At 31.5% G+C, this 62,106-nt stretch overlaps 3 protein-coding genes and 1 long non-coding RNA gene across 4 annotated transcripts in view; 1 reads left to right on the plus strand and 3 right to left on the minus strand.

The window, feature by feature from the left end:
- Positions 1–777, minus strand: part of LOC123657437 (glucose dehydrogenase [FAD, quinone]-like) — a 4,067-nt gene extending 3,290 nt beyond the window's left edge. The window contains exons 1-2 of the mRNA XM_045592981.1: positions 669–777; positions 427–560 (exon numbers count right to left, since the gene is read on the minus strand). Of these exons, the coding sequence (XP_045448937.1) occupies positions 427–560; positions 669–777 (243 nt within the window). The remainder of the gene's footprint in view (positions 1–426; positions 561–668) is intronic.
- Positions 778–7,405: 6,628 nt separating this feature from the next.
- Positions 7,406–12,058, minus strand: LOC123657439 (glucose dehydrogenase [FAD, quinone]-like). The gene is made up of 4 exons (XM_045592982.1): positions 11,950–12,058; positions 10,566–10,699; positions 7,982–8,980; positions 7,406–7,795 (listed from the first exon to the last, which is right to left on the minus strand). The coding sequence occupies exons 1-4, from the start codon at positions 12,056–12,058 to the stop codon at positions 7,406–7,408; spliced, it is 1,632 nt and encodes a 543-aa protein (XP_045448938.1).
- A 7,663-nt stretch (positions 12,059–19,721) lies between these two features.
- On the minus strand, positions 19,722–40,742 carry LOC123657165. The gene is made up of 4 exons (XR_006743667.1): positions 40,660–40,742; positions 24,804–24,810; positions 24,499–24,505; positions 19,722–19,731 (listed from the first exon to the last, which is right to left on the minus strand). It is a non-coding gene; the product is annotated as an uncharacterized LOC123657165 (long non-coding RNA).
- Positions 40,743–41,948: 1,206 nt separating this feature from the next.
- On the plus strand, positions 41,949–44,401 carry LOC123657440 (glucose dehydrogenase [FAD, quinone]-like). Its single transcript, XM_045592983.1, has 4 exons — positions 41,949–41,953; positions 42,072–42,193; positions 42,587–42,720; positions 42,839–44,401. The coding sequence occupies exons 1-4, from the start codon at positions 41,949–41,951 to the stop codon at positions 44,399–44,401; spliced, it is 1,824 nt and encodes a 607-aa protein (XP_045448939.1).
- The last annotated feature ends 17,705 nt before the right edge of the window (positions 44,402–62,106 follow it).

A 62,106-nucleotide genomic window follows, 5' to 3' on the forward strand; every position in this document is an offset into this window, starting at 1 on the left:
AGGTACTACCCCAGTCGGGCTGCTCCATATTTTGAGCAGGAAATTCCTGCTGTGCCCTACCTCAATTAAATACATACATACATACATAGTTACATATATACATAAATACATAGTTACATATATACATACATATATACATATATACATACATATATACATAAATACATACAAACATTTACATGCATACATACATGCATAAATACATACATTGAGAGTACAACAATTATGAGAGGTTCATCATTTTCGGAGAAAAGATGATTCCTTAGCTTGTCCTTGAAAGCATAAATCGAACTGCTTTCTTAGATCACTCTCGGTAAATGATTCCAAAGTGTTGCAGGACGTTTTGTGAAGGAATTAAGAAAGATGATTTAATGACTAACGTAAACTAAATTATGGTATCAGTTTGTCAAATATATTTATACACACATGAGATTCAATTGGAGGTTCCGGGCCTGCTTCGAGAAGTAATATTTTCCACTCTTCTATTTCACTTAGTCGATTTGCTAAGACACTTCCGGCCGATCCGCCTCCGACGATGATGAAGTCATATTTTTCGTTATCTGTTACAAAAAATGGTGTTAAAACATTTTCCTAGATATTTTGGTAAATACTAAAATAGGTACTACAATTAATAAAAAGATATGTCCGTCATATCTGTTTTATCTTACTGTCATTATACGGTTGGACATTTTCTGGTATGAAACACTGTGTTGCAGCTAGTAAATTTAGTGCTGATGCAAAAAGTTGAGAGGTAGCTCCCGTTGTAGTGGAACACATATTTCCGCAATTCCTAAAATAAAATATAAAACATTTGACTATATCGAAGTTAGATTTTTATTCAACAATCGACTGAACTCAGTAACTCTGACATTTGTGTTATTATTTTTGTTAAAATAATCAAATTTGTAGGGATTAGACTTATATCTATTGTTATTATAAATTTTCTGTAATGTAGTTGTTTAGCAGCCGTACAAACTACTTCAAAAGTTTTAGAGTATTATTTTACGTAATCTATAAAATTTGCATACATGGATTGCTTGAAATTGAAAGTATGACAGACATTCAAAGTATGTGACTTTCATATTTTCCTTATTATCCACGTCAATCTTAATATTATTTTTCGTAATTTAATATCACCTGACTGAACGCGCATTTAATGTTTTTAATTTTGTTTTCCAATTTTTTCTCCAGAACTATCTGAACTTTTGTAATGGAGCGCTGAAATACCACGTTTAGTAATTCGGAACGTCTGATAGAAAATACTACAATATAATTATTTAATGAAATCTTAAATACAATTATTTAATTAATAGAAGTAAGGCTATAAAAATGTATATGTATTTTTCCAAATTATTTTATCTTTATTATATAGAGCAATTTATTACTAACATAATGATTAAACTTTAGTGTGAATATTTTATTTTAATAGATTTTGATTTACAGATACGAGAATAATATTATTATGTTCTATCAGATATTGCACAATTATTATTTATTTTCCGTAGATAAATAATTTTTATAATTTGCTATTGCAGCGTCTAAGTCAGAGATAATTACGCTGTATTTTTATTTAGCGTACACATATTTTCTGAATATCCCCTTATCCCATCTTTCCTGTGGTAGTTGTATTTATAGATTACTTACAGTACGTAAAAATTCAACAATGATAATTTACTAAGAGCAACAAAATTTACATATTCATATCAGATTTGTGTATGTAATCTTTAACGTCATATTTTTTTATTACGAGGTAAAAACAATTTACTATTAGAAAAACGACATTATAAAGTGTATTAATTGTCTATGACTTAAAATATAGAATTACGAATCACTTTTTCCATATCTTTAAAATACGTCGTTTTGTACTTACGTCGATGTTTACGTCCGGATTTTTTATATTTTTCTTTTGTAAAATTAAATTAAGAACGAAAATCTTTTATTAAAACTTCAATTTCTCTTAGTTGGATAAAATAATTATGCGAAATCCATCAAGTATTTTTTTTAAATTGGTCGATTAAATTTTTTTCTTGTATTTCAAAACAGACAACAGGTCTCAGTGGTACAAAGATAGAAACTCAGCCAAAATAAAGGTGGTGCTTGTTATGTAGTTTCATATTAAATCTAGATATGACTAGTACTTTTTGAGTTGTCTCTAATAATGCATTAGCTTGACAATTTTTTCGTTCTACGTCGTATTACTGGTCGACGTATATAATTATGTAAGTTTTTTTTTCGTTTACCAGCAAACAGAATTATATTTGTAAAGCTATATTTTTTATAACAAAATTATTAAGTCGAGCCTCGAACAAGTTGGTATGTAATCAATTTTTTTAAGAAAATAATGTTTGATAATCTTGGTATTTGTATTCATATGAATTTAAACATAAAATACAACAAGTCGACACAAGTCAATCAGCATTATAATTTCACAAATATACACGACATCATCTTACTTTGTATTTTACTTATTTTATTACTTTATTGTACTGTGTGGCTACGGTACTAAAGAATATAGCCACCCCCTCTCTTCCCGCGGGTGTCGTTAGAGGCGACTAAGGGATAACACAGTTCCGCTACCACCTTGGAACTTAAAAGCCGACCGATGGCGGGATAACCATCCAACTGCTGGCTTTGAAATGCACAGGCCGAAGACGGGCTGCGGCGTCTTCGGTGCGACAAAGCCAGTACTGCGGTCACTAACCCGCCTGCCCAGCGTGGTGACTATGGGCAAAACACATGAGTTCAGTTTGTCCGGCAGTGGACTGTATAGGCTGTAATGATGATGATGATGATGATGATGATGATTTTATCTTACAATTTTTTAAATTCATATCAATCCTAACACGATTGTAATGACAATATGTATTATAAGAATGGTTACCAAAATATTAACTCAGTATCTTAATTATTTGATTATATAGAAAAGTTTCGCTACGCCAAATTTCCTTTACTGAGTACAAACACGTTATATTGAAGTTAAAATAAATAACAACGGAAGAAAAATAAAATAACTAAATATTTACAGATATGTATGCGCGGATATGATATGTATGTACCATACATGTCCGCGCAGAATTGTATCAAGATTAAACAAAAAAAAAAAAAAAACTTACAATAGTAACATTTGCTAGGTTTTATTAATACTAGAAAGATTGCTTGTGTTGTGCGCAAACTCGTTGTATTTTTTTAACCTACGCATATCAAAGCTTACCTTTCCGTGCCAGCTCTGTCGTTGGTCAACGCACCTGAAAGATGACCACTGCCGTTCAGTAAATATCATAGTTTACTTGCTATGACTACGAGTTGCGCATGAGAAGAGTATGTTTATCTTATGTGTAACATTTGTGTGTTTTTTTCTTAAATATAACTATGTCGGCAAACAAGCGTACGTCTCAAGCGATTATCGTAGCCTATAGAAATATACAACACCAGAAATATCGCAAGCGTGTTACCAATTCTATCCCCAATTCTCTCTAGGAGCTCTGGTTATGTTACTCACTAACAATAACGTCATAAGTTAAACCCAAGATAATTATGTTTTACATCTAGACTAAAAGCGGTGTCTTTACATTTGATCTGATGGGTTCTTCACTCTCTTGTTTTAGACATTCTGATAGATACCAATAATAATGCTGTATGGTATTTTAAATATGTCATAGTCAATTCTTATATAAACACTAACAGTGTTTTGTCAAAACAAAAAAAAAAAAAAATATCTAGATATTACATAAAAAGTTACCCACTGAAATGTCTACATTGTTATGAGATCTAAATTGCAAATTGTTGCAAATTGTTTCCTTCTTTCTCATGAGGCTGATGAAGAATCTGCGGCTAAAGTTTAGCATCACTATGTCTTATGTATAACAAAAAATAAACCAATGTCTAAAAAAATTAAATCAAAATCTAACCGACTTCACCAGGAAAATCATTTCTCTTGATACGCCTGGTTCAGCAAATATAGTTGGAGTGGTGTTAAGAATGCTCACAGAATTTTCCTGATTCCGCTGTTTCATTTTTGACTCTTTGGATCATAAAAGTGTTTTATGCCTTACTGAGCGTAGTCTGGAGAGTGTGTTTCTGGCTTCATTTCGTAGTGTTAGACATCTAAATATTTTTAACATTGCGATTTTCAAGGAAATATGAAATTGCTATTACTTTCGAAAAGCTGAAGATTAGCAAAGTTGTACGTTTTTAGTACTTATATATTCTTTTCAGTTAAAGTTTTAACTGAACTAAACTAAGTCGCCATGTTCACGTCACCAGGAGTACTTGGGCAAAGTTCTCCTCTCTATATAGGACAATGGTTACAGTTTAATCCACCATTAAACTCTGTTGTCGGTTGACGATAATTTCAATACTAGTAGTACAAATTGCCTTACCTTTACCTTTACCTTTTTATTACCTTTTTGCTTCAGCGGTAAATAAACATGCATTCTCCGAATGTAAGAAACTTCTTGCACTACTTTACCAGAACGTTTGTCAATCTTTCAATTTTCTTATGTTTAAATATTTTTTTACAATACTATTTTTAAATTTAAAAAAAATATATTGAATTATAGATAAAATTCAGCAACGCAAGCTTATATGTGGTCAGTTTTATTATTGTTACAAATTGTTTTTTTTTTAACTCTTTGATTTATTTTTGTTTTAATCTTTTAGTATAGATTATTGTAATGTAAAACACTATTTAAGTTCTAACCATGTGTATGTTATATATATGTATGTTATTAGTGTATGTTAGTCAAGTTTAATGTAGTAATCACTCATTGTTACAATAACACTCAGACTTTACAGTTATTGTATATTATGTACTTGAAATATGATGTATACTTTGGTGGTGTTCTATTAATAAATAGATAAATATTTTATTCATAATTTAAACAATCCCAATAAATTTTAATGTATTTAATCATATTATTATACCTCAGATAAGAAATCATAAAGATATCTAAGACACAATCACAAATACAGTAATTGTATAAAATAAACTAAGCAACGCGCAAATATTGAAATACACAGACCGAAGACGGGCAGAAGCGTCTTCGGTGCGACAAAGCCAGCCCTGCGGTCGCAAGCCCGCCTGCCCAACCTGGTGACTATGGGCAAAATATTTGAGTTCACGCCGTTTTTTGCGCGAACTTGGGTAGGCCTATGTCCAGCAATGGACTGCGATAGGCTGAAGTGATGAAGCAACGCGCAGATAGACCGTATTGGGATCACTGGCATACTTTGAATACAAAACATTTACGATAGATAAATATAAGTAAACTATTACTGAAACAATCGTACAGACAATTTCCTTTTTTATATAAAGAGAGATGTAAAGGGCACGGTTCGAATTAATTTATAACTCGTTTAGAAACGTTGATAAATGAGTCGCAAAGTTATTTGAAAATAATTCGTAGTATTTCATGATTAACGTCATTATAATTTTTAGAGACAGACTTATAAGATTTATTATTACTTACGTCCCTTTTTCGTGAGAAACAACGAAATATAGTCAGACATTTTTTTTTTTAACTTAACAACCGTTGTACTGTGAATTGAAATTAACGACTCGAAGTCTTAGTTCTCTGCCAATACAAACAGACCACACGCAAACACTGCTTTAATTACGATACGCATGAGTACGGTCGTGCTGTTATCATGAACAAGCTGTCAAGTACCGCGTGTTTATGGAGGCCTGATTTAAATTCATATACCTTGTCTTGAAAAAAAAACAATCATGATTCAGCCTGTGAAATTCCACTACTGGGCATAGGACTCTTTATCCATGTAGCAGAAATATCGCAGCTTAATCCACCACGCCACTCCACTGTGGGTTGGCGGATACAGCAGTGTGGATAATATTTAAATAAAACATTTTTATTTCCCTAATCATAATATTATAAGCTATAAGCTATAAGCTATCTGCCAGTGAGATACCCGCACACCTTTTTGATACACATATAATTATGTCGAAAAATAAAATATACAAACATTAAATTTGTAATAATAATAGTAAATAGTAATATAAATATTTACAATTCACACCTTATAAAAATAATAAGAAGAAATGTAGTATAATAATAAAAGATTCTATGCAACAAGTCGTCTTACGTTCAGCCGAATTAAATTATTAAAGAATTTGTATGATACTTAAAACATAAAACATTACTGATGATTTACAAATAAATATTAAAAAAAAACGTGTGGTGTTGTGGTCGTGGGACACTAGATAGGAACAATGTTCTTAATTATAGAATATTATTTTCAAGTTCTATTAGAGGTATAAAGAAAATAATTATTCGGATATACATTTTTATTATGATTTTTGAATCGATAAAAAAATTGTTTACAAAATTAACTTAACACCTGTTTTTTCCACGATTTATAAAAAAATATATAATAATTATCAACTGATATAATAATGATAGCAAACTGCAATAATAATAACAGTCATCACTAGACTATACATAAGACACTGCATAGCATCATACTTAACTATATATAAGAATACTACGCTTTAATTTAATGTTAAGGACGTTTTTTTCCGGCTAGTGTACCTCTCCGCAACGCCTCATAACGGACTTCGTTCCAATAAATAAAAGCGCCTCACACTACACGAAGTCCACTAGGATTATCTCCTGTGTCGGGCTTCCAGAAACATAATGCACACACAAGTAGAAAGGTGCAGACCACGACAAAAATCTGTACATCTGTTCATCTGTATGGTGCGGGGATCGAATTCGAAACCGACAGTGCAACAGTTAACGCGCTAACGCGTCGTCAAGCACACAAATATTGTGCCTAATATTTCAAATAAATCGAAAACAACATAATTTATCAGTCGAATGAATTTTAAACAGCCTGTTTTATTGTATAAACAATTAAGGTACGTATTTTCAACATAACTTGACACCTGTTTCGACCTCTATTGTTATGTTGAATGTATATTCCTTGCCCAACATTCACATTTTTCGTCTCCTGTACCATTAACAGTATTAATAATCTTTTTCAGTTCTATTTTTTCATTAAGTATTATTAAAAGACATTTGTATATTATTACTAGCCGACCCGTGCTCACTTGGTTGGACGTTAATTATTTTTGTGATGCAAATATATATTAAAGTTTTCATCTCGCTCGCACATCTCCGATTGATTTACATATACTATTCACTGAATTTTTTGTTCAATAATAATAAAATATAGCCTATATCACCCCTGAATAGTGTAACTTTCTGTTAGTGAAATAATATTCATGATCGGATCAGTATTTGCAAACTTTACCCCCTACAAACAAACAAAGTTAAAAACTTTACCCCTTTTTAATACGAGTATTAGTATAGATTATTATTTATTTTAAAATAAGTATTAATTAACTTGTTAATTAAAAAATCTGAGTCAAAATTAGAAAAAGATGAGTTTAATGTTTTTGTAGATGTTCATTTTTGATCATATCAGAACCCATTTCACCAATCATTATGGTTGGAGCGTTTGTGTTTCCACCAGTAATTGAAGGCATTATACTTGCATCTATAACTCGTAATCCTTTGACTCCGCGGACTTTCAAGAAGTTATCAACAACAGAATCCTCTGACTTCGGTCCCATTTTTGACGTTCCGACCGGATGATATAATGTTGAACTTGTGTTAATAACGTAGCATTTCCAGTATAAATCACTTTCGTAATCATGTTTATTACACTGAGGTATATTTATTCTGGGTATAAATGCATTTATAGATCTAAAGTAGGGGGTTTCCACTATCTTTTTAAGTATTTTTATACCTTCTACTGTATCTTGTATATCTTTACTCTCGCCATAATAATTAGCATTTATTATTGGATAATCATACGGGTTGGACGTGTTAAGATATATTGAGCCTCTAGAAGATGGATGTAATAGACTAAGGGCAAAAAAATGTAATGTTTTATTTTTATTGAGCTCAACAAAAGATTTATATATATCATCGCGAAAAGTTGAAAAAAACATCTTAACTACCTGCGATTTTTTTAACGCAAATCCCATATGAATCTGAAATTCCGGATATTCCATGCTTTGATTACGAGAAAAAAATGCTGTAATATCGCTATAGCTGTTTTGGGCTAGAAGTCCACTTCGATTGTACAAATATTTTGCAACTTCAAAAGACTTATCCAATTCATTTTCTTCTCCTTCTTCATCTCCGTATACAGCAATATAGATGCCATTATGGTCATGCAAATTTTTACCGACACCTGGCAAATCTACAACACATGAAATGTTTTTAGATTCTAAATGACCTTTCGGGCCAATACCAGAAAGCATCAATAATTGTGGAGTATTTATTGCGCCTGCGCTAATTATTACTTCAATGTTTGCGTAAAATGTTTTCTTCACCCCAAAAATATCCACTTCAACTCCATATGCCTTTTTATCTTCATTTAACAATATTTTTGTTACATATGCGTTTGTCACAATATTTAAGTTTTTTCTGTCTTTAATTGGCTTTAAATAAGATGTGTACGTGCTGTATCTACGGCCATTTGCAGCTGTCACACTAAAAGTACTGGATACTCCCGATCCTTCAAAATTTGCTGTATTAATATCCTCAACATGCTTAAATCCCATAAAATTAAAAGATTCTAAAACTTTATCCATGACATCTTTATATGTACTATTAAATCTATTAACAACCAGTGGGCCATCTCTTCCATATATATTTCGCACATCAGAATCTTCTAGTAACTTAATATTTTGTAAACTTTCAGCTTTCTTAAAGTAATAATTAACGTTCTCTGGAGTCCAACTTGGATTTCCAGCATTCGCCCATGACTGGAAGTCATGATCACTTCCTCTTACATAGAACATTTCATTGATCGAGCTACATCCACCAAGCATTTTACCGCGAGGCCAGTATACAGAACCAGTCTTATATGATTGGTGGTTAATACCATCATTTTGAGTATAATATTGCCAATCATACTTGGATTGGTAGAGAAAAATCCCCATATTTGGTATCTGTAAAAATAAGATAGTATACACATTAGTTAAACAATGTGTAAATCGAATAGCTTTCTAAATTTTAGTTTTTACATTGTACATATTAAGGTTTTTAGAACTTACTTTCATGTAGTATTAGAAATTATATTTCTGTGCCAATAATATATGAAAGCAAAGTTCATGAGGTTGTTTATAATTTTGTAGAAGCTAATATTTAGAAATATAATATAAATTTTTAAAACATTTAACCTAAAGATAGTTCCGTTACTACTACTACTTACATTTCTGATTGTCTTAAATTATTTTGATCTGTGATGATAAGTTTTTATTAATGAAAATTTAAATATTTAAAACTCGTCGAAAGAAAAAAGCCTTTTATGTTTTTCCCGCTTACGTTGACGTAAGTAACTAGTAAGTAACACAGTAAAATAACATCCTACAAGAATTTACCTAAAATAATTTGATCCTGATAACTACTTTTTGAGTAATCCTTGATAGCGCGTAGTTACTTGACTATTTTTTCGTCGATCTATGTTGTATTACTCGTCGATGTAATTGAAGTCGGTTTTTTTTCGTTTGCGAGCAAACGCAATTATAATATAATAATCAAACCGAGATAAGGTCCTATTAATAAGAAAATAATTCCTTTCTGGAGCATACCTCTCTCCATTACTCGCTTAGCGTCTTTGAGCCTAGTGGTATAGTAATATAAGATTAGCGGTAAAGGGCCACGTCTAAGCGCTTTAGGTCATCACTGGCAACACACAATGCTCAAACACTTTTGATTTCAGGCCACAGCCTAGGTATACTGAACGAAAAAAATGTCCGAGTTAGATCCAAGACTACAGACACTTGCATTTCGGCTTCTTCTTGTAGAAGGAGTACATAGAAGTAATAAGAATACCTCTCTCTCCAAGAAGTTAACGAGCAAGTTGCTTCGGTGGTTCCGTTGTCCATATTCAAAGGACCCTATTTTTTACTCGTCGCCGTCTCGCGTATCTAGTCTTGCATTAAAATCCCCCGTCACCACCATGAAACGAGTCTTTGAGGCATGTTTGGCTCTACTGATGTTCTCATATATAGCCTCAAACCTCATTGTCTGAGTGTGTTAAGGTCGGCGCATTTACCTGTATGATCTTCAACGAATACTGTTTAGATATTCTGAGTATAAGGTACGTTACCCTTGCTGACATACTCTCGACTTGCGTCACGCTGTTGACAATGGACTATTGGACGAAAAACTCGACACCACTTTATTACAGTTGTTCGTCTTCTCGGTAATAGAGCAAGATATCGGATTTAAAGATGACCGTGTCCTCCATACCATGTATGTTGCAGATTGCCAATAAATAAGGTGCAGAGGTCGTTTTATTATTTCACAGCCGAATCTCTGCCGGAGATTCTTAGCACCCCCTGCCCCACCAAGACCGTAGACCACTGACGTAGCCAAGAATAGCGGGAGCAGGGACTGGGGGCCGGGATATACTTGTGCCCAACATACAGGCTGGGGGAAGGGGAACTGGGCAAGTTTCAGAGAATTTTAATGTCATGAGTGACGTAAACTAAATTATGCTATCAGCTTATCAAATATATTTATACACACATCGGATTCGATTGGAGGCTCCGGTCCTGCTTCGAGAAGTAATATTTTCCAGGCTTCTATTTCACTTAGTCGATTTGCTAAAACACTCCCGGCTGATCCACCTCCGACGATGATGAAGTCATATGTTTCGTTATCTGTTACAAGAAATTGTGTTAAAAACTTTTCCTAGATATTTTGGTACTTAATATTTTTTTATCAACACTAGAAGTATTGCAAGCGCGTTGCTGATCTTATCCCCAATTCCCCCCAGGAACTCTGGTCACCTTACTTACCAACAGGAACATAACACTGTTTGAAAACAGTATCATTTAGCTTTGATCTTCTGTAAGGTTGAGGAACTACCCCAGTCGGGCTGCTCCATATTTTGAGCAGGAAATTTCCTGTTACGCTCTGCCTCAGTTATAATTTTTTTTGCATTGAATTGCGTAACATGTAAGTAAATACTACGCTACAATTCTGCCTGTAATATCCCACTGCTTAAAAAAATAATAGAATCTTTTCCTATTACAGTTTGAAAGACATAGCGGAGTTACAAACGATTTTTTTAAACTAATACTTATAGTTAAGGGGCTACACTATCTCAGCTCGAATTCATATTTCACCCGTACTAACCACACATGAGAATTGAGAGCGCTTGGTTGTTCATCGCGCGAATTATATGTATTTTCTCCCCACAATCATTATCAATAGTTATTTTTTTTAAAACGCAACATATAAAATGTTCTTCATACTTATTTCAATTACCACGCTTAATCTCAAGTCCATAACTTCTATATTTACTGAGATATTAAGGTTTTAATACAAAAATAGAGGTAAATTTGCGATTTTTTTTATCGAGAAAATTTTATGGAATCGTGTTTTCGAAACGTATGAAAGATAGTTTATGTCCTGAACTTTACTATATATAAATTTCAAACTTAAATATTCAGTAGTTTGGAAGATATGGACATCCTGCCGAGTGGAAAATAAGCAATTTGAGGTAGCATACACTCTTAAGACAATTTTCACCTAGCCCATCACTTAGTGCTCAGGCTACAATCAAATATCATGTCGCTTCAGCCTGTATTATCCCACTACTGAGCATATGCCTCTTTCCCCATGTAGGAGAAGGATCATAGCTTAATTCACTACGCTGCTCCAATGCGGTTTGGCGAATATATTCCCTACTATGACTAACGATCCTTATCGGGTGATAACAATTGGGACCGACGGCTTAACGAAGAGCACGTTGGCAAAACGAGGCACGGTGGGGAGACCCACAAGGACTGCAGAAACACCCAGACCACGGGAAACATCTGTATGGCCAATACAATTTTTTGTCATGTACTAAACTAAACACTACAATTAATGAAAAAATACGTCCGTCATATTGGTTTTGTCTTACTAGCGTTATGCGGTTGGACATTTTCTGGTATGAAACACTGTGTTGCAGCTAGCAAATTTAGTGCTGATGCAAAAAGTTGAGAGGCAGCTCCCGATGTAGTAGAACACATATTTCTGCAATCCCTAAAATAAAATATAAAAAATTTGACTATTTCGAAGTAATATTTTTATTCAGTAAGCGACTGAACTCAATAACTCTGACATTTGTGTTATTATTTTTGTTAAAATAATCAAATTTGTAGGGATTAGACTTATGTATATGTTATATTGTTATTATAAATTTTCTGTAATGTAGTTGTTTAGCAGCCGTACGAACTACTTCAAAAGTTTTAGAGTATTATTTTACAATTAAAATTTTGTTTGCATTGTTTGAAATTGAAAGTATGACAGACATTCAAAGTAAGTGACTTTCATATTTTCCTTATTATTCACGTCAATCTAAATATTATCTTTCGTTATATATCGTAGATTTAATGTACATATATTTTCTGAACATTTCTTTATCTCATCTTTCATGAAGTAGTTGTAATTATAAATTACTTAGAAACTCAACAATGATAATTTACTAAGAGCAACAAAATCTACATCTTCATATCAGATTTGTATATTAACGTTATTTTTAAAGTCATATTTCTTTAATGCAAGGTAAAAACAATTTACTATTACAAAAATGACATTATAAAGCGTGAATTTTCTATCACTTGAAATATAGAGAACTACGAAACACTTTTTTCATTGCCAGATACTCACCTTTAAAATAAGTCGTTTTGTACTTACGTCGATGTTTACTGTCCGGATTTCTTATATTTTTCTTTTGTAAAATAAAATTAAGTACGAAAATCTCTTATCAAAACTTCAATTTCTCTTAGTTTGATAAAATCATTTTGTAAAAGCCATCAAGTAAGCAACTAAGCAGCAAGTACTTTTAAAAATTCGTCAATAAAATTTTTAGTTGTATTTAAAAGCAGACAACAGGTTTCAGTGGTACAAAGTTGGAAACTCAACTAAAATAATAAAATTTAATTTTAATTAAATCAAAGAACCTTGGGGGAGAATTGGCTGAGACTGGCCTTATCAAAATATAAAATAAGAAAAAAATGACTGATTATATGTTATTTGTACGTATTTCAAACATTATATAGTCCTCCTGTGACCATGGTTGCTGTAAAGTATCCGAAACGTTGGCATCTAAAAAAAGGAATAAACCGCGATAAAATCCAAAAAAAGTTGTTTCATTATAATTTATATTTTTCTTTCTCTTAAAGATGTTAAAAAAATACATATCGGTAATTTATAAAATATATTAAATCGTATATCTAATATAGCAAGGTTTCCGTGTAATAGTTTTTCACTTACCAAAAATTTATAGATTCCTTTTCATGTGTTCTTCGGCTTTAAGTTAATATTTAAACCGACTTCAAAAAAAGGTGGAAGTTCTCAATTCGACTGTATTTTTTATATATGTTGCCTCAAGACTTTTAGCTGGGTGGACCGATTTCGATGTTTTTTTTTTTATCAAAAAGTGCACCAAGGTTTTTATGTGGTTCCATTTAAATTTGATTGAGATTTATTTTTGCGCTATCGCTAAAAATTCGTATTTACTTGACTAATTTTCCGTCGATCTACGTTGTATTATACGTCATGACTTTTTACTGAGTGGACCGATTTCAATGATTCTTTTTTTAATCGATAGGTGGTGCTTGCTAAGTAGTTTTATTTTAATTTGATCGAGATACGACTAGTGATTCTTTAGTTATCCCTAATAATACGCATCAAATTGACTACTTTTTCGTCGATTTACGTCGTATTACTGGTCGATATACTTGAAATCGGTTTTTTTTTTCGTTTTGCATGCAAACAGAATTATTTTTGTACAGTTATATTTTTATAACAAAATTAGTAGGTTAAGCCTCGAAAAAGTAAGTATGTGATCAATTTATTTATAAGAATATTAATGTTTGATAATCTTAGTATTTATTCATATGAATTTCAACATAAAATACAACAAGTTAATCAGCATTACAATTTCACAAATATACACGACATTTTATATTATTTTTTTTTTAAATAATTTATGTGTATCTGTTTGTAATATTAAAATAACCGCTTTTAATTAAGTGCATATGCATGTATACACGGCACATATCAAAATTACATTTTTTACGTTTTTATGTCTATTTGTTCCGTCTAATCTCTAAAAGGGCTAGACCGATTTTGAGGGGACTTTCACTGACAGATAGCTGATGTAGTGAGGAGTAACCTAGGCTACTTTTATTTTAGAAATTTATTTATTTTATAAACTCTGCGAATTGAACAATATACTTTTATGTTCAATTCGACGCGGACGAAGTCGAGGGCACAGCTAGTGTATTATAAAAATTTATACTAAAATATCGATTCGGTATCTTAATTATTTAATAATATTAAAAATAAGTCTCACTATGCCAAATTTCCTCTACTATATACATTTATTTAACACGTTACATTGAAGTAAAAATAAATAACAATGGAAGAAAAGTATAATGAACGATAATTTGTTGCTTATAATTAAAACCAACAAGCTATTTAACACGACAAGCGTAAGGTCGGGTTCGAACCAAGACCAAAATAAATCGATAAATATTTTAATGAGTAAATGCTCGAAGGAAATTAAAGAAGCATCGATTGACATTGCATTAGTCAACTACCACCTCGTGAACTGTGTGGTTGAAGCTGTCAGCGGGTGCGTTAAGAGCCATTTCACAATTTTACGCTCTGCAAGTTTAGGTAAATTTGGTCGCATCGCGCGAGTCGTACGAGCCGCGCGATCTTTGTGCTAGTACGTATAGTGTGACAACCAAAAGACCATCGTGATCATTTTCTGATGTATAATAAAAATTATAACTATGGTATAAAATGTTTTTTACATAGTTAATTTGTTAAAAATTTCAAGTATGTTATATAACAACAGTCAATAAATTTAAAATAAAATTAAAAAAATCAATTTTATGAAACAATTTTTTTAAATTGATTTAGTTTTTTCAGTTTACGAATGAATCTAATATTTACGATATGAATAAAAAAGCATTTAATGACATCGACACCGACAAACATATTAATTAACAAATAACAAGACAAACAGATTGAAATGCCTATTTGTATTGATAGTGTGAGAAAAGAAAATTAAATTATACATTTGTTTACAGAAATTATCATTATATTATTTTACAGTCATTTTCGTAATATGTTTATTTTATTTATATTTTATTATGAAAGTATCAAATGCGTTTTATCCGCTATAACAACAGGCGCTTGGCGCGTGTGAGCGAAAGAGACGGCTGCGCAGAATTTGGCGTGGACCTTACCTCTAAGAGCGCTAGCGCTCGACTGATTTACCGGGCTTGATGCGTGGCAATATATACTATCTTTTTATTATTTAATATAAAATGTATTAAAAATAATTACATCTTTTAATTATTTTTTTTTGTATTCCTTAATGATGTAAGTTTACTTTGATGAAGATAGTTCGTTAAAATTTCTTAGTTTTCTAAGAGAAATATCGCATTTAAAATTGTACTTATTTGGAAAATATTCGTAACTTTAAATTTTTTTTATCGTTTAATAGAGATACAAATGGAATAAAAATCTATGATAGTGGACAACAAAATTATATTCCACATATTATGATATTTTTTTAAAATGGTTTCAACGTAGAGGTTATTGAAAAGTAGGACTTCAAAGTATACATTGCGACCGTTTACCCAGGGAGGAGGCTGATGAAAAGGTTAATAATTTTATACACATAATATAAATCAAAATTCTGATCTGACTATGGACTACAACAAAGGTTGCTCTATTATATTCCAAGAATATAAATTACATTATTGCATCCAACACCGAGATTAACGACGTCAAAATATTACAATTTCGCGGATTGTTACCGATTTTTGTGAAATGGCTCTTAAACCCACCTTACGGTTACATTTAGGCCTTGTAGCTTGATTTTGTAGGATAAATCGTTGACGAGCACGTACACTCTTAGTTTCTCCTCGAAATCTTCGTTTACCAATAGAACTTTGTAAATGGATTCAAAATCTTGTCAACTGATCCGCAGCCGTGTAGATTTGTAGAGTAGGCAGACCTGTCGATATACGTGAATTACACGCAACAAAAATAACCGCTGAACTAAACGTTTTTTTACCAATGCAGCCGCTATATATGTATGGAATGAGGCGTTTTCGTCTGTGATAACCGTATAAGATCTCAAAACCAAATTAGAAGTAAATAATAATATAATATTTAATTAATTAAGTTATGAAAATAATACTGTATTTAAACCACACAATCACTATCATTATGTGCTACACCCTCCTGGCGCTTGTTATACCTTACGCTCGAAGAACAATGTGAAATCGTTCTCAAATGAATAAATACTCACGATCCGAATCAAGATATTTTAAATATTTTTTATATTTTCTTATGGCAAGGAGAGGCAATAACAATGTGAGTTGACATTAATGCTATTATCACTTAATCTAAAAAATTCGTTCCTCAAGATGGGTCATATGAGAAAAACAGAATGAAATTAGTTTAGAACACAAAAACTTATCAGAACTCGAGTTACTATCGTGCCGAATAAAATTGACAAACAAATAAAAACCTTTTGTAACCGTGATAAAATCGAGTTTCGCCTTTTTAAGTAAGTTATTTCGAGAAGAACGGCCGGTGTTTCGATAGCAGTAAAACAAATTTGTGTGGCATCAAATGTGGTAGGCATCTATTAAAGTGAATTTTGATTGCCCCAGTTAAATTTGAACTCGTATCGACTATTAAACGTTATTTGGTTGGTTTTATTGCGTTTACGTATTAATGATATCGTTAGCTTTCGAAATAGCTGTGATGAAAATAAAGTATTGGAGTTTTATTTTTAAGTTACGAATTCTCTCGTGACATATTGGTACTATGTGATTTTTTATACTTGTTTAATTTTATGAAATAGTTTGAGAGTAGTTCATATTTGTATAATTTAAAGGTATATTTGACTTTACTATTTAAATGTATAAATAGCTAAAAGCACAGTAGTGCTCCCGCCAAAACGAGTCAAACCAAGTGCATGGAAAACTTTAGAAAATTTTAGAATATTGAAAGATTCATACACAACAAAAAAAAACACGTAATTTACGTACGGTAACAGAGTCAAGGACATTCGTTAATAGTTTCCGGTCAGAGGTTCTATTATTTAATTTTGGCAAAGCGCCGAAACTACGTCTATATAGACCTCTTGCGATCATTTATCTTCTGTCGATAGTTCATGCCTCATAAAACCTTAACTTTAGGGTGCCGCAGTCGAAAGATGAAAAGGAGTTTTCACGATGTTAGATTTTTTACGGTAGTTTTATACGAATAATAACAGAAAATTACGTTATCTGTTGCAGCACATATACAATTTGAATCAATATATTTGATATAAAATACAGCAACAGTACAAATATTGTGAAATGAAAATTATTGAAGTCGTGAGTAAGTGGAATTAGCATCTGCATCATATTATAGCCAGTCAGTAATAATTATTTATCGATAGGATATAATTTGTGCAGTACGGATAGATACGATTTGCACTTTTAAGTGTTAATAAAATACAATATTATTATTTTATTTAAGAAGTAGATAACTGTTGATGTTATTTACATTCATTTGTAGATCAGATTAATTTTTTAACCGACTTCAAAAAAGGAGAAGGTTACTCAATTCGACCATATTATATATCATCTTTTTTTATTGGAAAGGAGACATCCTAGTATTCCTATTATTGTACCATGATAAGGAAACCAGGATCTGATAGGATCCCAGAGAAATCGAGGGAAACCCTCGCAAATCCGCATAACTTTTTACTAGGTGTACCGATTGTAATGATTTTTAATTTAATCGAAAGCCGATGTTTATCATGTGGTCAAATTTAAATTTTATCGAGATCTGATTACAGATTTTGGAGTAATCTTTGAGAATGCGTATTTACTTGACTAGTTTTTCGTCTACCTACGTTGTATTACTTGTCGATGTAATTGAAGTAGGTTTTTTTCGTTTGCTAGAAAACACAATTATATAAATATATTCAAAGTCTTAAGTAATCATGTCTGACTTCCTGCAGAATAATAGACATTTTAACGCTTGGATAAAATGGGCGATAAAAGAAGTAATAGTAGTGTACTTTTTTAAATGGTAGGTATTTGTTTTTAATTTCTGCTGTGACCTGGTAAAACACGTTACTCGGGCAGAGCTTTAAATGCTTCGTTAATTCGAACCGCGCCGCCAGGGATCCAATGTCGACCGCCGGATGTAATTAAAATCGAAACTGTGTTAATAAAAAATTAGCACAACATCTGCTTGTTTGTTTCCGTATATTGTTCGCGTTTAAAACAGTCGATATTTTATGTGATTGCACAAGCTCGTTTGAAATTTTATCGTACAAAATACTGCGTTAAATTATATTATTTCCAGTCCAAGAGTCTAACATTACAACTGTTTCATGCATCAACAATCATTTTAGTTATATATTGTTTTATTAGCTTGTGCTAGTATGTAGTTGGACAAAAATAAAAATATCGTGGTTAATAATAAATAATCACATTACAAGAACTAATCCGATCGTGGTTTAATTTTGTTAACGTGGTTAGAGTGTATAATATCGAATACATAATATAAATATTTACTGTTGTGTGGCTACGGCAGTAAAGAATATAGCCACCCCCTCTCTTCCCGTGGGTGTCGTAAGAGACGATTAAGGGATAACGCAGTTCCACTACCACCTTGGAACTTAAAAAGCTGACCGATGGCGGGATAACCATACAACTAACTGCTGGCTTTGAAATACACAGGCCGAAGACGGGCAGCAGCGTCTTCGGTGCGACAAAGTCAGCCCTGCGGTCACCAACCCGCTTGCACAGCGTGGTGACTATGGGCAAAACACATGGGTTCGCGCTATTTTTGGCGAGAACTTGTGGAGGCCTGTGTTCACTAGTGGACTGCGATAGGCTAAAGCGATGATGATGATGAATATGAATATTATATCATTTCGGATGGACAGACTTTTTAAATTCAATATCTTAATTTAGAACTTTATTCGTATTTGACCTTTTTTCACTTAATATTCGTTATTATGACTACATTATTTTTCATGATAGTGACCGTTTAAAATTTTTAAAAACGTTAACCTTAATATTAAACTCTATAACTCGAATTATTTCTGTATTATTTAGCCTTTGGCCAGTGTATTTGAAAGCCAGCTAGATGGTTATCCTGTCATCGGTCAGCTATAACAGTTCCAAGGTGGTAGTGGAACTGTGTTATATCTTAGGCGCTTATTACAACACCTACGCGAAGAGAATGGGTGACATATTCTATACTACTGTAACCATACAGCACATAACAATGCGACGAAGACAATATGCTGTTTGTTGATAATTTTTAGATAAATACTAAAGCCAGAAAAGCCAGAATTCAAAAGAAACCAGGCATCTGCGACACACAAACATTGATTATCAAATCCTACCTTTTGTTTAAGGTTCGTCTTTTGCAATAATATAAGATGTTCTGTTTAGCTGTTTTTATTTCTATATTGATAAAACGTATATTCGGTGTATATGACACAATAGTTATATTTATATACTGTCGTGCTATATAAACCAAGAGAGATAAAACTGGATTATAAAATAATTTAATGTTAGTAAAACTGAGCGGTTCATTTAGTCTCTTTTATATATATATATATATATATATATATATATATAGTACCTGGGTGACCGAGCTAAGCTCGGTATTTTTAGTAAATCGTGAAGGATTAGTAGTAGAAGAGAGAGTTAAAATGATTCGCTGCCGGTTTGGATGAAGTCTTTTTTAACCGACTTCAAAAAAGGAGGAGGTTACTCAATTCGGCTAAAGGAAACTCAATATATATATATCGCACCTTCGGTGCAACAAAGTCACAATTCAGGACACTTTTTTGTTATGTCTAATAATAAGACTTTTTGATAATCTATACATAAAATGGTAGGTAAGTCAAAACTGTACATTGAATATTTTTTTAAAAGAATACTTGGGGTGTGATCTACAATCGATACCGAAGCCAAAAATATAGTTTTTATAATTTTTGTCTGTTTGTCTGTTTGTCTGTCTGTATGTCCGGATTAACTCAAAAAGTACTGCATGGATTTACTTCAAATTTGGCACGAATATTATTAAGAAGTCGGGTCAACATATAGACTACAAATTATCACGCTATCACCTACGGGAACGAGCAGTGAACCTTTATTTCTTCAACACATTCTGTAACAACGTGTAATCTAACGACGCATATTTGAATGTTATTATTATGTTAATAACCATGTCATAAGCTAGCTTCATACTATAAATAAAGATATTCTGTAGTATATTAAGTATCAGCATTGCACCCGTGCGAAGCCGGGGCGGGTCGCTAGTTTAATATAAGATTTTTAAACTATAGCAAAAAAAGTAAACTATTAATTTTATAAAGATTTCAAACCTACCATAAATAGTAATCCAGAAATGAGGAAGTAAAAGCGAAAAAAAAATTAAAAGTCCTCTCCTGTAAAATTAAGAAATGAGCTGTTTTGACTTTGTTGCACCGAAGGTGCGATATATATCACTACATAGTTTTAAAAAAAGTCGCTTTCTCTGTCCCTATGTCCCTATGTCCCTATGTATGCTTAAATCTTTAAAACTATGCAACGGATTTTGATGCGGTTTTTTTAAATAGATAGAGTGATTAAAGAGGAAGCTTTATATGTATAATAACATCCATTAAATAGTGGAGAAATACTGTTATTTTTGAGGTTTCTAATGTGATGTCGTAAATAATTACATTTTTTCTGCTTACATTGGAAACGCAGCCTGAACCCTACGAGATTTATCAAAATAATGTACTAAGTACACATTGAGAAGTACAGAAAACTCCGCTATGGTATATGTCTATCTCTTATGGATATCCCACAATAACATTTTTTGTCATTTACTTTTTACGACAAATAATGGCTAATTTTTAATGCGATTTTAACCATACAGCATTAATCTTAATCTAATTAAATACTTTAAATACATTGTTGATTTAATATAGATCTATATGGCCCTTTATAGCATATGATTTAAATGAATATTTTTGAAGATATTATAGATTTAAAAATTAATAATAATACTAATAATACGTAGCGTTTGCGGCAGTTCCGGCCGGCTTTTACTCTAAAGTTAACGCGTGCGGGCCACGGGCAGTAATAAATAAATTAAAACTACTGGATCGATTTTAATCATTTTTCATTGAATAACATAGGCTATAATTATATTTTATACCCGTGGAAAGCCGGAGCGGGTCGCTATATATATATTTTAATGTATGTTCGGGGATAACTTCGTCGTTTATGAAAAGATTTTGATAATTTTTTTTTTGTTGGAAAGGAGATATCCCTGGTGTGGTAGCATGATAAGGAAACCAGGATCTGATGATGGGATCCTAGAGAAATCGAGAGAAACTCTCAAAAATCCGCATAACTTTACATTAACTACATAATACTTAACATACTACTGGGTGTACTGATTTTGATGATTTTTAACTTAATCGAAAGCCGATGTTTATCATGTGGTCATATTTCATCGAGATCTGATTACAACTTTTGGAGTAATCTTTGATAATGTGTATTTCTTGACTATTTTTTCGTATACCTACGTTGTATTATTTGTCGATATAATTGAAGTTGGTTTTTTTTTCGTTTGCCTGCAAACACAATTATTAATAGCTAATTTACGCAAAATAAAAATAAAAAATAACGATAAATTAAAAATTGATACAAAATACACAATTACAACGCTTCAGCCTGTAATATCCCACTACTGGGCATAGGCCTCTTTCCCCATGTAGGAGAAGGATCAGAGCTTAATCCACCACGCTGCTCCAATGCGGGTTGGCGGATATATTCCCTACTAAGCGAGTAACGATCGCTATCAGGTACATGATAACAACCGGGGCCGACGGTTTAACGTGCTCTCCGAGGCACGGTGGGGAGACCCACAAGGACTACACAAACACCCAGACCACGGCAAACACCTATATGGCCAATACAAATGTTTGTCACGTGCGGGGATCGAACCCGCAACCGCCAACGCAACAGGTACAATCCATGGCGTAACCGTTGCCCCAACGCGTGTCAACCACAATTACAAGATTGAGAGTAATTGCGTCTCAAAAACTGACAGGCGCTCCAATAATTCGTGTTTTTTTTTCTGAAAATCACATTTAAATACGAATTATTACTTATTTATAAAATATGAATAATATTTTTTTACCGACAATAATAAAAAATATACATAAATATAAAAAATCAAAAATAAAAAATAATTAAAAAATAATAATGATAAAATATGAATAATATTTTTCGATTTTACAGAAATAATATTAAAAAATAAGAACAGCCTATTTAAATAAAAAATAACGAATGCAATTAGAAAAAGAAAAAGAAAAAATAATTGATCAGAGACATGGGGATTTGAACCATGATCTTCTCGGTTGATCCCGCCCGACCGATTTCCCACCGAGCTATTGCAACTAAATTGACAAACGCAAAATTTCCCTTCGCATTCTAACGATATTTTTTTCACTCCCTAAAAACAGGGATAAAACGACATTTTCTGAAAATGAATCCTAGCTAGATAGATTTATCTCCCCCGAAACTCCCTATATACTAAATTTTATGAAAATCGTTGGAGCCGTTTCCGAGATCCAGATTCTATATATATATATATATATATATATATATATATATATATATATACAAGAATTGCTCGTTTAATAGTATAAGATACTTATTTATAAAATATGAATAATATTTTTTTTACCGACAATAATAAAAAATATACATAAATATAAAAAATCAAAAATAAAAAATAATTAAAAAATAATAATGATAAAATATGAATAATATTTTTCGATTTTACCGACATAATAATAAAAAATAAGAACAGCCTATTTAAATAAAAAATAACGAATGCAATTAGAAAAAGAAAAAGAAAAAATAATTGATCAGAGACATGGGGATTTGAACCATGATCTTCTCGGTTGATCCCGCCCGACCGATTTCCCACCGAGCTATTGCAACTAAATTGACAAAGGCAAAATTTCCCTTCGCATTCTAACGATATTTTTTTCACTCCCTAAAAACAAGGATAAAACGACATTTTCTGAAAATGAATCCTAGCTAGATAGATTTATCTCCCCCGAAACTCCCTATATACTAAATTTTATGAAAATCATTGGAGCCGTTTCCGAGATCCAGATTATATATATATATATATATATATATATATATATATATATATATACAAGAATTGCTCGTTTAATAGTATAAGATATAAAAGCGAAAGGTCACTCACTCATCAACAAATCTCCGAAACTATAACACCTACAAACTTGTGGCAGGTAGGTTCCTTATAGAGATTGATTGAAGACAGTTTTTACGAAACTCGATCCCTAAGGGGTAAAACGGGGGTTGGAAGTTTGTATGAAAGTCCTATGTTTTTTAAGTAAGAGAATTGAAATTTAAAATGTAAGCTCTATAGATAATGAAAAGGTATCCAAACAATGTATCTTTAGAAATCAACTCCCTTTTGGGATTAAAACAGGGGATGGTAGGTTGACTAACTCATCACGAAATCTCCGAAACTATAACAGCTGCAATCTTGAAATTTGGCAGGTAGGTTCCTTATAGAGCGTAGACATCCGCTAAGAATGAATTTTACGAAACATAACCCCTAAGGGGATAAAACGGGGGTTGGAAGTTTGTATGAAAGTCCAATGTTTTGAAAAAATGTATACTCTATAGACAATGAGGAGGTGTCCAAATAATGCATCGTAATCTATATATATAAAAGATAAACCACTGACACACTCATCACGAGAACTCAAAAACCGCTGGATGGTCCATCCATTCAGGATGGACAAAGATGAAATTTGACGAAAGACTAAATTCACAACAAAGTACAAAATCTATACAAATAAAATTGGAGTGTCTGATGATAATATTGCAATAACCGCTTTTTACTAAACGTATATGGATGTATCATCATTATCATCATCATTATCACCGCTTCAGCCTGTAATATCCCAATACTGGGCATAGGCCTCTTTCCCCATGTAGGAGAAGGATCAGAGCTTAATCCACCACGCTGCTCCAATGCGGGTTGGCGGATATATTCCCTACTATGAGTAACGATCGCTATCAAGTGTACATGATAACAACCGGGACCGACGGCTTAACGTGCTCTCTGAGGCACGGTGGGGAGACCCGACCACAAGGACTGCACAAACACCCACACCACGACAAACACCTGTATGGCCAATACAAATGTTTGTCATGTGCGGGGATCGAACCCGCAACCGCCAGCGCATCAGGTACAATCCATGGCTCTAACCGTTGCACCAACGCGGCGTCATCATCATCATCAAATAATATTTTTTACAATTTTTGTCTGTCTGCCTGTCTGTCTGCTTGTTCCGGCTAATCTGTTACACGGCTGGACTAATTTTTACGGGACTTTCACTGGCAGATAGCTGATGTAGTAAGGAGTATTTTATGCTACTTTTATTTTAGAAATTTATTTATTTTATAACTGAACAATAACTTTTTTGTTAAATTCCACGCGAGCAAAGTCGCGGGTACAGCTAGTTTCAAAATAATTTGAGGTAAATTTTATAAAATTAGTTTTTAATTTTAATTAAATTTTTCACAGATCTATCTTTTTCAAAAATTAATTTAGAAATGGATTTTTTTTTTTTGGTAAAATTACACCTAACTTAAAAATACTTTCAAGAGATACTTTTTGTCTCCTAGATGCATCATTTTTTAACGAAGGCATACAGCCAATTTTAAATTAGATAAATTTAATATTCGTGGAGGAAAACATTGACAAATCGGGTACTAGAAATTCTCCCAATACCATTTTAAAATATTCTCTTTTTATTAGTATTTTTGTCACGAAATTAATGTACATTCTTTGACAGTTTGGAAATTTCTTAGACTGACAGCCCGGCTACTTTAAAAAATTCATTCGCAAAAATTCTAAATCTAAATCGTTATCATGTGTACATGATAACAATCGGGACCGACGGCTTAAAGTGCTCTCCGAAGCACGGTGGGGAGACCCAAAAGGACTGGAAAAACAACCAGACCATGGCAAAAATTCGTATGGCATATGGAATAACAAAAGCACGGGCATTATAAGCCTGCGGATATTTCACTTACATTAAAAAAAATTGTATGGCAAATACAAATGTTGGTCATGTGTGGGGACCGAACACTCAACCGCCAGCGCAACAGTTACAAATTTTTTTATTTAATCGTATATCGATAGTTAATATGTAAATTAATATCTAATTTTTTACTTTTTGCGTCCTGTTCGTATTACTTTTAATTGTTAATTATTAACCTTAATAATGTTCAAACATAATTTAAATTAATTATGGTCGATTTTCACTAGTATCTAATAAAAGGTTAAAGTTGGTTTCTAAAATAAGTTTTGATAGTGTCAGTTATAGTGTGTCCCGTTTATAACAATTTCTTGTGTTTTTCTTTTATAAATATAGTACGTAAATTCAAAACCGGGCTATTAAATCTACAACCTGATCGAAATTTTGCTGACCTTTTGTTCCATGTATCAACGTGGTCGATTACAATAAATGTTAACCAAAAAGACAGCTACTTACAACATTTGAAAGAATACTTCTATTGGTGCAGCTATACAATATTATATTACCCTACTTAGTAATTTTCTGTATTTTTTGTTTATTCCTTATAAAGTATTCATAAGTCAATAACAACAAAATATTTAGTAACGATTGACATGTGCTAAATAGTTTCATTTTAAGAACCGTCGAGCTTCTGATTTTTTTTTTTGTAAATTATCCAGGTTTCGTCACGTGATTAATGTTGAACAAAGTTTTGACAAAAAATTTAGATGACTAATCAATCTGCGGTGAATTATCTTGATGTTCTAGTTTAATAATTTTTAATTCGTTTTTAATAAAATATATATTTCAGCCCAGTGCCGGCGTGAAGATATTATATTATAATGCCTCATGAAAAATAAGGAAAATTAAAGAATTGATTTCTATTTTTTAGCAACGACAGTAATGTTTGCGCCACAACATCAGGTGTTGCCCCCCAACTGTTTGCATCAGCAATAAATTTCTTAGCTGCAACACAATGTTTAATACCAAAAACCCCGCATCCGTATGTCGGTGGTAAGTTAGTAATTGTAATGTTATCACGGAAGTTTTATAATTCTGGTATTATTCAAAGTGAATATGCAACCTCTCACTGTTGATTTTATTACAACGTCAGACGTGTTTTATTGGTTAATCAAAATTTTAACTTATTTCAGATTTTGAAACCTACGATTTTATTATTGTTGGTGGAGGATCAGCGGGTAGTGTAGTAGCAAACCGTCTAAGTGAATTAAGTGACTGGAATATATTATTGCTTGAAGCGGGACCTGAACCACCTATTGAATCTGATGCAAGTTTACAAATATTATTGTATTTTCTTAAATAGGTATTTGATACAAACAAATGTTTTATGTACATATATCGTTTTTAATTTATTTTATTTAATTATTATTTCAGATTCCATATATGGCAGAAACCCTTATAAATTCGACATATGATTGGAAATATTTTACTGAAAATGATGGTGTAACGCACCAAGCACTGAAAAATGGTTCTGTTAATTGGCCTCGAGCTAAAATGCTAGGAGGATGTAGCTCAATAAATGCTATGTTATACGTTAGAGGAGTAGACAGTGATTATCGAGCATGGAAGGATGCCGGAAATCCTAATTGGACTCAAGAAAACGTATATTCTTATTTTAGAAAAGCAGAAAATTTTCAAAATATCAAGTTATTAGAAAATTCTGAGATAAGAAATGCGTATGGTCATGAAGGTCCTCAGATTATTAACAGATTTAATAGTACATATCGAGACCTGACGGAAAAAGTTTTAGAATCTTGGAACTATATGGGCTTTAAACGTGTTCCAGATATTAATTCAGTGCCATTTAAAGGCTTAGGACTGTCAGGTATATTTAGTGTGACCGCTGCAAACGGTCGTAGATATAGTACTTATAGCTCATACATTGAACCTATTAAGGATAGAAAAAATTTAAAAATCATTACTAATGCATTTGTAACAAAAATTTTAATGGATGACAACAAAAAAGCATATGGAATTAAAGCTGATATTTTGGGAGAAACAAAAACATTTTACGCAAGTAAGGAAATAATAGTCAGTGCGGGTACAATCAATACCCCACAATTGTTAATGCTTTCCGGTATAGGTCCAAAAGAACATTTAACATCTAAAAATATTCCATGCCTAATCGATTTGCCGAGTGTCGGTAAAAATTTACATGATCATAATAGAGTTTCAGTAATAATTTATGGAGATGAACCAGGAGCTGAAAACGAAGCAGAAAAATTATTTGAGGTAGTAAAATACATGTATAATAAAACGGGTCTTCTAGCACAAAACAGTTTTAGCGATATTACAGCGTTTTTTTCTCGTAATCCAAACATGGAATTTCCAGAATTTCAAAGTCATTTGTTAATTAGTAGGAAAAAAACACAATCGCTCGATAACTTTTTTGCCATTTATCGTGATGATGTAATGGACTCTTTTACAGAATTTATTGACAAGAAATCGATGTATGTCTTTCTATTTGATCTTTTGCATCCGTTTTCTAGAGGAACAGTACGCTTAAAATCATGCAGTCCATATGATCATCCAATAATAAATGCTAATTATTTTAGCGATAACAGGGATCTAGAAATGACAGTTGAAGGTATAAAAATGCTAGCAAAGATTGTTGAAACACCTTTTTTTAGATCTATAAACGCATTCTTACATAAAGTGAGATTACCTGAATGTGACCGATATAAATTTGAAAGCGATTTATATTGGAAATGCTTCGTAATTAATACAAGCTCTACGGTATATCACCCGGTTGGAACAGCAAAAATGGGACCGAACCCAAAAGAGTCAGTTGTTGACAACTTCTTAAAAGTGCATGGAGCAAAAGGACTACGAGTAATAGACGCTAGTATAATGCCTTCAATTACTAGTGGAAACACGAATGCTCCAACAATTATGATTGGTGAAATGGGCTCCGACATGATTAAACATGAATATCTTAATAGTAATTAAAATGTGTAACTTAATTTTGGTTACCCTTTTAGGTTAGTATAGTTAACAGCAAACTCTTGTTCCGTGATTATTTATTTTATAATTCACATTGTATTCGCATTTATAATATTTCTTAAATTTGTTAACATTTTCACTCAGTCAAATAAATTTAAATTGTACTTAATTTATGCTAGTAGTAAAGTATATGATCTTGCATACTATGAAATACCTCGACATTCTAAATAACCTACAAAGCACAGGCGAGGTACACAATGAATTTTTCACACAATATATTTATTCTTGGCATTTTATAAAAAGCTGAATAAGTCAAATAGTGAGTAAGAATAAATGCGTATATTTATTAATTTAAGGGTGTCATGTAAAAATAAGACGCATTTATAAACGACTTCCAAAAAATAAAGAAGGTTCTCAATTGGATTGTATTTTTTTTTTCTAATGTTTACGCGAATTTTACTCATTTAATAAAACACTTTTTTTCGGATTTTATCGCGGTTTATTGTTAACTTTTGATTCCCGACGTTTCGGATACTTTACAGCAACCATGATCACTGGAGGACTGAGGTGTCAGACGTCCTAACGTTACAAAGTTATTCGAAACTACCCGACATACATCAATATTTATTTAGTCCTATCTACGCAGAATGTGCTAATTGAGGAACGTCGGGAATCAAAAGTTAACAATAAACCGCAATAAAATCCGAAAAAAAAGTGTTTTATTAAATGGATTGTATTTCTTAAAATGTATTTTACTTCAAAACTTTGGACTAATTTTCGAGTTATATCTAGTAATGCATATTTACTTGACTATTGTTTCGTCGACCTTTGTTATATTAAGCCGTATAACTTATCACTGGGCTTACCGATTTTGATGATTTTTACTTTAATTGAAAGCTAATACTTGTTGTGTGGTTCCATTCAAATATAATCGAGATATAGTGAGTAGTTTTTGAGTAATCTTTAATGACGCGTATTTATAAGACGGTGCGTACTTTGCCGCAACGCCATCTATCTGAATTAGGTAAAACTACTTCAAATGATGTTAGGTGGTCACATCTACTATAACGTAGTGAGCTGTTTTAGCTAGGGTACCAGTTTATTATTTATAAATAATTTTGATGAGTCTTGTTAATCGAAAGCGGATTCTTGTCTTGTGATTCCATTTAATATTATCGAGATCTGATGACTACTTTTTGAGTAATTATAAATCATATACATAGTATTATATAAAACATTGAGTAATTATAATTATAAAATAGCGCGTCAAATACGCGACTTGACTTTTTCGTCTACTTACGTTCTTTTACTTGTCGATGTAATTGAAGTCGGTTTTTGTTTTGTTTGCGAGCAAACACAATTATCACACAAAATTTCAATCACCGATGGGGGTAAACATCATTAGTCATTAAATTTCAAGAAAGCTGAAATAAATATAACCTAACAAATAACAATAGATTAATAAAATGTGAGGTATGTTTGTTTTATTTAATTTTTTTTACTATTCCAATATGTATTAATTAATTTATGTTGTATTTTTACACTACCTAATATTATGAGATGTTTTGGAAGTTTAGCATTTACAGTAATTTAACTAAGGAGTTTAAATTTTTTTAAAATTAGTATCCGTATTGTTAGAGCGTGCATGGAAATAAAAAAGGACTAATGACAAGAGAAGAGCACCATCCTTAATTCAGTTGATGCTGATTTTTATGACATATTGATGGTTTAAATAATAATGATCGGAGAAATTGAGTAGAAAAGGGTTTTATTTTTTCACATACTACTTATGTTTTTTGATCAACATTTTAAATGTTACAAAAATATTAAAAACATCTACCGATGCTAATAACAAACAGAAAGCAGAAATAGTAATTCTGTCAATTATTGGGACTAAACAAAAATTTTAAACTAAGTTGCAACCGCCTTAAAAAAAATAAACTGCCTTAAAAGCGGTGAAATTTTAACTCACTTTTTTTTTATTTTAATAGGCTATTGCCTAGTCCCTAGTGAATATATGATATAATGATATATCATAATACAATGATAAATTTACTTCGGGTAATTGATGTGGATGTATTATATCGATGTAATATATGATATAATACGCAAAGTTTACTTTGTATACTCTAAAATAAGCAGATAATTCAATGACACAATTATTAATACTGGATTCGATAATACTAAATCTATCATCGCGTATTATCAGACACGTACCTTAATAGTTTTTTGTTCACAGTGCTGCAATCAAAAAATGAGAATTTCGTACTGCTTTAACACATCCTTGTCGGGAATATACCTAAACAACGAAGAAAGGCTATAATATGGAGGAAAGAAAGACACGTAAACATTTCAGTGCTCTTTTTAGATTGTTAATATTATTATTATTATTTTGTGGAGGTACTTATTACGAACGCTTTATATCAGTGCCAGGAAATATCTTGATAAAGCAAGTAATAAGATTAATTAGCAAAAATCATATAAAAAAATTGGAATTCAAAAAATAATTTAAACCGATTTTCAGCATTACAATGGAACCCTAAAATTAATTTATTATTTTATCATCTGCGTCAAGCATTGCTTATACGAACCAAATAAAATCAGTGCAGATTCAATCGGATAAAATTTTATTATCTTATTCATTCCGTTGAAGCTGTAAATATTACTTTTTTCTGATATGAATGAGGTTTCTAGGTACAAACGCAAAATAATAAAATGTATCCCTTGCTAAACGTACATACGACATCTTTACAATATTATAAACCTGAAAAGTCTGTTCGTAGATATTGATTTAGGAAAATTTCTATCTATAAGCTTTTCTAGATCATTTTCTACTTTCGCGGTTTTATCGTTATTATTGTTGTTAGTATATTAACGTTTTGAATGCAAAATAGGGAAGCAGTGATCGAAGTACCTTAAATATTAACAATTACGCATCTTTTAATTTTATAACAATACGGCGTTTCGACGTTTGATAGGTTAATATTTAAGAATAGCGCGCTTACCCGAGCTATTTGTGTGTGTCCTGCAAGTTCTCGAGGACTTCAGATTTAGTTAAAAAAGACCAGCGTGTCACAGACAGCCAACGAGTGAGATGGATTAAAACAAAACTAAACGTAAGTGAATTCGACGTAGATAATAATTTAAGCAATAAATATAAACAGATGATACTTTTTCGACCCAATTGAGTTTTTATTTAATTTGTAAAATAAAATGCTTCTGAACGTATTATTATTATTTTTTTAATATTTTCGAGTAACTTTTTTTAAAAAGTAATTGCTAGGTTTTTTAGCGATTCCGCTCATCAGAATCTACACTACGAATCGGTGGTAGATACATAATAACCATGATTAATTTATTCGAGAGTTAATTATAATATTTGAATAACCTACCCGTAGCCGTGACCCCATCACCATGGCCTTCACAACGTCACCGAAGTATCGGGGTATTAAAAACGATAATCGTGTTAGTTCTCAAAATCATCAGCGTCAAGAATCAAGTGTTTATAATGACCATGAACGTTTAAAATTATTATATTATACGATATAAATAATTATAAATAATTTTTGTTTAAATTAAATAGCACTGCTGTTAACCTTGCTTCTGCATGTATTATGATTAGAGAAATAACAAATGAAAATTATTTTACTTCATATCCATATTGTTTTATCCATCAAAACGCAGTGGTTCAGCGTGGTGGATTAGGCTTCAATCTTTCTTCTACACGAATACAGAGGCCTATGGCCCGCAGTGGAATTCCACAAGCTGAATCGTGATTGTTTTTTTCAAGACAAGGTATATGAATTGAAATCAGGCCTCCATAAACACGCGGTACTTGACAGGTTGTTCATAACAACAGCACGACCGTACTCATGCCTATCGTAATTAAAGCAGTGTTTGCGTGTGGTCTGTTTGTATTGGCAGAGAACTAAGACTTCGAGTCGTTAATTTTAATTCACGGTACAACGGTTTTTAATTAAAAAATGTCTATTTTTCATTGTTTCTCACGAAAAAGTGAACGTAAGTAATAATAAATCTTATAAGTCTGGTTTAAAAATTAGAAAGACGCTAATAATGAAATACTATGAATTGTGTTCAACTTAATTAGTGGTTCGTTTGTCAACGTTTTTAAATGAGCTATAAATTAATCCAAACCGTGCCATTTAATTCACTCTTTCTATAAAAAATGAAATAGTCAAATTTGTACGATTGTTTTATTAACAGATTAGCTGTGCCCGCGACTTCATCCGCGTGGAATTTAGCAAAAAAGTTGTTGTGTAGAGAGATATAAAATAAATAAGTTATAAAATAAACAAATTTCTGAAATAAAAGTAGCTTAAGTTACTCCTTGTTACATCAGCAATCTGCCAATGTAAATTACGTCAAAATCGGTCCAGCCGTTTCATAGATTAGTTGGAAAAAACATACAGACAGACGAAAATTGTAAAAAATGTTATTTTGGTATATGCACCGTGTACACATCCATATGCATTTAGTAAGAAGCGGTTATTTTAATATTAAAAACAGACACTACAAATTTATTTATTTTCATAGATATAGATATATAATTTCGAGACCTCTGTTAGATTTAAATAGGGGTTTGTATTAGAAATATTGATTGAGGTAGGCTTTTAAATATCTCGAGGAGAAGAAAAAACGTTACAGCTACCTTTTTTACTTTCTATCACCTAGAAGAAATTTAAAGAATAATTTATCTTATATTATTTATCTTGATTAACTTGCTTCGCGTCCTGTATTATCTCAGCATATAAGTGTTATATTCCTTTTAAATACCTTATAAGTAGTACCTTATGTAATGAACAAGTACAACATACAAAATACTGTTTATACTAACTTCCGCTCGTGTAATAATGCACCGATGGCACCGTTAACACGGAATATATTCTGTGTTTTATCCCACGTGCAGAATGGGAAAGGCGTTTGTAACAGGTACATAAATATTAATCATCTACGGAGAACAACGAACATTAATAATATAGAGACCAGAATATTCATTATCTTAGCATTTCGTACTTACCTGGAAGTGACTCCGCTTCAGCTGACAAAGAAACAGTTCTATGCAGCCTTAGGCGGTGTGCTCCCCAGTTACCGTACGATTTTGTACTGACGTACATTCGAATATTTGGCATTGAGCAAAGCAATAGCAATACACTTAAAATAATATTATTACAGGTTAAAGTAAAAATTACATATTACCGTTGCGTGAGCTTGTATTTGTCTGTGTGCGCGTATGTGTAAGAATTTTTGTGTCATCCTAAATTTTTAAAGTTTACTCCTTAAAAATCTATTCTCATAAGGACCCCGGTATAAAAAAAAATATGAAAAGTAAAATCTTCTGAACAAATGACCTCGTTACGTTTTTGTACACTATTGGGTTTCGATAGTTGGCGTTATTTGATTAAGCCTTTTTTGTGCCTATATAGACAGTCGATTTGAAGGAATAAACTCCAGTCCTGCGTCGGAGCTGATACACAATTTTTTTTTTGTTTTTCGTTCAAGCGTTTTCCAGTGGGTACGGTACCAGTGGGCTCAGAATCTTCGCAGCAAATTGTCGATTTAGTAAAGCTAATAGTTACTTCATCTTAAATGATTCATTAAAAAGAATAAACGCTGAATTGATGTTTGTGCTGCACCACTCGATCTAACCCTCGAAAAAAATTTAAATAAAACCAACTTTAATACTTTAAAAAGGCCTACGGATTTATTAAATCACGATGTGGTTTTAATCAGGCGGGTGTGAAAAATCGTGCTATTTGTAAACGTCAGCGCGTACGCGTTCCACGGTTTTTATCATTACGTTCAAGTGAAACAATCATTTACATAAAATAAAAGCGCGTATATATCACTTTGATGCATACGGATGTTGTAAATTTATTTTCGTATACCAATTTTTCTTTCGTTTATTACGAGAGGGTTTTGTCGGGGAGAAAAGTAGGATGCTTCCTCTCAAGTTGTGAAACTTTGCGTAGGTGAAATGCAGTATAATTACTTCGTAACTAATTCATTTAAATAGTCGTTCGACTAAAAGACTAGTCAGTGCAATAAACTGTTCAAGTAGTGTTACTTAAAGGCCAATACCAGATTGTGTTTTTTTTTCACCGTAAGTTATTTCTTTTTTAAAAACACAGCATTCGAAGATTCTTAAAAAGTTCAGCAATAACCTAGTTTATGTTTATGGTTGTAAAATAGCATTTTATGAAATGACTCTCATTACTTTATACAAATAAACATTTATCCAATAATTATTTTCTAAATTAACAATAACTTAAACATTTAGATTACATCTGGCTGTAATATTAATTTAATATTATTTTTTTACTGTATTTTATTTCATTATTTTGATTATCTTTGAGATGTATATATGATGTATATATATGATATTAGCTAATAATAAAATTTTTGATGTAAAAGTTAGTTGTATAGTTGAACAAATGTTTCAAGAAAACTACGTCGACATTTGTAACGTGAGTAACAAACTGTATAAAAATGTGATCAGTTTGTTCGAAATGTGATTTAGTATATGTTGAAAAATATTTATTGAATTTGTGTATAAAAAATTTGATAAAAATTAAACAAATTAATAGAAAGAAATATTTTTACAACACAACTAACCGAATACTAATGTATCAACAATTACACCCCTTTGAGCCTAAGACTTTCGTAAACTGGAAAAATTCAGGTAAATCTTTTTCTATTGCTTGAGGAAAATTGTGCTAGGATAATTATTTTAGGGTGCCATTTGTCGGTAACCTCCTTTCAGTGAACCGTGGGTGACGAGATGGGCAGCAGTTCCACAGCTGCGAAACTGCTACCCATCACGGCTAACGACCGACTGGGAAGAATGAGCTCCGGGTACTTCTCTGGCCTATAGCAGAGTGGACTGGTCGAGCGTTGTGGGAAAATTTTTGTAGGGAAGAGTGTGGCAACCGTGTGTTCATTGGCTGGAGGCAATTTTGATGTTGCCGCCGGTCAGGTCTCAAGCCGCGGGTAGTGTACCCGGGTGTGTGTCGACACTTGGGTCACCGCGGCAGCATGGGAAATTGCGCCGTTGAAGGTGTAGCGCAGCATGTTGTGGGAGTTTCCCAATCACGGTTCTCAGGTTCTGCGACACTTGTCCCATTGGAATGTTGTCTAAATGAAAAAATGAATTTTAAGACTTGAACGCGAAAAAAATATGTGTTTGAAAAATATCTAAAAATATTTTAAAAAAATACCTAAAATCAGTTATTTTCATGATCATATCCATGTATGAACTTATTCCAAAATTTTTCACGTCTTAAACCTAGACGTCACAGTTTTCGTTATTTTATAGTGTTGCGAACACTTTCTGTGAATTTGCATACGGAGAAGTTAATAAGTAGGAAGTTCCTGGTTGAACGTTGGTTGATACTTGACAAATAATTTTAACAAACTAAGTTTAAAAACAAATATAATTTAAAAATCTAGTAAATAGTTCTTAAATTGATGAAAAGTCGTATACCTACAATACTTTCATGATTTCAATTTCGAGAGCTACTTAAATGTGACACGACAGTAATTCACTAAGAGTCGTTGAAAAACAAAAGAGCGTGAAAAAACATTTTTCTCTTCCCTTTCTTTTTAATAAATTGTTTTCCTTCTCATGTAATTTGTCAACAAATTCGTCGTCTTAAGGAAGCTAAAAAGAAACAAAAGGTTTCTTTGAATCATCTGTATATTAATACGTGAAGCAAAAATTTTGTACCCCTTTTTACGAAAATTGTGCGGACGGAAGAGTATGAAATTTTAAACACTTGTAGCTTATATAGAGAAGAAGTGTAGAGTGCTAATATATTTTTTTAAATAATGCATAAATAATATATAAAGTCAACAAATAAAATATTACACACACTACCATGTATTTGACACACATACTATTTTGTACATACTCTTTTGTTTAATGTTCAAACTTATAATTTAAATTAATTATGGTCGAATTTCGACCACTGGGCGACCACTAGTTATCTATAATAAAGTTTTATTTAGAAGTCTTACTAGAGAAGGGTACTTTTGAAGTACATGAGTATAAAAGAGTGCTAACTTATAATAAATTAATAATAATTCCAATTTCTTGTGATTACGCAATTCTTTAAAAAATAAATGTTTTCTAATCTAACGATTTAAATAAAAAACGCTTTATTATTCCAAATTCATAACATCACTTTCATTATGATTTTATTTGTAATCGTATACCTACTGTATGCCGTAAAACAGATTTTTCTAGTATGGCAGCAAAGGCATCGTAAATATAATTATTATGAAATTGCTTTTTAACTACAAAATCAAAGTACTATCTAGAGATAACCTATAACTATAATCTTTTTTTTGGAAAACAAAGTGTGTGTGTGCAATTTACACACGGTAGAAGCGAAGCTCCTGAAAAGTACACAGATTTTTTCAGCGAGAATATAAAAGACTGTTTAATGTATTCTACCTCATTCTTTCCTATGCGTTTATGCGTATGTTTCTTTATCGTGAGGAACTTTCGTTTCATCTTCGCTTCAGCCTGTAATATCCCACTACTGGGCATAGGCCTCTTTCGCCATGTAGGAGAAGGATCAGATCTTAATCTACCACGCGGCTCCAATGCGGGTTGGCGGATATATTCCCTACTATGAGTAGCGATCGCTATCAGGTTTACATGATAACTACCGGGACCGACGGCTTAACAGGCTAGGTGACGCCACGTTGGCGCAGCGGTCATAGCCATGGATTGTACCTGTTGCGCTGGTGGTTGCGGGTTTGATCCCCGCACATGACAAACATTTGTATTGGCCATACAGATGTATGCCGTGGTCTGGGTGTTTGTGCAGTCCTAGTGGGTCTTCGTTTCATCAAGTTCGTTTAAATCACAACGATTCCAAAGAAGTTTAACTTCTAAAATATATAAATATGAAATATAATTATCTTAATAATAATATAAATTCCAAATTCTTGTCCGATTACTTGTTATATGTACGATTTGGACTTGGATGTAAAGCATACTGATGTACCTATATTAAGTCAGGTAGTGATAAACGTTACGAACTTAAAGAACGCGGTTTTTAAGATCGCGGCTCGACGTCGGTAACAAACGTGAAGCTTACTCTCATTCTGTATTGCGATGTCGTCGACAGAAGAAGCTTTATGTTATTTAGGAATTGTATCGTAATACATTTTAAAAACCAAAAAAAAAGACGAAATTCGGAAATAATTCATTTTGAGTAACTTTACAATCAAAAGCAACAAAAATTACAAATACCTACACTACAAACGTTGCGCGTCCACGTACTGGCGAAACATAATTAAGTTTGCTCGCAAACGAAAAAAAAAAAATAACCGACTTCAATTAAATCGACAAGTAACACATCTTTGGTAGATAACAAAACAGTCACGTAAATACGCATTATTAGATATAACCTAAAAACTACTTATTAGATCCCAATCAAATTTAAATGGGAACACACGACACACAACACCTCTTGATTAAAATCAAAATTATGTAAATTGGTCCACCCAGTCAAAAGTTCTAAGGTTCTGAATCGATTTGAGAACCTCCTCCTTTTTTGGAAGGGTGGGACACACTGGCGAAAAAGGTCGTCGAGCCACAAGTTCGCGAACTTACTCGCACGTCATCAGCCCCTAGATCCGACGGTTGTATGCTGCCGTGGCGTATATCTAATTATCTTAATATTTTTAAGCTTTTATCTTACATAGAATACCTCAAATATATCTTGTAGTATACCAAGAACGTTCCATGATATTTTTTTATGTACGTTTCAAATGCGTGTATAAAATATGATTGTGAAAAACGTTCAAAAATTTCTCTTAAAAGTCTTCTCAAAAAATTTATTTTGATTCGATTCCATTTGATCTGTGTAAGTAAACCATGTGTTCAGTAATAAGAAACGAGTTGTCGATAAAATGACAAGATAGAAGGGCATTACTCTACCCGGCCATGACGCGTGAGAAAAACTCGTTTGTTCTTCCAACAACTCAATACTACAAAAGAAATTGGGTATTTGTCACGGTCTCACATCTTATTTTCGAAGCTGTATAAAAGATAAGGGACGAAAACCGCCTTTCTTACAATGTTGACGAATAATGTTGAATCTCACGCAAAACACCTTTTTATAACCGACACGTTAATAAACGTTTATTGAAAATCGTTGAAGCGATGTACGTAATTAAGATAAGAAAGTGTTTATAGGATTATTTTAACAACATTTTGAACCTAAATGTATATTATAGTACATACAATATGAATGTAATAAAAATATATACATATAAATAGTGGTTATGTAAAAAAGTTCGAATTTGTGACTTGTTTCTTTTTAAACTTAAATCAATCGTATTTACTACTTCGTTAGCGACTACTAATTTTTGATTTTAATTCCCTCTTCTTAAGAAACCCTACTGAATTTCGGGATAGAAAGCATCCAGTGGTCTAATTCATATAAATTTTGCAGTTAAGTAGTTAAAAAATGCAATTTGGCTTAAGTATCAATTTAAGACAGTCAACCAAACTTATTATCAAAATATCCTCAACGTATACGTTACACGTACACGTACTTATATGAACCTGTGGATCTGTTACATTTTTATATAAAAGAAATACGAATTCTTTACAACTAATTAACACTTATTTCCTTTTAATAAAAGAAAAAGGTTCTCTTAACTACTTTAATTAAACTTGATATATTTAATTATAATATTTCAAGATAGAAATTATCATTATGTAAATAATGTACGTCTTCAGTTTTAGTATGCATTTATTATCTTTAGAGGTTTTTTCAGTAGTATAAGTACGAATTACTTATTTACAATTACTATTGTCTCCTTGTTCTGCGCAGGACGACTAAAATGTCACTGTAAGTAAATTATAATTTTATATTGTTATTTGTAAAGCATCTATGGCACTATTCCACGCGGACATGATTTGTACCAAAACTATCTGTAAATATTTAGTTCTTAAGTTGTGAATGGTAAATATGTTCAATGTTTAATAAAATTTTGTCAATTATGTCTAATCTAGTAAAACACTCATTATTTATTTGTGTGGCAGATTGTTTTTAAATGAAAATATTTATACCACTTGTTTTAAATTAAGTTAACATTTATTTAAAAACGTTAATTTTATCATTTTGAACTCAACGTAAGTTTCAAAATATCAGATTATTAGAAGTGTTTAATTTATAGTTTTATTACATACATAAAAATATGGCTTATTTTTATTGAAGTAGTTTGTTGGAGTAATTTACTACTACTGCTACTACTAATAAGCGGTTTTTCGCGGCTTTGCTCGCGTAGAAGTTGATTACATTTTACAAAAAGGTGCTAAAGTAGTTTTGTGATACTCCAATTATTTAAAATGCTTTTGTTCACCCAATATATGGATACCACCTTCGTACGTTACTAAATACGAAACTGTACTCACAAAGATCGCTTTCGATCAGGTTTCGTGGAACAATCGCGCGAAAATTAGTTCCTTTAGGTCTACTCCAGTCATTTTTAGGTTATTTTATTAATTCGAACTAATCTCTTATTTTAGATAAAATCCTTAAGATATGAGGCGTAAAAAATCCACTAATAATGGAATACTTGTTTACTTATTACTTCCAATCAGTACCTAACCGGATCTAATATAAATCTGGATATTTATACTTTCAAAAGCGGAACAAAATTAAGTTTCAATAATAAAACGCACTTTCATGCAAAATGTCAATAGCTAATGGGTTTCACCCTAATACATGGATGTTTACTCGCATTTATAGTATGCTGAAATAAATATTTATGTTTTCGTAATCTCAAATGCCTGAGGTAAAAGTTTTTGTGCTTCTAACTCAAGAATTGACGATTTTAACCTGCGTATTCATTGTCAACTTTTATTATAATATTTACTGATTGACCCAAAAAGCAAAGTTTCATACCTAAACATAAAATACATTTGAAAATCTGGTGGACGTACACTTTCAGTCTCTAATTCACTTTCTTTAGGGGTGAAATTTCCACGAATACACTGATCAAAAATAAATTTTCAATTTAATTTAATAATGATGAAATTTTCGTAAAAATGTTCAATCCCTCCCTATTTTACCACTTAAAAAGTAGAATTTCCTTAAACGCTGAAATATCAATTTAATTGTTTTAATGTCTTATTCAAAAGTAAAGTTTCATGCTTCTATCTTTAAAATTGACGGACTTGCCATACAAACTTTCGACCCCTATTTCGTACACTAAAATGTATATTTTTGATAATCCGCTCTTAGCGAACATCCACTAATGTAGCGTTTGCAGCACAAAAACTAGATGAAATGAATCTTCAATGTAACGTAAGAGAGCCCGTTGACCTTTTTAATGTGGCAAAAATATATCTATTAAAGTTGACTGATGATGGTAAAGACTGTAAAAACATTATAAAAGGTCATTATATAAAATGTACTTTGTTTTGGCAAGTACTTGTACGGTCTGTATATTTCAAAGCCAACAGTTGGATGGCTATCCCGTCATCGGCTCTCAGGAAAGTGAGCAGTTCATAAAACAGTATTACAGAATAGAATACAATATAATAAAATTTCATTTGTTGTACAAATTTCTCACAGTCACATAAAAAAGAACAATATAAAATAAAACAACAAGAAATTTTAACGCAATAGGAAGTTTTTTAACCGAAAGGTGGTGCGTGTCATGTAATCTCATTTAAATTTAATTGAGATCTAACAAGTACTTTTTAAGTTATATCTAATAATACGTATTTGCTTGACAATTTTTTCGTCGATCTACGTTTGTATTATACCGCATGACTTTTCACTTGGTATACCGATTTTGATGATTCTTGTTTTAATCCAAAGTTGATGCTTGTTTTTTAGTTCTTTATAGATTAAGACAATGACATAATGAGTAATCTTTGATGACGTGTATTTATGTGACGATGCGTACGCGTACGCAACGACGATAGATAGTGTTATTAGAAACAGCTTCGGTTTAAACTATCGTATAACGTAGTGAACTATATTATCCACTAAAGGACAGTGGCGGTTTATTATATATGTATTTTACTTTAGAAATTTTGACTACTTTTCAAGTTGTATCTAATAATGCATATTTTACTTGACCATTTTTTCGTCGACCTTCGTTATATTAAGCCGTATAACTTTTCACTGGGCTTACCGATTTTGATGATTTTTACTTTTATTGAAAGCTAATACTTGTTGTGTGGTTTCATTTAAATATAATCGAGATATATTGAGTAGTTTTTGAGTAATCTTTAATGACGCGTATTTATAAGACGGTGCGTACTTTGCCGCAACGCTATCTGAATTAGTTAAAACTACTTCCGTGAATATCGATTAAATGATGTTAGGTGGCCACATCTACTATAACGTAGTGAGCTGTTTCAGCTAGGGTACCAGTTTATTATTTATAAATAATTGTAATGATTCTTGTTTTAACTGAAAGCTAATGCTTGTCTTGTAGTCCTATTTTTATTTGATCGAGATCTGATAACTACTTTTGTAATTGAAAACGGTTTTGTTTTCTTTGCGAGCAAACACAATTATTAAATGTTTGTCTTTATGTCTGTACATCTGCCTCGGCTACGGCTAAAATAAAATAGAGGAGGTCACATGGCAACATTTACTTTTTATCCCATAATTCGAACAGGATCGAGATCACGCCGCTTAAAAAAATATGGCTATCCAGATAGAATATCCCAAGCGAACGAAGTTGTGGGTACAAATAGTTCTTAGATAAAAATGAAGTATTATAAAAGTAGTTAGAATATGTAATGTCACATAAGTGGCAAATTGATACCCGATTCTCCTCTCCGTAACTCGTTCTCATATACAAAAAATAATATAAAACTTGTTTATATTTAGCAATGGCAACACTAATTGTTCTACTACAACAGGAGTTGCACCTCAAATATTTGCGTCAGCAATTCATTTCATAGCTGCAACACAATGTTTCATGCCAGAAAATTCATTTCCGTACTATGGAGGTAAGATATAATTGTAAATATATAAAGTTTATTTTTAAAGTAATTAAAATAATAAAACAAGTAACGGTCCTTTAAAAAGTTTTTTTTGATTGCATGTTTTCTTATCGAATTTGAGTCTCGATTTTTTAGCTGTAGTACTCTAAGATAGGAGCTGTAGTTACGACAAAATAGTATTATTATAATCCAGCTCAATACAAAATCGAGCAGATATAAAAAAATCGAGAGCTGATTACTTTTAAGGAATCATGTATCATTACTAAATCATACAATCATACTCTATGTAAGTTAAAAGGAAATTACTGTAATAAGAAAGGTCGTAAAACACTAAAATATTTAAAAAATAACAAAAAACTACGTTATAACATTTGTTATACGAATAACATTTGATTACAGATAACGACACCTATGATTTCATCATCGTTGGTGGAGGTTCAGCTGGAAGCGTAGTTGCAAACCGACTCAGTGAAAACAAAGCTTGGAAAATATTACTTCTTGAAGCAGGGCCCGAGCCTCCAATCGAATCTGATGTAAGTACAACCTCTCTAACTAATATTACTTGTAATGTTTAGCTTATTTTACGCACCTTTATTTAGCATTGACTGATTCTATTCTGTAAATAAAATAAGTTGAATATTGTTGTTGCAGATACCGTCCATGACCCCAACTCTTTTCCAATCTAAATATAGTTGGCAATATTTTACTCAGAATGATGGAATACGGCATCAAGCATTTAAAACTGGTTCTGTGTTTTGGCCACGCGGTAAAATGTTAGGAGGAAGTAGTTCAATGAATGGAATGATCTATATCAGAGGTAGAAATCGTGACTTTCAAAAATGGAAAGATGATGGTAATCCAAGTTGGTCTCCACAAAATGTTAACTTTTATTTTAAAAAAGCAGAAAGTTTTCAAAACTACAAGCTACTGCAGAATCCTTATGTAAGAAATACATATGGAATTCACGGTCCACAAGTTATTAACTCATTCAACCTTACATACAGGGATACTACCTCTCACGTTTTAGAATCTTGGGATTTTATGGGCTTTAAACGCGTAAATGACATTAACGCAGCAACATTTAAAGGATTAGGTATATGCGGTATTTTTGCTGCAACGGCTGCAAATGGTCAACGATATAGCACATACAAATCATATTTAGAATCAATAAAGAATAGAGAAAATTTAAAAATTGTTACGAATGCCTTCGTAACAAAAATTTTAATAAATGATGATAAAAAGTCATATGGAGTCCAAGCGAATATTTTAGGGGAACCAAAAACTTTTTATGCAAAAAAAGAAATTATAATCAGCACAGGAACGATAAATACTCCACAGTTGTTAATGTTATCTGGAATTGGACCTAAAGACCATTTAACATCTATGAACATTTCCTGTAAGGTCAATCTACCAGGAGTAGGTAAAAATTTACATGATCACATCAGTGTTCCTATTCTTATATACGGCGATGAGCCTGGGGAAGAGAATCAAGCAGAGCGATTATTTGAAGTCTTACAGTACATGTATAACAAAACTGGATATCTTGGGCAAAATAATTTTAGCGATATCACGGTATTATTTTCACGTAATCAAAGTGTAGGATATCCGGAATTCCAAAGTCTTTTACACATTTTCGGAAAAAAATCGCAATCGATCCAACATCTTTTTGCAATGTATGAAGACTATATACGAAATTCTTTTATAAAACCAAATCTAAATAAATCTCTATATTCGTTTGAATTCCATCTCTTACATCCAATTTCGAGGGGTTCAATATATTTAAAATCATCAGATCCCTACGATTACCCAATAATTAATGCTAATTATTTTGGTGAAGGCAAAGATTTACAAGACACAATCGACGGTATAAAAATGCTCACGAAGGTAGTAAAAACTCCATATTTTAAATCTATAAATGCCTTTGTTCATAGAGTAAATATATCTGCCTGTAATAAATATGTTTTTGAGAGCGATTCGTACTGGAAATGCTACGTTATTAACACGAGTGCGACAGTATACCATCCGGTCGGTACAGCGAAAATGGGGCCTAATCCAAAAGATTCGGTTGTAAACGACTCCTTGAAAGTCCACGGAGTAAAAGGATTACGAGTTGTAGATGCTAGTATAATGCCTACGATTACTAGTGGAAATACGAATGCTCCAACGATTATGATTGGTGAAATGGGCTCCGATATGATTAAATTTGACCATTAGATGTTTTAAAATATATTTAGGTAAGAAAATCATCATAATTATTATTTTTATATTTATTTTTATATCTATTACGATTTTGGGTATTCTTAATAGGCCCAGAATTAAGGTTGATGGAATGTGCTCGAAAACTATGTCCCTAATCAATCCCCAGGTTCAGTAATGTTACCCATGTTATTTATTCTGCAGTTATCGATATGTGCAAATCGCTAATATTTTTCGCTAACTTGCTACGCAAATGACTAAACAAATGATAACCTATATGGAAGAATTAATAAAATTTGTTTGAAAATCCGTTATTTCTGGAGTTAGAGGCTTTAAACTTTTTTGAAGTTTTTAAAATCGAGGCAAAATCACTCACATCAAAATCATTGACATTTCATATAAAATTGTGTCTTATTGTTTTATAGCTTTTACCATTAATTTATTTTTTATTCTTGATATAATTTTTACACCTCAATATTTTATCTTAGACGTTTTCCTGTCATATCGAAAGTAGAAAACTTTTGAAGCATGAAACGTTTGAAAACTATATATCGTAAAATAGGAAATTAGTTCGTATTACTGATGTTACTTAAAAATGGCTTGAGAACTTTAATATAATTTGGGGGTTTTCTAGCGTAGAGTACGTATATAGATATCTTTTCCCTAAAGGTCGGCAACGCACCCGCAACTCCTCTTATGTTGCAGACTCTGATTGTTATAAAAATATATATGTATAAATAAAACCTTTTTTTAATCACAGGCAGTGGGAAAAACATTGTAAAAAAATAAATGCACATCCAGTCAGTAAGTTAAGGGCATGGCTTATGAAAAGTCCGGTAAAAAAAATTAATAATAAAATACGAAACATTTTTGAATATCGTATCAAAAATTGACCGCTCTAGCGGGGTTCGAACCCGCGTCTCCGACTGACCGTATCGTTTAGAATTCCTAATGTGTGGGTAACACAAAAATAAAATCGTAGATATTAAAAATAGCACGGTGTAGTCTCCTGTCAAAGATTTTCATTGTAATATGAAACTTTGAATAGTTACGGGTTTCTGTAAAGAGGTCACTATAGACGGCGCCACGGTTCGCTTAAACCGAATAGAAAAATCATCATATCAAAAATTTCGATCTAGCGGGTACATCGTTCCATTGCTTAATTGGCTAGAGCGCCGACACGGTCAGTCAGAGACGCGGTTCGAACCCCGCAGGAGCGGTAAATTTTTGATATGATATTCAAAAATGTTTAGAATTCCTAATGTGTGGGTAACACAAAAATAAAATCGTAGATAATAAAATACGATTTGTAAATGAAACGTGATTTTAACAATAACCGATATAAGAGATTCTGCCTAACCTTTGACTGCGCTAACCTTTTAAACTGGAGTTTGATGTTAAACTTATATTTCGATGCCGGGTAGCTCATACCATGCAATTTCTGTCAACTTTCCTTCAGTTTAAAAAAATCCCATAAACTATTACCATCAAACTTCAAAGTGATAATAATAATAATACTTTATTTTTTTCCCAAATAAAAAAAATACATTTGTACTTAAATGTAGTTACAAAGCAATGCCACAGTAATTATATTTAGGATGCCTCTGCTGCCATACTAGGAAAACCTGTGTTATTATGTTATGTATTTACATGTCCTTATTTAAATGTTTACTGAAGATAAAACTAAACCACATGATAAAATGAAGATGTTTACCGTAGTATTTTAAAAATAATAAACATTAATTTTAGTTAAACGCATGATATTTAATTGTAGCCTGAGAACTAAGTAGATATAGATAGATAGTAGATATAGATAGTAGACGTAGATAGCCTATGTAAAAATCGTCTTACCTGTAAGTACCACTTTAAAAAAAAGCGTCCATAACTTGAACTGTAATGGGAAAAGATTCAATTATTTTTTAAAGACTCGGTATATAATAAATAATAAAAAAAATGTATATGCAATTCACACACGGCAGAAGTGAAACTTCTAAAAAGTCGTGGGATGATAGGTCGTTGCGAATTGTTCTATCGACGATGACCACGGTCTCGTGAAAAAGGTCGTAAGTGGTATGGAAACATATTTCATAGCGTTTACGACCTTAGTAGCAGCAATGTATTGTATCTCATTATCTTCCATACATACATATAGTTATGTGTTTGTTTCTTTATCGTGACGAATTATCTTTCATCAAGTTTCAAATCAGATCGACGATTCTAAAGAAGTTTTACTTCAAATTTTAGATTTTTTAGCGTAATTTTTATTTGAACTAAATTATTCAGATGTACGAAATTATAGAATGACAACATGAGATTATGTGGATTGCATTTATTTTAACCTTTACGTTTTTTACATTTATTTATTTACTATCTCTATGTGCTACTAATACATCACGTACAACTAAAGAAAATATATATTTTTTTGCGGTGCATTAAAAAAAATTATAGCATTTACTGTACAAGGCAATATCTAACTACATCATCAAAGTAAAATAAATGATTTCGAGGGCAAGTTCACTGCCTTTTGTTGTACAACTTTACTCCATCAGACCTTACCATAGAATTTTTGTGTTGCGTTCTCCTTCCACAGGATTTTATTTATTTTTATCCAAGATATTGGTACATTTAATTTTTTTTCCTAATATATATATATATATAAAAGAAAATAATAGTAAGGTACTTAAAATTTTAATTAATAAGTTAATTTTTTGTATAGTAACAGAAGTAAAAGTAAGAATTTCCAATTTAACATTTTTTAACGAAAACCAGTGTAACCCAACAAAAGATCCTGTTTTTTTGCGAGAAATAAACATTGTTTTATAACTGAATCAATTATTTTAGAACTCTCCGTCTAACTCTTAAAAAATGTCATCCATATTGTTGCCAAATAATTATACAAAATAAAAATTTGATTATATCTTTAATTTTTTTTCGTTTAACTACGTTTACTGTTATCAACTTTTACCCTTAATACTATTTGTAAGTTATCAACTGAAAAACGTTAATGACTTAACCTTGTATCATTTTAATTTGCTATTTATTTTTTTAACATTTTATGTTACTGCATTTTTTTATCTTAATTGTAATTTAATTGCAAATATTATATGACCGAATAATTTGATGGCCTTTTTAATACAAGATAAGACAAAATTAACATTTTAAGTATATGTTTATTATCGGCAGTGATTTTAGTATGACTACTTATTAAGACTTTCAATTATGAGGAATTTAATTAGATTGTTCTTCCTTCACTTTTTGAAATAAATCTTATTATGTGGTTTTTTATAGTGTAGCTATAAAATTAATTTATATAATTGATAGTATTATAAAAACAAAGGTAGATAGGTGCAATTGCATCTATCTCAATTTGTATTGAAACAGCTAAAACTCGGTTAATAATAATCGTTAAGGTCAAAAATGTTTCAAAATTGAAATTGTAATCTTACTCCAACTTACAATTGAAAGGCTAAAGCCAAAGAAACAAACTTTACTATAACAAGTGCATAAATGTTATGAAACGGTTCCTACTTAAACCTAAATAATTTATAGTAGTACTCGGATTAACACAAATTCTTATTCTAAGTGCTATATTCCAATGCTACGATTTTATCTTTGTTACATAATATAGTGTTTTTCAATAAATTCGAGTATATTGTGGTGGGCATGCAATTTCTTATGGTGATATCTGTGAAGTCTTTTGTATTCAGTTAAGTAGGTATTTATGCCAAATCATCATGGCAAGTTACACGATTGTAGAGCACTTCCAAACGGGAAAAATTTATTATCAACGTAATGTAGTAGTATAAGCTGTTTGGCTACGGCAATAAAGAATATAGCCACCTCCTTTCTTCCCGTGAATGTTGTAAGTAAGAGGCGACTAGGGGATAACACAGTTCCATTACCACCTTGGAACTTACAAAGCCGACCAATGCCGGGATAACCATCCATCATCTGTTGGCTTTGAAATACACAGGCCGAAGACGGGCAGCAGCGTCTTCGGTGCGACAAAGCCAACCCTGCGGTCACCAACCCACCTGCCCAGCGTGGTGACTACATGAGGCAACACACATGAGTTCACGCCATGTTTTTGGCGCGAACTTGTGGAGGCCTATGTCCAACAGTGGACTGCGATAGGCTGAAGTAATGAGTAGTGTAGTCTAGTCGGTCTCGATTTCTAGAACAGTGTGAACGTGAAATTTAGTAAAGAGAGAAAATTTTATAAACAAAATTATACGGAGCAAAAATTTTAAAATTTTCTTCAATTTTCGAAACAAAAACACTCAATCTTTGCCCAGAAAAAGTTGAGCCAGAGTTCTGTGTACACAAATAAAAATCCTTCGATGATATAGTTGGAGAATAAAATCGAGAAATTTTGAAAGGAAACAGGAGAAGGAAAAAAATAAAAGTTATGAATAACTTGCAGAGGCTTTGTTAATGAAACGTAGCTCCTGGATATTTCAGAAACAACTAAGCTTCAGATATGAATTGACTTAGCTTGGAATTTTATACCAAATGATAGCAAACATAATCACTTAGAGTCACGAAGTATGAAATGTAAAATTTACTTAATACTTTCAGGTATATAATAAGCGTGAAACATATGCCGTCAGTTAATTACGCGTCCTTTACCCATTGCGCTATCAACAGGAAGCAATATTCATAAAAGCAATTCCGAAGTTAGGAAATATTTATTACCGCGGATAACGCCCAGGTTTTTACGGGCGTTAATGCTGAATAATGAGCCTAATAGCGGCACCTCCAGGCATTGAAAAGAAAATTATTTCGAGCAATGCTTTGACCCTCCTAATGACGTCATTTGCCTCCATCATCTCCATCTATATAAAAGATATCATGACACACTATTTTTAGTAATAATTGCGGCTATCTACGCTATCTAGAACCTATTGATTGGTTCCACTGTAATGATAAATTTGGGTTCTTTCAAATTGTAAGTTAAAAAAAAGTTTTAATTAAGCTCCTCACACTAAACGATCTCCAGTAAGATGAGGTCTTTTGAACTAAATACAAACTAAAACATCTAGAATATGTTAAAAATCTGTATGTTAAACAAACATGAAAACCTGCTTCGCCTTAATATTATTCGAGGTCTTAGTATTGCTACTAGTACCAGAGAATTTTGTACGGTTACAATTTAAGAATGTAGGTTTTAATTCAAATCATTGCGGAATCTAGATTTTTTTTCTTGGACTACTCTTAACAGTACCAGTTTGTGCAATGAAAGATTTATTAAAATTAATGAAGGTTTTTTAAATAATTGCCAAAAAAAAACTGAAAGTTTAGATCAATACATGTACCTAACACAGTTACACTAATAATATTAAAATTCTATTCGTGTAGTTTTATTCAAGTTTATGTGTTTCGTTATCCAATGTAACAAAATAGTATTAGCTTTAGGTATGAGTACACAAATAGGTCAACGGTTATAAAAGGTATATATAGATAATAAAAATGTAATGAAATATCGCCACAAAGAGAACATCAAGTAAGACATTTTTATAATTACACATACATACATTTCTCATAGATTTAGTATAAATAATGATTAATAGTTAATATAGGACAACTTTCTTGGTGTGGGGATGTGGAAAGTTACATTAACGCTATCGGCTGCAGTATCGATTCACGTTGAAAGCAGATATTTACATTTGCACATATTTGCTCTAGATTGATTGTTTTTCTCACTTCGGCCATTTCAATTTTTTATCGGGTGTAAAGACACTTCAATTTATGCTTTCAAGGACATACTAAGGAATCATCTTTTCTCCGAAATGATGAACCTCTCATAATTGTTGTACTCTCAATGTATATATTTATGTATGTATGTATATGTGTATGTATGTATTTTTGAATATATGTATGTATGTATTGCATGTAACTGTGCATGCAGTTAAATATATATGTATTTTATATAACTAATTTTGAACGTATATAGTACAAAATAAGTATATGGCTTTTTTATTATTTTTAACCTTTTTTACAGTTTTTTTTTTTTACTTTATCACTCTTGCGTTTATGAGTCCCGCGGTAACATGATTTCTCAGCACCATGGGTAGACTGGTCTTAGAGAGATCTCATATAGAGATAAGTTCGCCCTTGCCAACATCCTTGGTAAAAATGATTTGTGATTATGTTTTTTTTTAAGTGCAATAAAGAATATATAATAAAGATATATTGATTATTTCATTTGAAAACTGGTGTTTGTCGTATTGTTCCATTTAAATTTGAGTGAGACCTGGCGAGTAGAATTTGAGTTATAGTTAATAATGCGTATCTATATTATTATTTTTTAACCGACTTCAAAAAAAGGAGGAGGTTACTTAATGGTTCTATGATAAGAAAACCAGGATCTGATGATGGGATCCCAGAGCAATCGAGAGAAACCCTTGAAAATCCGCATTACTTTTTACTGGGAGTATCGATTTTGATGATTTTTAATTTAATCAAAAGCCGACGTTTATCATGTGGTCACATTTAAATTTCATCGAGATCTGATTACAACTTTTGGAGTAATCTTTGATCATGCCTATTACTTGACTATTTTTTCATCTATTACCTACATTGTATTACTTGTCGATGTAATTGAAGTCGGTATTTTTTCGTTTGCCAACAAACACAATTATTGAAGTGTAACTTCTTTCGGCGCATGAGAACGGATGAAACGCAATAATAATAATAATAGCGTCACGACGATGTGCAACATTTTTGTCGAACAACAGAGCCACCTAACGTGTACTATAGAAACTACAAATGTATTATTTTATTTAAAAACATTAATATCGTAAGTATTACATTGCAAACTAACTAGATGGCGCTGGAACAGAGGTCTAAAGCTTTAGATTTGTATAAATATAATGAGACTTAAAAATTAGTTTTGAGTTTCGTATTACTTGTTGATGTAAACAAAAGTCGGTTTCATTACTCCTACAATATGGATAATTGGGTATCAAATCAAAGAACATGTTGAGAAAGCTGTCCAGCGCTAAATAAAAGGTAAAAAATAAGTTAAAAGTGAAAAAAAAAACAAAAAAACAGGCTTTTATTAAAATTAAGTAGGTAAAAAAATTAACTTTTCCTTTGAAACTCTTAATATCAACATATAACGTCATAATACAATTTACATGATAAAAAAAATCTTGTCGCAAAATATTCTTATATATGTAGATAAATAAGTAAATTAAATAATTTATTAGTCAATATATATATATATATATATATATATATATAGTTTTGACTAGCTCGATAGCGCAGTTTTTAGTGGCCCTGCTGCCTGCCTGCGCGGGTTGCGGGTTCGATTCAAGCCTGAATCTGGGTGTAATATTTGTATTTATATATTTATATATGTAATATTTCTATGTATGTATTTCTTAAAAAACTTAATTTCTTAAAATGCTTACCATAGGAACAGACGACCATGTGTGTATGTTACAAGATATTAATTTATTTATATTTCAATATAAATTTAATTAATATAATGAAAACATTAAAACTTTGACCACATAATGGAAATATGAAATACAAACACGAAACGTCATTAAAATTTTAGGTAAAACCTGAGCTTTATTTGTTGACTATAAACAGATCCCATCACGCAACAAAACTGTAATCTGTTGGTTATGCAAACAAGGACAGTTTAAAGTCGTTATAAAATATGTTTTATCTATTGAAAATTACGCTTTTGACAAAATACGATCTTATCTACTTTGGGATAAAGTCTGTTTTAAGGCTGAAAGATAATTTAATTTCTCACCACACTTATGTATTCCACGGTAGCGCTTAGAAGGGTGGACATTAGAACTACCTTGTGGCCAATAGTATTGGTTCAGACAAAGAACTTATAAGCCGAGGTTAACGTATTAGATAAGTTATGCCCTATAAGAGTTCTAGATTTGAAAAATATTGCATTTTTGAATTTATTGATGTCACTTGGAAAGTCGCTCAGATTTTTGCTGACTATTTGCTGAAACATTCATATTTGTTCACTGGAGCATTAATAAATTCTTCAGTAACGCGGCGAATATTTTATTTATTAGTGTATCAATATAAATTGAGATAGGGGAAAAGCCAGATAGTTGTTGCATCGATGGTGTAAATGCCAAAAGTTTCGAAAGCACAATGTTAAACTTATTGATTTTATTAGAGTTTCATCATAATCGGAAGTGCCCCCTTTGCTGGCCTGGATGCCACATACGCCATTGGAGAAGCCGCTCGTACTTTGTCGAGGCGTATCTTTGAAGAGCGTTGAAATTATATTTGTAAGTAATCTGTCTTGAATATTTTTATTACTGATGGAGATTTTACTAAAAAATATATTTTTGCATGCATTGGGGCTTAAATTATTTAATATATAATTATATAAATAATAAATATATTATATAATATATTATTCACATGTCGCGGTGTTTGTTACCAAACGCCTCTGAAGCGGACGGACTAATTTTTATGAAATTTTATGTCCATATTGGGTAAGTCTGAGAATCGGCTATCATCTATTTTTCATACGCCTAAATGATAACCTACCCCTAAACGTATATTTTAATTTTTTGACAAATTTTTAATTTTATTATGATTAAGCATTGAAAAATACACACAACCCTAAATTCTCATAATATATCGAGTCAGCTAGGTAAGGTTCAGTTGTTAAATAATTTTATTTATTTAGCAAATAGAAAGGGCAAGTATCCGTGTTACAAAGGATAGTTGCTGAATTGGCATTTTCACATAGTTGTCCCTAGAGCAACTCTTGGGGCAACTATACGTAAATACTAATTCTTTAACGAGCAAAAACAGATAATTTTCGTTTCTCTTTGTAAACTTTTTTTAAATTACGCTCGCGGGATCTCTTTTCCTTTCTTATCTCGACTATGACGCGTCGTATCTGACGCGTGCTATCCTGAACATACTAACCAATAACTTACGAAACTTGAAAGGCTCTAAAATGTAGTTATTAGATTCTTATTCTTTATTAGATTCTTATTTTTATTGTTGCCAATCCGTTATCGCCGGAATACTAGAATGCTGTCGCTGCTTTACTATATACTTAAAAATCCCCGGGCTCCAGATCTAAAAGAAAAGTTTGTAGTACGTGAATTTGCACTGCGCTCAAATGATATAACTACGCTGCATATATCCATCATATTGCATTCTACAATTGTTGTTTTACAGTACAGTCTTTCAGATTGTCTGGAATGAATCGCTTACCTATACCATTATAAGACCACATAGTATATAGTTTGTGCATAATATTATTTTGTAAGTTTTATTTTTAATATACCTATGTATGTTAACTTGTATGCACAATAAAGTATATTTCTTCTTTTTCTTCTTCTTTTTTATTGTAATTTATCTATATAAATAGAAATGAATGTTGCTAAGCGTATAACTCGAGAATGGCTTGACCAATTCGGCTAATAATACTAAGAAAAATTTAAAAATTGTTTTTTTTTTACTTTTAACTTTTTTCAAAAGTTAGTAGTCTTAAATAAAATAAGAACTTAATAACAAAATGCCTCGTAATAACCTACAAGTGAAAGTCATGTGTTTTGCTGCGCCACATCAGCTGGACAGTAGATAGTTTAGCAAGTGCATTCTAAGATTTGCATAGAAATTAAAAAAAAATCGATCTCGAACCTCAAGACAAAAAAAGCTAACGGAAAAACTAGCAGCTGCCAACCTATGTCATCAATATAAAAAAAGTATACTTAGCTGCATAAATAAAATAATCTACTAGCTACTTATCTAATTATATTTTTGACACTTGTAGAAAAAGGTCATGTCCGTAGTTTGGGAAATGAAATAAAATTGGTTAGAAAAAAAGGCATCAATCCTTACATGTACCAAGTAAGCATGTGCAAGCATGTGCAAGTAAGCAGTGCGTGACAAAAAAGGAAATCGGTGTAAGACAGTTTCAGAGTGGTACCCAAGAGATGGGAAGATAAGTCGTGGAAGATAGTGCATAAGATGGGAGGATGACTTCAAAATGACAGCTGGCTCAAGGTGGAGACGGGTAACTGAGGACAAACCACAGTGGAGATTATTAGAGACAGCGTAGGCCTCCTGCCAAGCCATGCCAAGAGGTACACTGTGATTAGATAGTACCTTATATTAGTTATAAATGATGCAAACGCGTACATCATCTTTAATCTCAAAATAAAGGTCTTTATTATTATTATTATTATTATAAGTACTGTTTATATAAAAAACGGTCTATTATAGAAAATCAATGACCTATGTTTTGATACACACTTTGATTACAAAAATAATAAGTACACATCTTGAATAAAAGAGCTTTTTTGAAAAGTGGCATATTTATCCGGCTTTTAACTTATACGTGTGTATGCTACCGATTTATATGATAAAAAATTATTCCGGTGGCTCATATTTGATTACTAATTTTGTAAAATTGTCTTCAAAGTAAAAATTTCGAATTAGGATACTAAAGTAACAAAAAAAAAAAAAGAAAACAAAAACAGTTCTACAAATATTTAGTTCGATACAGTTAACAACTTAATAAACAGCAAACAATGCTTTGTAATCGTGGAATTCAGAGTAAACTACAAAACGTAGTCCAAATGTATTTTTTGATTCCGCACAATAGACAGATAACAACAATCGAAAATAATGATGAAATAATTAGGGAAGATAACTTTGGACCTTTGCCAACGGGGTGAGTACTCTTCCTTTTTATTACAAAAGGGAGTAACAATACTCATGCTATAAAGCCGAAAATTTGCTTTGTTTGAACATGTTATTATTGATCAAGAGTATAATAATGATATGGATATATGTACATCCTCACGGCTAATATGGGCGTAGCGTAACATCATCCCATATGAGGTATGGCTAAATTTACGTTGATTGACAGATTTTTAAAAGTAGCTTTTACAGATTATCTGCAGAATCTATGTTCTGAAACAGGCCTAGTATTTGTTGTATTAATAATTTGTATAATGAAGATTTAGGGAGAGAAGAGAAGAGCACATAATGGACTTTCATTGAAAAAAAAAATATCTTGACTTCAGTCTTGTTAGACTATTATTTAAAAAAAAAAATGTGCGCGGGTGAAATCACTTAAACTCATCTTACTACTATACAATATTTATTATTTTCTAATATATTAATTAAACTGATATATGTATACAAACGACACCACGTTGACGCAATGGTCACAGCCATGGATGTACCGGTTGCGCTGGCGGTTGTGGGTTCGATCAACGCACATGACAAACATTTATATTGGCCATACAGGTGTTTGCCGTGATCTGGGTGTTTGAGCAGTCCTTGTGGGTCTCTTCACCGTGCCTCGGAGAGCACGTTAAGCTGTCGGTCCCGGTTGTTGTCATGTACACCTGATAGCGATCGTTTCTCATAGTAGGGAATATATCCACCAACCCGCATTGGAGCAGCGTGGTGGATTAAGCTCTGATCCTTCTCCTACATGTGAAAAGAGGCCTATGCTCAGTAGTGGGATATTACAGGTTAAAGCGTATGTATACAAAAACGTAAATTTACTAAAATATGACAATAGTACAAAACACAAAAAATTTTGCTCATGCAGAAAAAAAATTTTTTATTTGCAACTTCAACCACCAGGGGTATTAAAAACTTTGTCAATTTTAACATGACACCTACATTTTGGTCTTGGCAACATTCCAAATGTAAAAATCATATTCTATTTTTAGAAGCAAATTTTAATTAGGTACGATTTACTCGAAGACTGGGTATTTCTTGATTAATTTATATATATATATATATATATATATACATATATATTTTCATTTCTAATTCATATTAATAATGCTTTGAAAATTAACAAGTATATCACGCTAAAGGTGTAGCGGGTTGTACTTAGGGAAGCTTAGCTGTACTTAGGGAAGTATTTGTACATATAGTACAAATGTTTATAGAGTCTGGGTGATTGTGTTTGTTTTCGATGTTTTAAAACAAACTTTTCTAATAAACACTATGTGTGAAGTGTTTCATCGAATTTTTCTATCAGGTATGAAAAGGACATATATTTGAATGTACGATTTGCTTCTAGATATTTAAATATAAGAAATTTTCGGTTAACTAAAACGGTACCTTCAGCAGTATTTAAAAATTAATATTGCATATTCTATTCGTTAGTTTTTATAATTAAAATTCTGTAATTATATAAATCTATACATTAATACGTGAAGCAAAAGCTTTGCACGCCTTTTTTACGAAAATTGCGCGGACGGACACTAATACTTTATATAGAGGAGTGTATAATGCTAATATTTTTTGTCTAATTATGCATAAAGAATACATTAAATCAATTTAAAAAAAACATACACACACTACCATGTATTTGAGACAAACACGTATAAATAATCTTTTTTAATGTTCAAACTTATAATTTAAATTAATTATGGTCGAATTTCGACTAATGGCCGACCACTAGTACACAATTACGTATTATTTCATTATAAAGTAAAAATATAAACACTTTTTTCACTGTCAACAATATTAAAACTTAACTCGATCTAGGTTAGGCTAGGTTATAGTGTAGCGGATGTAATAATGAATGTCAATATTTAAATTTGTAATAAATTATGTATACAATGTATGTGTAATAATTTATTTTAACATCAATATATGCCTTGCTATTTACAATCAATTTAGTAATGCTTATAAGTATGTGACTAAAATCTATACTAATAAATAGAGAACCGGCTTTTTTGTTCGGTGATATTGCGAAAACTACTGAACTGATAAGAATAATACTTATACCATAAGATGTAACGTGTTCCGGAGGTTTTAGTATATAATACGTTGGTGATTATTTATCGCGTAAACAAATATGGACGGACAGAGGTCGAATATGTATAGTTATATGATAAATGTATATTATATAGTACATGAACCTGTGAACTTAAAATTTTGCACTCGAATTTTTTAACCGACTTCAAAAAAAGGAGGTTACTCAATTCGACCGTATATATATATTTTATGTATGCTCGGGGATAACTCTCTCGTTTATGAACCGATTTTGATAATTCTTTTTTTGTTGGAAAGGAGATATCCCTAGTTTGATACCATGATAAGGAAACCAGGATCTGATGATGGGATCCTAGAGAGAATCTAGAGATCGAGGGAAACTCTCCAAAATCCGCATAGCTTTTTACTGGGTGTACCGGTTTTGATGATTATTAATTTAATCGAAAGCCGATGTTTATCATGTGGTCACATTTAAAGTTCATCGAGATTACAACTTTTGGAGTAATCTTTGATAATGCGTATTTATTTGACTATTTTTTCGTCTACCTACGTTGTATTACTTGTCTATATAATTGAAGTCGGTTTTTCTTATTGCTGTTTCAAACCGGTTGCTCTGAATACGACGCAGTAGGTCTACGTTCAGCAGTAAATATCCGATGAATGATACGATGTAGAGTTTTAAACGTATCACTTAAAACATATTACAATATGTCATCTTTAAATAAAAACAATTTTAAATAAAAACGCCAAATTTTCATTAGACGTAGTTCGTGCATTTTTATGTTTTTAAAATTTCTCATACTGTGCTTATTGTTATTTGATAATAATATAATCATATTTTATATTAAATATTAAGTAAAAGTGATACAATGAAAATATATATTGTCTCGAGAGTAAACCGTACTTGCCTCGACTTCCAAATATCGACGTTACAGGTGCAATGTCCCTCGCCATATTGTGGTTCTTCTGGTCAAGCGTGTCCCGCAATTTAATGATGTTTATTGGTACATCCGGTGACAAAAGTACATTGATGCTTTGTTTGGTTATTTTACTTAACATAGCTTATAACCTGGTGTGTGTTTTAAAAATATATATAATAATCAATTTATATCTTAACAGTACTTTTTTACAAATAAGTTAATCATTTATTTTATTTTCAAATTTCTGACATTTTGGGTAGGACTTTACCTGACGACTGGACCTGACCTGTTTAGAATATCTAAAGTAAAGGAATTCGTATTAAGAATTTAGTGACTATATTCGAATATATTTTTTTCTTTGGTGTAGTTTTTGTTATGGAGATTTATAAGTTCAGTTCATGATATGGAGAACAATATCTCATGCTATTTGTAACTACTAGTTCTACCGTTGCACCAGCAAAACAACAGCTTGAAGGATTAACGATGCCTACAGGGTAGCTACTGTAAAAGAAAACTCGATCCATTTTTCATTCCAACGGTTTTGGGAATTTTGATCTCTTTGGAATTTCCAAAACCATTTGAAAAAAAACGTTATGTACCTAATTTAGAAAAACATTTGACAACAAAGATTTAAAATGATCTGTTGCAAACGAAGTTAAATTAAGGACAACGATTTAATAGTGTAATAAAACAATTTTTTGTACAAGGTATCTCTTCAATGCTATAAAATAAAATACCATCGCTAACAACTCCCCATACTTAACAGGAAAAACTAAAACAGAAACACCACTTTTATAACACTTATACTCATTATATGTAGCTAGCTGTGGTTTCTTTAGTTTGTTAACCTGAATGAATAATCCATTAATTAAAACTTAAGTGCTAGAGAAGCGAATGTGGTTGTACTAACTTTGAATGTAAGTTACACAACCCAAACGTGAATAAGAAGAAAAATTATTTATTTTTTTAATTTTAATTAGAACCTAAGGAACAACAAGAAAATAAACAGAAAAAAATGTAATGAACTCACGAGTGAATAAAAAGTCCGACATTTTCACACATTCACTCGCTTTTATAATATTCTTTTGATATTGATTTATCGACAATGAAGTCAATTCTCCAAGGTGAGAAAATTTAATAGGAAAAAACTCTTTTCTTTTGCAGGGTTTCATAGTTTATAATTAGATATTTATTTTATTGCAACAACGTTGGTGTTAATTACTGTTTTTTTATTTAAAAATGTAGGTAATAAATAGGAATGTATTACAATTAATAGGGATTAAATAGGAATTCAGGCAAACGAGCATGTTGATAGTAACATTTGAAATTAAATGGTACTGTCATTTACAGAAAAAAGTGTCTTTCATGATCTTTAAATTAAACGCAGAAAAAAAGTAATTCCAAAAAGTAATAAATGAAAATAAACATGGTTATATTACATCTGATGAAATAGTTACCATGCTTTCTGTATTTATATTTATTTGTATTCTATTATACCATAAGTGTCACTAATATATATATACTAAAATCCTCTCCGAAACACGCTGCATCTTATAGTATAAGTGTTTTTCCGATCGATTCTGTAGTTTTCACAGTACCTATAACCGAAAAAAAAAATCAGTTCTTCATTTATTAGTATAGATAAGTGTACAAAATTGTGTGTATTTCAATTTCTATATAATATGAAATTACTAAATATAATAATATTTGTTATTCAAATGAATTAGAAAAATAGCACAAAATTGTTTCATTTTTCAACAATTCTTAGCCTAATTATAATTCAATTGATTGTGTTTTCTCGCAAACGAAAAAAAAATCGACTTCAGTTACATCAACCAGTAATACATACAAAACTTAAATGAAACTATATGACAAGCACCAGTTATCTTTTAAAAAGTATGTAATACAACGTATGTTGACAAAAAAAATTAGTAAAGTAAATACGGATTATTAAAGATAACTCAAAGAAGTTGTGAGATCTTGATTAAATTTAAATGAGACCGCTGACCACCATGTGGTGGTTTTGGTAAAAAAAAATCGGCGAAATCGGTCTATCCCGTAAAAGGTTCTGAGGTAACATGAAAAAAAATTCGACTGAATTGGTCCGGTTAAAACCGGTTAAAAATAGATTTTGTTTCTAAAAATTATAGCGTGATACGTTGTTATACTTCAGAAAAAAACAGGGAAATTAAGATAAATAATAAAGACGCTGGAATATTTAAATCTCTATAGTTTATCTTATCAACTTAAAATATATCATTTACAATTTAAAACAGAAACATACTGAGTATTTCTTTTTATATTTATCCACAAAACCGACCACAATCGTTTAATATAGACATGTAAAATAAAGTACAAAGGTTAAAGTATGTATGTACAATTGAGTCTACTAGATGTGGACATAGCATGCATTACAAAAAAAAAATACTAAAACAGAAATCAAATCAGGTAACTTAATTATAGTGCAAAATCACAAGCTAGGAATATAAAAATACTAAAACTTTGACTAGCCCGTTGGCGCAGTTTGTAGTGACCCTGCTTTCTGCTCCGAGGGTTGTGGGTTCGATTCCCACCCCGAGTCTGGGTGTAATATAAATATTTATTTATATATTTATATAATGTATTATTTATAGGTATGTTTATCGAAAAAATAAAATATGTAGCTATATACCAGTCGGCTGTTACCTATAACACAAGCATTAAGTTCCTTACTTTAGGAACAGACGACCGTGTGTATATTATTAAAAAAAAAAAAAAAAAAAAAAAACACATGCAGTTAAAAAAACACACACAAGAGTATGTTTTTTCATATTCATTGATAACGGTTTAATATATAATGTTATTACAATGATGAAAACTGTAAAATATTACAGCGGTGCAGAACATTTTTGCTCGCTATATCATCCTACAGGGAGTTGGAAATTTACCTTCCCTTAAAACCCCGGCAAAGAGTCAAGTTTATTGAACGTTTATTGGGCAGCATTGAAAAGTCAGGGTTTCGACATTTTAAGCAATATTTCGGTGTGAGGGTTCGATTGGTTTCTCGACCGACCTTTCAATAATGACACTAGTTTGATGCTTAGAATATAATTTATTTATCAGAAACTTAATATAATTAGAAATAAATTGACAACGGTCGAATGTGTTTAACGATTTGTTTCGTTCTAAAATTGGAATTGCTGAATTGAAACGAAATTGGATTTGAATAAAATTGAAATATGTAGAATGAAAATATGACGCCTTTCATAATTTGATGCGGTTGACGTTCATAATATAATAACGAAGTTTGTTACGTTACACAGTAAATTGTAAAAGTTGTTCTATAGTTTTATGCTAATATTATTTTTTTTATTTTTTATTTTTTTATTTTTTTTTTTATAAACCTGATAAGAGGATTTGATTGTTTGTTTGAACGTATTAATTTTAGAAACTACTGTTTCGAATTGATTTTTTTCGTATTGCATTGTTAATTTACAGAGGAAGACTATAGGCTATATAATATTTTTGTATGTTTTTCTTCAGATTAAGACGGTTGTAACCGCAATGCAAAACTAGAAATAATTATATAGAGAAAATATTGAATCATTTTTGTTACTTTTCAATTTTTGTAAATGATAAACTCAAAAATTATGATACTGTTTTTTTAAAAAGCGGTTATTTTATAATAAATACTAATAAACAACATATTTGACTACTCACTATATTCATTTTGATGTACTATTAAGTCTGTATTAAAATTTTCTGTAATAGCGACTCTATACATTTTTTATCAAAACAAAAGTAAAACTAAAATGAATCATAAAATTATATCATATTTTCACCTATAAAATATCTCACCGAATGTTACCGTAAGGATTGTTTTTGAAGTGAAACTTTGTTAGGCGCATGATGGTAAAATTTTTACGGATGAAACGTAATATTAATAATTATTAGCGTCACGAAGATGTGCAACGTTTTGTCGAACACCAGAGCCACCTAGCGTGTACTATAAAAACTACAAAGGTTGTTACATTAATATCGATAGTATTTACATTGCAAACTAAC

This window comes from Melitaea cinxia, chromosome 10 (genome assembly GCF_905220565.1).
Source record: "Melitaea cinxia chromosome 10, ilMelCinx1.1, whole genome shotgun sequence".
NCBI classification, from domain to species: domain Eukaryota; kingdom Metazoa; phylum Arthropoda; class Insecta; order Lepidoptera; family Nymphalidae; genus Melitaea; species Melitaea cinxia.

Excerpts from the sequence above, each read along its gene's own strand:
- LOC123657440 (XM_045592983.1), top strand. Across the intron at positions 42,194-42,586 it reads TTCATTTCCGTACTATGGAG|ATAACGACACCTATGATTTC; the intron begins GTAAGATATAAT and ends ATTTGATTACAG. Across the intron at positions 42,721-42,838 it reads AGCCTCCAATCGAATCTGAT|ATACCGTCCATGACCCCAAC; the intron begins GTAAGTACAACC and ends TTGTTGTTGCAG.
- LOC123657439 (XM_045592982.1), bottom strand. The coding sequence starts at position 12,058 with ATGTGTTCTACTACATCGGGAGCTGCCTCTCAACTTTTTGCATCAGCA. Across the intron at positions 8,981-10,565 it reads AGCCTCCAATCGAATCCGAT|ATACCAAATATGGGGATTTT; the intron begins GTGTGTATAAAT and ends TTATTTTTACAG. Across the intron at positions 7,796-7,981 it reads TTGCGTTAAAAAAATCGCAG|AGTAAAGATATACAAGATAC; the intron begins GTAGTTAAGATG and ends TATTATGGCGAG.